Source organism: Phacochoerus africanus, chromosome 3 (genome assembly GCF_016906955.1).
Source record: "Phacochoerus africanus isolate WHEZ1 chromosome 3, ROS_Pafr_v1, whole genome shotgun sequence".
Taxonomy (NCBI): Eukaryota; Metazoa; Chordata; class Mammalia; order Artiodactyla; family Suidae; genus Phacochoerus; species Phacochoerus africanus.
The window spans coordinates 171,390,041-171,450,988 of record NC_062546.1 but is presented as its reverse complement, the minus strand read 5'-3'; the positions used below and the strand labels follow the sequence as shown (position 1 = coordinate 171,450,988).

Genomic DNA, 60,948 nt, shown 5'->3' with positions numbered 1-60,948 from the left:
CGTGGGTTAACAATCCAGCATTGCCATGAGCTGTGGTGTAGGTCACAGACGAGGCTCAGATCTGGTGTTGCTGTGGCTCTGGCGTAGGCCGCCAGCTGTAGCTCGGATTCGACCCCTAGCCTGGGAACCTCCATATGCCGCAGGTGTGACCCTTCAAAAAACAAACAAACCACCTTAACAACTATGTGTAAAATTGTGTTAGCAAGCAAGAGGTTGCAGTAGATACTAATAAAAAGACAATTTGTGAGACAGTTCCTGAAAGAGGAGCATTCTCTTAACACTACTGGTTGGAATAAATATCACTAGAGTATTTGAGGCAAAATGGCACTATTTTACCTTAATCCCTCCCTTTGACACAGTAATTTTACATCTAGAAACTTATGCTACAGAAAGACAAGTTCATGAAGATAAATGTACAAAGATATTCACTGCCTCTTTGTAATAGAATTAAACAAAACCCAAAAAAACCTAGAAGCACTCCAAAGAAAAACAACAGTAGACATATGAAAGAATGGTGAGACTGGTATGAATACCCATTTAGCATCTTAAGTTTATAGTCAAAGTAAGACTGAGGAAATACACATCTGAGACTAGTCCATAAACTTTCGCTATTTCTTTCAAATATGCTTTTGGCAATGTTGAGTGCTGTTTCAAATCTGGTGTTTTGTTTTCAGAAACTTAAAAGTTTTGGAATATACTATACATACAAGGAGCACAGACCAGATTAAATGCTCAGCCTTCCTCAGACTACTTGCCATGTAGCTGCTGCCTGATGTCCTCATTTTAAGGAGATAATAGCTGGACTTCTTGGGCATCAGTTACATTCTAGTTTGCAATAGCAAAACAGAAGGGAGTCCACCTAGTACAGCAGAAAAAGGTGTACAAATCGTCAGCTAGAAACTCCTCAAAATGCATACTCTTGGGCCTTATATCTACCAAGTGAGAAATTTACATTTTAAGAGTTCTCCAGGTGATTCTAATTCCCACAAAACTTGAGAACTGCTGTTCTAATTAGCGGACCCTTGAACAATGGTCTGTAACTTTACAGCTGGCCTTGGCCATTGCCAGTTCTGCATCTGTGTACTGTAGTTATTTACCACTGAAAAAAATTCCCCTCTAATAAGACCTATGAAGTTTAAATGCATCTTGTTCAAGAGACCACTGTACTCCTAATTACTCCTTAAAACCAAACCCAGTATCAAAACTGTAAAAAACTCCAGAAGAGTCACTATTTGATACTTGCTGCAAGGAATGTTTTCAGGTGAAAAAAATTAAAACAGAAAATAATCTATAGATTTAATGATCTTAAAACATTAAAAAAAAAAAAAAAAAGAGCATTCTTTTTTGAGGGGCTGTGCCCGCAGCATGTGGAATTCTGGACCAAGGATCAAACCTGGGCTGCTGTAGTGACAATGCCAGATCCCTAGCCCACTGCACAAGGGAACTCCCAGATGTACTCTTAATTTTACTTTCATTTAAGACAAAAGCCTAGTTAATTCCTCCACGGGTCATTCACTCATCACTGAGCAGACATTAAGAGGGGAGATGTTCAATGAATGCAGAAGGAAATTAATGTCCTTAAAAAACCCTTTACATTCTCTCAATCCTCAGAGAAATCTAGTTTCAGATATGTTTTAAAAGATGATCTCAGAAAGGCAACAAATGGATTTAAGGGAATTCTTCAAGGACAGAACTGTAGATAGTGTTCTGAGGCTGAAGCTCTGGGCAGAGGACAAAGCTTAGCCAAGGCTTGGATAAGTAAGCAGACTCAAGACCCAGCAGATGGAGTCAGAAGTTGAATCTACCTTTTAGTTGGTATTTTAAACAGGACTTTAGCACTTAAGCTGATAGCGCTATGATTTATCTGGGTTTTCCCCAGGACTACTCAAAACGACTAGAAGGCTTATTAATTAGCACTAGACTACTCAAAACAACCAGAAGCTTATTAATTAGTATTTTCAAGGTCTATGTTGCTTAAGATAAAGTTTTTGGATTATATAGTCCTATCAGGTCAACAGGCCACTTTCATCAAAATTTGTTGTAATAAAGTCTGTTACATCCCAAATCAAGGATGGGTCTGGAGTATTACTGGGTGATACAAAATGACAATACTCTCCTAGAGGCAAAAATAATGTTTCATTATAGAATTTTCTAGAGATGGCTACATGTACTTTATGTAGCATTTACTTCAATTAAAATATCTATATTTGAAATGTATTTTCATCTCTGAAAATTCATATTATCTTATTTTCTACAAGTCACTGTTAGGAGGAATAAAGCTTACCATTATCTCTGATTTGCAAATGAGGAACTAAAGTTGCTGACTTGCCCAAGATTACATGAAAAGCAGAGGTAAAACTCCAAAGCTTACCATCATTTTAGCTTCTCCACTGCTGAATGATTTATTGAGGTTTTTTTTTTTTTTTTTAAATCACTATGCCTGTGGCATACACAGAAATGCGAGACATAAAAGTCCATTAAACTTGAGACTATCATGACTAGATGGCTGACAGCCGAGGCTGCCATTCACCTATTAAAATACCACCTTCTAGAAAGAAAGATTTCTCTTTGGTGTTCTTGGTCCTAGTTTATAAGCCTCAACACTACTGACTTTTTTTGGGTTCATCTTGTTTCACCCTTATTCCTTACTATAAAATCATTTTATATTGTCTTTTTTAAAAAGTCACTTTAGGAGTTCCTGGTGTGGTGCGAGGGGTTAAGAATCTGACAGCTGTAGCTCAGATATGATCCCGGACCTGGGAACTTCCATATGCCATGGACGCAGCTACTTTAGATTACTTTAAAACAAATCAAGGGAGCTCCCTTGTGGGGCAGCAAGTTAAGTATTCGGCGCTGTCACCACTGTGGCTCTGGTTATAGCTATGGTATGGGTTAGATCCCAGGCCTGGGAACTTCCACATGCCTCAACATGTCTGAAACAAAACAAATCAGGATATAGATTAACAATCATTTCCTTGCACTTTTCACAACTACAGAGTTTCTAATTACTGCTTTACAAAAGGCTAAGTTTCAAATGAATGGTTCACAGCTTTCATTTTGCTGGTAAAATTATCAAAATAACAATCACAAAATGCTAAATAAAATACAGAAATGGCCAAATATTCTCTACCTAAAATACAGAAATCACAAAACTGCCTTAAAATAAAAAGAAAATATTTTTATTTATATAACAAATATTCTAAGAAATGACATAAAATGTCATTTCTTAGTTGAAGTGGTGTCAAGACACAAACAAGCATGAAATGCTACTGATGATTAATCACTGTTTCACCCAACCTGCCATCAAATATTTTAGAGAGCATCTCTGATGTTATTTCTGACTGAATCTTAAGCATGATGTGGACAGGTGGTTCAATTAGGAAATTTTTGAAAGAATGATTCATTCCATTAGTCCTCATTAATTTTCTTTTTTTTCTTTTTCTTCTTTTTCTCTGGACTCTGAAAATAATAAAAAAGAATGCTTTTGAAAGAACTGTAAATGAATGGGTGATTAAAAATAACGTTTCCTCTTAAAAGCAAAGCAGGTCTACTCTATTTCCCTTAAAACAATTTTGGGGGAAGACTAAAATATAAAAACATAAAAATCAGCTTTGTGATCTGTAGCAAATGATATTCTCTTCCTTCTTCAAACCAAAACCCATTTCAAATTAAGAGTCTAAGTTTGGGAAATGGCTTTTTATAAATTATATATAAAAATACAACGTTGTTTTATTTCTATTTCCTCTTCAATAAAATCATTAAAAAACCCCTCCCTGCTCATTTCTAGGCCACAAAGAATAGACTAAAATGTGGAAACCCTGTCCGTGGCACTACAGTATAGGTAATTAAAAACAAACATACAGCAATTGCTGTGCTGGTGCATGGTTCTTCCTCAGAAGGGAGTTCTTCCTTAATGTGTTTCTTTTTGTCCTTTTTCTTCTTCTTCTTTACAGATGTCTCCTGTTCTTCAACCACTTGTACTCCTTCTTCTTCTACTTCTTCTTCTACTACTTCTTCTTCAACTGAATAAGGTAAGTGTAAATGCACAACAACTAATATTGCATCAGACTTTTCTCTCTCCAAACACTTGGGGAGTCTTACATATATATAATTTTATAGCTGCCAAGGTCCTTCAAATATCTACCTAGTCTAATTCTACTAACTTTACAAATGATATAAAGCTCAAAAATAAATTTCTCATGACCACATACATATATAAAGAAATCAGGTATTAAAACAAATCAAATCATCTGATCTCCAAACCATTTTTGGACTAGTAAGTTATATTGGAAATGATTAAGAGTTTGGAGTTAAGAGACCTGGCTTTATTCCACCTGATGTGACCCTTAGTAAGTCATTTAACCTCTGTAAACTCAACATCATGATCTTTATAAAATTTAGTCTTCTCATTGCATTTAATGAGGTTAACACATGCAGGATGCTTAGCATAAATGCTTGGCACATTAGAATGAGGACTCAAGGGAGTTCCCGTCATGGCTCAGTGGTAACGAACCTAATAGCCATGAGGACTTGGGTTTGTTCCCTGGCCTCACTCAGTGGGTTAAGAACCCGCAACCTCATGGTTCCTAGTCAGATTTGTTTCCGCTGCACCACGATGGGAACTCCCTTGGGTGTTTCAAATGCTACTACTAATGGGGTTTAGGGACCTCCTTACTATTCAATGAGGGAACAGAAACACAAGAATTAAATAACTTGCTTATGTTTTCTTTATTCAGGGTAGGAGTCCACATTTGCTGATCATACATCTTTTTTCTTTTTTGGCCACACTACTGCACATGGAATTCCTGGGCCAGGGATCAGATCTGAGCCAGTTTCAACCTATGCCACAGGTGTGGTGATGCTGGAGCCTTTAACCCACTGTCCCAGGCCTGGGATTGAACCTGAGTCCTGGCAATGCAGAGATGCCACTGATCCCATCATACCACACTGGGAACTCCTGATAGTACAACTTTTGACCACTAAGCTATTTAGAAACCAAAAATTAAATAAGTTACTGATTTAATGCAGCTCTTGCTAGACCACAGGTGCAGGTGATATGGGAGAACTCACTGATCAACTCTATAAGAGAGCCTAATTCAGTTAAGAGCACCTATTAAATATTACTACGAAGATGGCAGGCTACCCAATCATCACTCTAGTCCTTTTCAAGTAACAGAAACAATGAAGAACTGCTCCATCAATTTTATAGTCAACTATAATAAAAAATATTTGAGCAACTAATTAGAAACCACATACTTTTTTCCCCCTTCTATTTTAAGCTGATTCTCAAAGGGGTTCACATGATAGAAAGTAAGGTTTTGGTACATTTAGTATAACATGATAAATTTAACAATATTCTAACTATTCCCAGAGAACGTGATGGCTTACTAAAATGCCATTAGTTTTTAATATGGGTGGTTGCACAATGAAGTTCAATAGTGTGTATTTCTGCAGGACTTAAAAGTCTGTGCTGCTGCCTTTTTTTTTTTTTTTTTTGTCTCTTTGCCTTTTCTAGGGCTGCTCCCATGGCATATGGAGGTTCCCAGGCTAGGGGTTTAACTGGAGCTGTAGCCGCCAGCCTACGCCAGAGCCACAGCAATGGGGGGGTCCAAGCCCCATCTGTGACCTATACCACAGCTCACAGCAACGCCAAATCCCCAACCCACTGAGCAAGGCCAGGGATCGAACCCGCAACCTCATGGTTCCCAGTTGGATTAGTCAACCACTGGGCCACGATGGGAACTCCTAAAGTCTGTGCTTCTCAGGGATCAAGAGTGTAAATAACATTAAAAAATTGAAACGAACCTTTAATTTTAACCTTGGCTTTTTTGGCCTTCTTTTCAATAACTTCATCCTCTTTGTCTACCTGTTCAATCCTGCGTTTTTTAGAAAAGGTTGGCAGTGTGGAGTCACCAGAAGGATCATAAGTCTTCACCTCACTGAAAGAGCCACAGAATTTTAGAAAATCTCTACAAACATCCGTAAATCAACTACCTTTATTTTTTTTGTCTTTAGAGCCACACCCATGGCATATGAAGATCCCAGGGTAGAGGTCAAATCGGAGCTGCAGCTGCTGGCCTACACCATAGCCACAACAACGAGGGACCCAAAAGCTGTGGCCTACACCACAGCTCACTGCAACACCAGGTCCTTAATCCACTGAGCAAGGCCAGGGGTCGAACCCACATCCTCATGAATAGCCAGGTTCATTACTGCTGAGCCGTAATGGGAAATCTTAAACTTTTAAAAAATGTGAAAAAAAAAAATTCTAAAGAGATTTAAAGAAACACCACTGGGTAATACTTACAAAAGCCTATGTTTCATTAAAGTGGCTTTAGGGTAGCTTATAAAGTGAAAAATCTCCAGAAGTTAAATCACACTTCAAATGATGACCCCCTCTCCCCCCTAAGGAAAGGAGTTTTCCTGTGGCTCAGTATCCGGTGTTGTCACTGCAGCAGCTTAGGTCGCTGCTATGGCGTGGGTTTGACCCCTGGCCTGGGAACTTCCTCATGCCTTGGGCATGGCCAAAATATATCCAGAAGACAATGTGAGCTGAATGAATTTTGACTGTGTAATCAACGTAGTGACTACAGTACAGAAAAATAAATATTCAATCAGCATGGGAGAAAATGGAGGACATATCTTTACACCAAATGTTTTATACTAGAAGGTGAAAAATGAACCTATCCGTGAAGTTTTAGAACACTGGGCAATTCAACTTCATTACAAGTTTCCAGGCGGCAGAGGAATAAGAAGGGTTACACAGGAATAAAGATTCCCTAAAACCCAAATGTTTGCTTTTGTTCTAATGGAGTAGAAAGAAAACAATTAAAGATCTGATTGCCAAAAATGTGAACTAAATCTCATAATTGGTGCTTTAAGCACGTGTTTAATGTCATAAGTATAATGGCCTGGGAACATTAGAAAATTGTTCAAAACAAGCTAAGGAATGTTCTATTAAAATTGTAGCTTCATGGCTACATTTAACTTTTATAGGTTAAAAACATTTATAATTTAAGAAACAAAGGAGTGACTTGGTTCTCTTGGGTCTCTCCCACATACATCTTATTAACTTTTGACTTCCTATTTAAAACAAACAGCCCCCCCAAAACAATATTCACGTTTTTCAACTAAACCAAAATTTTAAAAATTATAAAATATATGGTCACTGTAGAGAATTTAGCAAATACACAAAATACACAAGTAAATGTTAATTAATGTCCATATAACTGAATACATTTGATTGCTTATCAGAATAAAGAAAAACAATTTTTACAAATGTGTATACTAAAGCATATAAACAGTTATTCATAATGAGACGTTACTACATATTGCTCTCCCTGCCCACTTACAAGATTTTTTTTTTTGGTCTTTTTGCTTTTTAGGGCCGCACCAACGGCATATGGAGGTTCCCAGGCTAGGGGCTGAATAGGAGCTGTAGCCACTGGCCTAACGCCACAGTGACTCGGGTTCTGAGGCGCATCTGCGACCAAACCACTGCTCATGGCAATGCCGGATCCTTAACCCACTGAGCAATGCCAGGGATTGAACCTGTAATCTCACAGTTCCTAGTCAGATTCAGTTTCCGCTGCGCCAGGATGGGAACTCCCCCCACCCCTTACAAGATTTCACTAAAGAATTCTAAGACTCCTAAAATCCGATTACAAATGTTTTTAAGGCTCCTGACACATACTGTTAAACTGATTTCCGTATTCCATCATTACAGCCCCATCAGCATTGAACATTATCTCATTGTAATAACAGAAACACCTCTCGCCACAAATATTTTTTGTAATTTCACAGTGAGGTCTGAATACTTATGTCTCTTAGCCACTTTTAGACGATTCTTTTCTAACAATGTGAAAATGTGATTAAAAACTATAAGTGAATATGAAAAAAAGTAAAGAAAAAAATTAGAGGGATGTTGACTTGCTAAAAGTTAAAAAAAAAAGTGCTGTCAACAATTAACATTTACATAAAGCAAAAACTGTGTACCCAAAATGCACTCACCTTTTATGTTCGTATTTTTCAGCTTTTGCTAATGCCTTTCCTGTTCCACTTATTTTCCTTATCTAAGAAAAGAAAAATTATTAAGTTTTCTAAGGCATAATCTCTTTGTCATATATACACTCTAGCAGGCCAATTCTTAGTATATGTTAGGGAAACTGTACATTCTTTTGTGCCTGCTGTTTACAATTTCCCTAATCATAAAGTAAAACGGTTTAGCTGGTGAAATGAAAAATTACATAAATCACTCATGATTTATTAACTTTTTTGATTTTGCTTTTTAGGGCCTCATCCATGGCACACGGAGGTTCCTAGGCTAAGGGTCCAATGGGAGCTACAGCTGCCGGCCTACGCCACAGCCACAGCAATGCAGGATCAAGCCAAGTCTGCGATCTATGCCAGATCCTTAACTCACTGAGTGAGGACAGGGATAGAACCTGCGACTTCATGGTTCCTAGTTGGATTCGTTTCTGCTGCGCCATGACAGAAACTCCGTGATTTATTAAGTTTTGACTGGTAAAACTTCGGCAATATGTAGGATGTGATTCTTACCCCTCTATCTTCCAAGGTTCTCAACCTGGCCTCTAATTTTGCTCTGTTCTCAACTCCCATTGCAGAACTGGAATCTTCTCCAAATGCATCATACCGGATTGCCAAAACAGTTTTGGCTGCCAGCATTCGAGAAATCTGTCAGAGAATGCAAAGTCAGAGGTATTCAAACTATGTTCCAAGCTGACATGTAAAAATTCTATTGGTAACTTATTCATGAGAACATTATAGCAAATCATTAACTATATAATTCACTTTAGCAGGTTTTTTTGTTTGTTTTGGTCGTGCCCACGGCATGTGGAAGTTCTCAGGCCAGTGACCAACCCAAGCTGCTGCAATGACAATGCCAGATCTTTAACCTGCTCTACCACCAGAGAACTCCAAGCCACCTATCTCCTGTTTGAACCTTTGCCACAATATAATGGCTAACTGGCTCTGTACATAACCACCACCATTTTGGTGGATAGAAAGATCTTCAATAGCTCAGGTCTAAAACTAACTCAAATTATTCTTCTGTGTTCCATAGTTTTCGATACCTGGTATTAGTTCTACACCATGAGGTCATCTAGAGTAAGTATAGCCCCCTTCCAAGCTAATTAACATTTGATTTTACCAAACCTTTTACTTTACCCATCCCTCTGCTCTGAATTTCATGAAATTTGAGTGTCTTTTAAACTATATATCCTACAAAGAGCTTGAAAGTACTTAATTGTTTAAGCCTCAGTTTCTACCTCTGTGAAACAGAGAAATCTACAATTCATAGAGCTATTAAAAGAATTCACTAAAGTCCTCTTTAAGTTTTTTTTGTTTTTGTTTTTTGCTTTTTTAGGCCGAATCTGAAGCATATGGAGTGTCCCAGGCTAGGGGTTGAATCAGAGCTATAGCTACTGGCCTACACCACAGTTACAGCCATGCCAAATCCGAGCCACATCTACGACCAACACCATAGCTTAGGGCAATGATGGATCCTTAACCTACTGAGCTAGGCCAGGGATCAAACCTCATGGTTCCTAGTTGGATTTATTAACTGCTGTGCCACGACAGAACTCCAAAATTCCTCTAAATTTTTTAGAACAGTGTATGTATCTGTCAGAGCTCATAAATGTTGATGTTAAATTGTTTTCTTGCCACACAGAAAACTTTTGATGTGCCACCACCCTCAAAGGGTAGTCTAGAAAAACAGGAATACAGGAATACAGTAATACTTTCTTCTAACCTTTTCTTTCACTGTACAAGGTGTTCTTTTTTTTCCCCATTGCTTTTTAGGGCTGCACTTGCCCAGGCTAGGTGTCAAATTGGAGCTGCAGCTGTTGGCCTACACTACGGCCACAGCAACACAGGATCTGAGCCTCGTCTGCAAGCTACACCATAGCTTATAGCAACACTGGATCCTTAACCTCCTGAGCAGGGCCAGGGATCAAACCTGCATCTTCATGGTTACTAGTCAGGTTTGTTACCACTGAACCGAAAAGGAAACTCACCACAAGTTTTTATTTAAAGTGTATACCGTTCTCTATTTAATGAAAAAGAAAGACTAGAAAGATTTACTGACTACTATAGAGTAAGAGAAGGAAAATGGTTTTGGGGCCGGGGGTGGGGGGGGAGGCCTATCCCAGGAAAACTATTTTAACTCACCTTTCCTTTGTGTTTGGGACTTGTCTGGCCTACAAGTGAAGCATGATAAATGAGACCATACTTAGGGGTATCTCGTCTAGACTTGAGGGCTCTGAAGAGTGCCTTTTCTGCTCCAAGAATCTGGACTGTAGAAGCTGCATGTTTGGCTAAATTCAAAAGAGAACCTTCAAAAGAAAAACAGCAGTTACTAGGAATATACTTCCAAGTATCTGAAAGTTCCATCTATTAAACAAAAGATCTATAATCTAAGTATTATGGCCACTATAGCAAACACCTTGTCAACTTCGGCTATAACAAACTTTTTGACAATGGACCACAAGTGTCTCAGAAGAGGTAGTGACTAAAGATGCCTTCATTATCCAAAAGGAAATCAGGCATACAAATAAAAATCATCATTGAACACCTGGTCCTTAGTCCTCACACATGCCATTTACATCTACTTATTATTATCCGAAATGACTTTCAACTCGTCTCTCAGTACCCATGTTTACAAATTACATTAAAATCATCACCTGCATGAGCAATAAGCCGTGCTCCAACTAATTCCCCAACCATGACTGTAACATTGGGTGCAATGGCCATCATTCGATTTTGCAGATATTCGTAGAGCTGGGTTCTATATTCAGAGATTTCAATCACCTAGTGTAGGGAACAAAATGAGTAAGTCATAACTAATTTAAGAGCAGGAGAAAATCCAAATTATGATAGTTGTGCAACCCTGAGAAAATTAGCCATTTCTTACTTCAATTTCCTATAAATGGGCTATTTGTAAAGATTTTATTAGATAATGTATATAAACAACCTAAAACACTGCCTAAATATAATGTTGTTCAATGTTATTGTTATTTACTGTTTTCACCACACCCATGGTACAACGTTGTTCCACACCACAGCTGCACCCAGAACCACAGCAATGAGAGATTTTGTTTAAAACAACAAAACCCTCCAAGAAGCCAGACATTTGTTATCCTCTGTGATTCCTGTACAGATATTTTTACATGAGGTATCAACCAAAAAACCTCTACAAGGTATAAAGATAAAAGAAGTAAATAACTCAAAACTATACTTCTCTGCCTTCTTAATAGATTTATGATTCAGATAATGCTAACAATACAAATAAATCAGATAGTACGCTTTTAACTTTAGTATATTTCCCTAAGTATATAAATGAAGATGGCATCAGATGAGGTAGTGACTGAACACCCTCATATTTATTTCTCAGGTGAACAATAAATTTCAAAATCATCATTGCCATCAGAAATTACAGAGCTGGTACCATGTCAACTAGTTTTTCTATGTGTATAGGTTACCTGAGTGCAGAGATGCAGAATGTTGCAAATATCTTCTTCTGAAACCTCTGTTCCCATAGATATCTCTGCAGCTGCCTTCACTTCTGCTTCAACTTCCTCTGGTAGTAATTCAGAAAGTTTGGCTGAGGCATAATTCTTCCTATCGCCTATGGAATGTTTGTAGAGGATGAGGGAGAATCACTCTTCAATAAATTACATAAAATCCACCAAATAATCAAAAGAAAAAGTAGAGATGCCAATGAAAAGGAAGCCTAAGTGAAACAAAAAGTGAAGAAGTCTGACCTAGTAATTTTCCTCATATAAAGGTTTGATTTTAGGGAGTTGCCGTTGTGGCGCAGTGGAAACGAATCCGACTAGGAACCGTGAGGTTGCAGGTTTGATCCCTGGCCTCACTCAGTGGGTTAAGGGTCTGGCCTTGCTGTGAGCAGTGGTGTAGGTCACAGATGCAGTTCGGATTTGGCATTGCAGTGGCTGTGGTATAGCCTGGCAGCTGTAGCTTCTATTAGACTCCTAGCTAGGGAATCTCCATATGCTGCGGGTGTGGCCCCCCCCCCCCAAAAAAAGAAAAAAAAAGGGTTTGATTTTTAGAGATCAACACCTGTCCCCACTACCTCCCTCCAAAAACTAGAGATAATACACATGAAATAGGACTTCCAATTTGTTAACAACCCTCAGGTTCCTCTGCTAATAGTATTACTATACTAATAGTACACAACATAACATTAACAGTGTACATAGCAATACTATTTTTAATATTTGTCATTAGTAATGTATTTCAGGGTTACCCCTAGTCCACAGTTGTCCCTATTAATGGCAGTTTCACTGAGACACATTCACCAATTCAGGAAAAATCAAATTAGAGAATTGTGTTCTCTGTTGTACAGGCCATTGAAATGAAAGTCAAAGTTAATTTTGTTTCTGATATCTAACAAGTATTAATATGGCTACACTCCCAAAACATACAAGACATAAAAAACTCTGGGGAGTTCCCGACGTGGCGCAGTGGTTAACGAATCCAGACTAGGAACCATGAGGTTGCGGGTTCGGTCCCTGCCCTTGCTCAGTGGGTTAACGATCCGGCGCTGCCGTGAGCTGTGGTGTAGGTTGCAGACGCGGCTCGGATCTGGTGTTGCTGTGACTCTGGCGTAGGCTGGTGGCTACAGCTCCGATTGGACCCCTAGCCTGGGAATCTCCATGTGCCGCGGGAGCGGCCCAAGAAATAGCAAAAAGACCAAAACAAACAAACAAAACAAACAAACAAACAAAAAAACCTCTGGGATATTTAAGAAAACAAAAAAATGAAACAAAACAAAAACATTATAAGTCAAATACAGAACATTTATATGAATCACTGTTTTCAATGCCTTAAAGGATAAAGTTACTCACCAACTTTCTGTAAACACTTGCAGTATGTCAAATTATCTGAAATAATTTTTCCTAATTCAGGGAAATGCCAGCCATACCATTCTCTACACCGCATAATGTAGTTGTTCAGTTCTTTATCTAAGTCATCTAACAGGGCTGCAGAAGGATGAAAGAAAAAAAAAATTTTTAAAAACTAAGTGAGAAAATATACATAAATTTACCATTTTAACCACTGTAAAGTGTACATTTCAATGGCATAAAGTTCATTCAGGATGCTGTGAAACCACCACCACTAACCATTTATAGAACTCTTCCAAACTGAAACTACGTCCACTAATTAAAGAACTCTTCATCCCCCTACCCCCATCATCTCTGGCTCTATCTCTATGAGGTTAGAATAAAGTATCTCCTAAGTAGAATCATACTTGTGTGTGTGGCTTATTTCACCTAGCATGTTTTCAAAAATCATCTATGTTGTAGCATGTATCAGAAATTCTTATGGATGAATAATATTCCATTGTATGTATCCACCACATTTTGTTTATCCATTCAACTTTAATAGGTATTTGAGTTGTTTCCACCTTTTGGTTCCTGTGAATCCTAAGTACCTGAGTATCTGCTTTCAATCCTTTAGATATATATACACCCAGAATACTGCTGTTTAAAGGGATTTTAATATATATATATTTTAAATGTCTGTTCTTGTGGCATATGGAGGTTCCCAGGCTAGGGGTTAAATTGGAGCTGCAGCCACTGGCCTACGCCATAACCATAGCAACGCCCGATCCGAGCTGCGCCTACAACCTATCCCACAGCTCACGGCAACGCCAGACCCTTAACCCACTGAGCGAGGCCAGGGATTGAACCTGCAAGCTCATGTTCCTAGTTGGATTCGTTAACCACTGAGCTACAACAGGAACTCCCTAAAGGGATTTTTAGTTAGAAATTGTTATGGTTTTGATGTCCCCAAATCACCAAATGACATCAGAGAATGACCTATTATATATAAAGCCAAAAGAAAAAAGCACAATATAGCACAACATAGTTCCCATTTAATGGGTTTATCATTTATATAGAAAATAACGAGAGTTCCCTTTGTGGCTCAGTGGTAAACGAATCCAACTAGGAACCATGAGGTTGTGGGTTCGATCCCTGGCCTTGCTCAGTGGGTTAGGGATCCACGTTGCCGTGAGCTGTGGTGTAGGTTGCAGACGCAGCTCGGATCCCGAGTTATTGTAGCTGTGGTGTAGGCTGGCAGCTATAGCTCTGATTAGACCCCTAGCCTGGGAACCTCCATATGCTGAGAGAGCAGTCCAAGAAATGGCAAAAAAAAAAAAGAAAAGAAAAAGAAAAAAGAAAGTAAGTTTACATTAATAATGTATGTCACATTATCACAACTACTCAAATTACAGTTATTCCTTTTTCTATTCTGCATTTTCCAATTTATTTACTTTACCAACAGTTCTAGTTCATCATTTTTCTTCCTCAAACAGAATCATAAAAGATAGAATTTTAATAGTAGGCAAAAACTATGAAGAGGAGACAAACAGATTAGATTTCACATGTACAATACTTACAAATTGCCTGAACAATCATTGTGTCCACTTTATCAGCACTAAATTTCAATCTGTATCGGGACAAGCTGGGGAAAGGGGGGAAAATTACAAATTACTAAAATAGCATCAAGGGGAAGCATTTTGTTAACATCTTAAAAAAAAAAAAAAAAGTTACACAAACCCCTTTTTTTGAACCACATTAATTTCTTTTTTCTACATGGGAAAATCAGCTAAACAAGAATATGAAAGATCCATGGAGTTCCCGTTGTGGCGCAGTGGTTAACAAATCTGACTAGGAACCATAAAGTTGTGGGTTCGATCCCTGGCCTTGCTCAGTGGGTTAAGGATCCGGCATTGCCGTGAGCTGTAGTGTCGGTTGCAGACGCAGCTTGGATCCCGTGTTGCTGTGGCTGTGGCGTAGGCCAGCGGCTACAGCTCTGATTAGATGTCTAGCCTGGGAACCTCCATATGCTGTGGGAGCAGCTCAAGAAAAGGCAAAAAGACAAAGAATATTTAAGATCCAAAAATACACATTTAAAAAGAAAATAAGGAACTCCTTTGTGGCCTAGCACTTAAGGGATCTGATGTCGTCACTGCTGTGGAGTGGGTTTGATACCTGGCCCAGGAACTTTTGCATGCTTCAGGCACTGCTCCCCCCCCATTCCTGCTATAACCTCCATTTCTGTAACATGAATTAACTTACAGATGACAAATAATGCTGTGTAGTCCAAATCATATGGTTCATGTATGATTTCTGCAGCACATTTAATGCTTTATACCACCAGGTAAGAACAACTAGAGCACCACCTAACACTTGAAAGGAATAACACTGACCATAAGGATCTTTCCTTTTGGAGTTCCCATTGTGGCGCAGTGGTTAACGAATCCGACTAGGAACCAGGAGGTTGCGGGTTTGATCCCTGGTCTTGCTCAGTGGGTTAAGGATCCGGCGTTGCTGTGAGCTGTGGTGTAGGTTGCAGACGTGGCTCGGATCCCGAGTTGCTGTGGCTGTGGTGCAGGCCGGCAGCTATAGCTTCGATTGGACCCCTAGCCTGGGAACCTCCATATGCTGCGGGAGCGGCCGAAGAAAAGGCAAAAAGACAAAAAAAAAAAAAGAATCTTTCTTTTTCTTTATCTGGCTGTCTGTGGCATGTGGAAGTTCCCAGGCCAGGGATAGAACCTGTGCCATAGCAGTGACCTGAGTTGCTACAGTGACAACCTGGATCTTTACTTGTGATAGAACATGATAGAAGATAATATGAGAAAAAGAGTGTGTGTGCGCGTGTGTATGTACGACTGGTTCACTTTGCTGTACAGCAGAAATTGACAGAACATTGTAAATCAACTATACTTTAATAATAATAAAGATAAAAGAAGCCCAGGACGTGTGCCATCTAACGAGAGAGCTAGAAAATGCTTATGAGATTTAAAGTTCATACAATGGAGCCAAACTGCCTGGGTTCAGATCATGGCTTCATCACTTACCAACTATACTGACCCTGGGCATCAATTTCCTCATCTGTTAAAAGAGGATACTATCACTAACTTCCTCTTAAAAATCCCTGAGGATTAAGTTAATATTTGTAATATGTCTCAATCAGTGTTATTTATTGGAGTTCCCTGGTGGTTCAGTATGGTAAAGATCCAGTGTCGTCACTGCTGTGGCATGGGTTTGACCCCTGGCCTGCAAACTTCCACACGCCATGGGTGAGGCCTATATCAACAACAAACAAAAAAAACCTGCAAAAAATAGAAGAAAAACCCCAAACCCACTTACTAAATAAAAATTTAAAAATCTAAAAAAAAATTTTTTTTTTTTTAAATTAAGGAGCTACTGTCGTGGTGCAGCAGAAACAAATCTGACTAGGAACCATGAGGTTGTGGGTTCAATCCCTAGCCTTGCTCAGTGGGTTAAGGATCCAGCGTTGCTGTGGCTGTGGTGTAGGCCGGAAGCTACAGCTGCAATTCGACCCCTAGCTTGGGAACCTCCATATGCTGCAGGTGTGGTCCTAAAAAGACAAGAGACAAAAGACAAAAGACCCCCCCCAAAAAAAAAAAAAAATCTTACCTGTGTGCCAACCCAAGACACATAGCTGCCATTTCACGTGGCTCTACACCAGGGATTAATCCATCCATCTGTGACCGGATTCCTCTCATAAGCTCATTAACAACAGGACTATGGATACAACTGAGATTTAGTTTTTCCTACAAGAACAAGAACATTTGTATTAAAGAAATTAATTTCCTAAAATCATATAAATGTTAAAATAGCATTGATTTAAATGTTTTCTTAGTTACATAAAAGCAGTTTCTAGTTCGTTTGTGAGAAGAATACTTGAATATAATACTGTTGGTGGAAGTCGAAATTGGTATAAGCCTCCAGGAAGGCTGTCTTTGTACATGAATTAAAAGCCACAGACTATGGAGTTCCCATCATGAGGCAGTGAAAACAAATCCAACTAGCAACCATGAAGTTTCAGGTCTGATCCCTAGCCTCAGTCAGTGGGTTAAGGATGCAGCGTTGCAGTGAGCTGTGGTGTAGGTCAAAGACGAGGCTCAGATGTGGTGTTGCTGTGGTTCTGGAGTAGGCTGGCAGCTACAGCTCTGATTAGACCCCTAGCCTGGGAACCTCCATATGCTGCAGGTGCGGCCCTTAAAAAACAGAGAAAAAGAGAAAAAAAAAAAAAGCCACAGACTGGGAGTTCCCATCATGGCCCAGTGGTAATGAACCTGACTAGTATCCATGAAAATGCAGGTTGGATCCCTGGCCTTGTTCAATGTGTCAATAATGTGGCATTGCTGCGGCTATGGTGTAGGTCAGCACCTGCAGCTCAGATTTGATCTCCAGCCTTGAACTTCCATGTGCCACGGATGTGGCACTAAAAAGACAAAAAAAGCAAGCCATAGACTGGCGTTCCCTGGTGGCACAGCTGGTTAAGGATCTGGTATTGTCACTAGACCTTCTGGGGTCACTGCTGTGGTGCAAGCTCAATTCCTGGCCTCTGAACCTCTGCATGGTACAGATGTGGAGAAAGAAAGAAAGAAAGAAAGAAAGAAAAGGCTTAAATAGATAAATTACAATTTAACCTGGTGGTTTTTTTCTTTATGTTGGTGTGAGTAATCTTTTACTACTTTACATTATTTAGCTTCTTTTAAAAACAGTTCCTTTCCCTACTATTAGGGTCCTCTAAGTACTTCCAAATACACAGTAATGTTAACACGTATGTGTACACACATACATAAATCTTTAGAGTTGCAGTTTTTATACTCAATAGAAATAGGATGAATTCTGTTCTGCATGCCTCATTTTTTGACTTGGCAGTGTATTTGTAGGTCACACACAAATCTATACAGTTCTCTTTCATCAAATGCAAATGAGAAGCATGCAAAATAGTGTATGTTGCATATTATATACACACACACACACATATATATATATATATATGAGTGTGTGACACACACACAGGTTTTTTGTTTGCCACACCCACTGCATACAGAAGTCTTTTGTGCAATAGCAATGGGGCCAGATTCTTAACCTGCCAGGCCACCAAGGAACTCCTATGTTGCATATTTCAGGAAAAAAAAATTTATAGTATGTATACAAGAGATACACAATGTAAAACTTTCAAATGAAAAAACTAAAAAGCAAAAATTAAAGACATTGATAATCTCACCAATCAGCAATATATGCCCTCCCATGTACCTTTCCATGTAAGTTTATAATGCTAAAAATTAATGTTTTTAGCAGAAAAATATAAACTAAGATTTAATGGGTACTCCACAGGATAAAGACAGATTGATCATCACAGGACAGTATTAGAAATAATCTATTTAAATGAACTTATTTCACAACCCTACCTTGGAAAAAACCCCTCAAATCTCTTCTACACTTCCCTGCTTTCAAACACCTACATGCAATATAATCCTTACTTCAAAAATGAAAGGACTGTAAATCAACTATATGTTTTTAAAAAAGACGTATATTCATGTGTTTGCACTGTAATAACTACTGCAACTGCTGAAACTATCACATCTGGCTCCTAAAATGTTTTGCCTTTCATGTCTGGGAGCCTACCTAGTTTTTCTCTCCATTCTCACTTTAATTTCTAGCAACTTTACCTACTACTAGTATTTTCTAAAAAACCCATATACTAAAATAGAAATGTCATGTCTCCATTTATATTGAAAGAAAAAAATGTTTCTCAACAAAAATATGTATGTCAAGATATTCATACAGTGTTATCCTTCTGAAGCATCACTTATATATCCTTAGTACTGATAGTCATATTGGAAGCAATTATTATGTAGCCTAGGGGGAAAAAAGATCAAGTTATTCAAGTCTGATAACTTAGAACCAAAGGCTAGGTAGGCTTTGTAGTCACAATGCTGTATGGTGAGCTCTGCTTAGCAGGCGTAAGAGAAAATTATAGCTTTACCTTTATGACCCCTCCTAGTTTAGCATCAGCTACGGCCAGGGGTTCATGGGCTTCTTTAACTATTTTCTTCAGAACTTTCTTGAGCTGCTTATTGATTTTGCCCTCCATCAGAGCCGTGAATGCTTTTTTAGGAAGAAGAAAAACAGAGTTAACTCAGGAGTTCCCTTGTGGCACAGTGGCTTAAGGATCCAGTGTTGTCACTGCAGTGGCTTGGGTTGCTGCTATGATTTGGGGATTTTCTTCTCTTTAGGGCCACACCTGCAGCATATGGAAGTTCCCAGGCTAGAGGTCAATTTGGAACTGCGGCTGCTGGCCTATGCCACAGCTTGAAGAAACACTGGAATCTTAACCCACTGAGCAAGGCCTGGGATGAACCTGCATCCTCATGGATACTAGTTGGGTTTATAACCAGCTGAACCACAATTGGAACTTCTGTGATGCAGGTGTGATCCCTGGCCTATGAATTTCTATATGCTGTGGGTGTGGCCAAAAAAAAAAAGTTAACTCAAATTTAAGAAACAAGTTTTTATTTAAATTCATATAAATAAAGCAAAAAACAAAAATCCACCCCAATTTTCAAAAGAACTGAATTTAATATTACTTCTGAAATGAAATATAAAAATATTCCAGAAGTTACAAATTTCACAATCTGATCTGATCTTGCCACCCTAATTTCTACTGCAGAACCAGGAGTTATGGCAGATCTAGCACTCCTTTCTCTATGTCATATGATCCTTCTGAACTAGAATTATAAGTTGTTAGACTTTGTAAAAAGAAGTGTATTCATTTTGAAGTTTCCGCCATAGTGTAAACATGTCTGAGTGGAGGTCTTATCTTTGCTAATCCTTGACCCAGATGAGTTGTCACCAGGCCTCTACTTTTAACCTATGGTGATTGAGTACTTACTACTGAAAGCAGCCTATCTGATATGGGAACTGCTTCCATTTCTGGCAAGCTTTAAATGTACTAATAAACTCTCACCCTTCCTTAGACTTATATTTATTAGACCCTTTGGACCCACATGAATTTATTAATACTAATACTAATACCTCTGCTAGTATCTATGTCTTGACTGAACTTAAAATATGCCTGGCAGGAAGTTTGTCAGTTTCTAAGGCCAGGCAGTTTGTGCTTAACCAGCCAGGTATTTGCTCTTTCCTCCTGACCAAATTTCCCTTCATTTGAATTCCAAGTCCATGTATCATCTGGAAGATGAATGGTGAGGACAAAAACTATCTGGCTATCACACACGTCTCCACACTCTAAGCAGCTAAGATTCAAGCAACTTTTCTTAAGTTCTAACATTTCACACATTGTACAACACTGACTCCTTTCCAATTTACCTTTCTATAATAATTGTTAATTTTTTCTTACAAGTTTTTAATCTAATTAAAAAACTTTATTCAATGTCCTTCTAATGTTCAATCTTCTCCATCATTTACTTTCACACTCTAACCTAGGATTCTCCTTTATTTAAGTAAAACTTCTTCAAAAGGAAAAAATTGGAGTTCCTGCTGTGGTGCAACAGGATTGGTGGTATTTGAGCAGTGCCAGGATGTAGGTTCAATGCCCAGCAGGTTGAAGGATATGGCTTTGCTGCAACTGCGGCTCAGATGTGATCCCAGGCTGGGGACTCCATATGCCTTGGGATGGCCAAAAAAGAAAAAACAAAAAAAGTAAAAAATATCTACATTAGATCTACTCTAACATTCACAAATATTTACCTTCCCTTTATCAAAAAGCTTGTTAATTAGTCTTCATATTATATATTTTAAAAAGAAGGTATACAGAGATGGTAATAGGGAGAAGGGGAAACTGAGTCTTTTCTCTTCTCTACTAACCACTTTTCAGCATCCCTTAGCAGTCTCCCCATTTCATCCAAATTGAGGCTGAGCCCAAATTTTACTGTGGTTATTTATAAGACTTGAAACGTCAAAGTCTGACCAAGAGTAAAAATAAATCTTGCCATGCAAATGACACATTTTATCTACTGAGATCAATATAAAGTGACATCACACTCCAGGTTCTTTCTTAGGCTATGGGGTTTTAAATGCATACCCTGACATGTACAACCACTCAGTTTTGGTTCTATGTGTCAAAACTGCCTTATAACAGGGAGTGAGAAGTAAACTCCCAGGAAGGACTTTGTTCTCTTCATATTAAGGTGATGTTCAACTTCCTGCTAAAAATAGATGGAAAAAGCATTGTTAGTTGCTATGACTAGATTACTAACAGAGCTCACTACTTTCATTCATTTACCCAAAAATATTTATGTGCTGGAATTATGGATCTCTACTCTCATAAATTTAGATTAAGAGAGTCAGGGGTTAATTTTAAATGCCTCAGTTTTTATCATCTATAAAATAGTGATAATACTATCCATCTCAGAGAATTTTTTAATGGTTTAAATAACAATTTTGAAATGATGAGTACAAAATGTGACAATCATTACATGACCAATATATTGGCTGTTAATACAATCTATGGGAATAATGCTCCCCAGAGTTGGAGAAGAGCTAATGCAATTTTGCTCGGTATTTTACCAAAATTCCACCCATAGCTATTTTTAAAGCTGTGACAAACAGAACTTATTTCTCTCTTTTTTGTTTTTTTAGGTCTGTACAGGTGGCATATGCAAGTTCCCATGCTAGGCGTCTCAAATTTGAGCTACAGCTGCCAACCTACACCATAGCCACAGCAATGAAGGATCTGAGCCGAGTCTGCAACCTATACCACAGCTCACGGCAATACCAGACCATCGACCCACTGAGCAAAACCGCATCTTGATGTATACTAGTCAGATTCGTTTCCACTGTGCGACAACGGGACTCTGGAAGAGAACTATCTCTCAAAACATTTTCTAGGCAAAAATCACCATATTTGTACTTAATGATTCTATGAGGCTTTAATTACTTGATGGATGCAGACCTAGAACTATTTTTAAAAATTAAAAAAAATTGGCCCTATTGTTGGCTACTCCTTTAGCTCATCCCTCTGCCAAGGTTGAGGTAGCCCATTAATATTCTCACATATAATCAAAGTCTCAATTTTGGCTGTATAAGAGAAATACACACTTCTCCTGTGGGATGACAAAATTATTCGGGCTGTCTAATTTTACGGCTTAATTTTAAGCCATATTCTTCCTTATGGTCCTTCATTTTCAAATTATATCACCAAGTAATTGGCTGATTTAAGATACAGAAGTTAAGCAACTGAAAAATTCATGGTTAGTGTTTTGTATCTGATCTTCTCATTTTCCCTAATACTAAAAGAACCTTATAAGACCAAGTACTACTAAAGCGAAGCCTAGTTAGTAAAACCTTGTTCTCTAGGTCTGCTGTCTCATCACTAGAACTAGCTGAGGGATAACAGTCATCCACTTTTCTAAATCATAAAAAATCATGTTCCATTTATTTCTTTATTTGCTTTTTAGGGCTGCACCCTTGGCACATGGAGGTTCCCAGGCTAGGGGTTGAATTGGAGCTACAACTGCTGGCCTATACCACAGCCACAGCAATGCCAGATCCGAGCCTCATCTGAGACTTACACTACAGTTCATGGCAACACCGGATCCTTAACCCACTAAGTGAGGCCAGGGATTGAACCCCAAACCTCATGGTTCCTAGTCAGATTCGTTTCTGCTGTGCCACATCGGCAACTCCTCATGTTCCTTTTAGATAAACTTACGCCTCTCTAGTTTTTGTACTTCTCAAACCCATACTCCCACCCCCAACACATTCTATTAGTTTTCTTATATTCCTGGAGAGCTGCTTTATTATTATTTCAACTCCTGACTATTCTCAACTTTAGCCTTGGATTAAAATGATCAGAGAGCTATGTACTTGACCACATTACCTTGGTCCCTTGTAGAACAGCTTTTACTGAACTGTGTGCTTCAGCATTATGCTGTTGGTTTCCACAGGGTGATCAACTTAACCACGTCTCACCTCTCATGGGGGTGGGCAGGGAAACCAGCCCTATAGTGAAAAAAGCTAACTCAATGTTGTCTCAGTAGTAGTGACGAATTTGAATTAGATCACTTAAATTCAGTTTCAAAAAGAATGCATCATTGACAACATTGAATAAGGTTAACTTAGGCAACTGAAGAAAACCATCTTTTAATAAGGATAACAAATCATCAATATTTAAAAAACAAAAAAGCGTGTCTTTGACTTTACCTGCCAATGCTTCTGCTGTATCCTGAAATTTCTCAAAATGTTTCAGCTTTACACTAGAATTAAGAAAAAAAATGTTACAGGGATACAATGGTTTTTGCAAACGCCACATATTAAGGAAAAGACGTTTTGGACTATCCCCAAAGCATAGACCAAAAGAAACTTTCCTATCACTGGACATCAGTGCAAAATTAGATATTCTTCATAAAATGACCAATTTCTGTAAATGTTAGGCTAGTAATGTCTGAACTATTACAGAGGTTGTAGCTTTGAAGTAAAGTTGGAACAGCAAAGAGATTTGCTACCACATCTAAACCACAGGAAAGATGTTTAAGCTTTAACATAACCTTTGCTGCTTAAAGCTGGACAGATACCTTCTACTATATGGCATAGAAGAGGCTTAAGAAAACGTCTAACAGTCCTTCCTGAGTCAAGAATCTCACGACACTGATTTGTCCATTTAGCACAAGTACCATTAAAAAATAGTTAACTGTTAAGAGTTACCACTGTGGGGCAATGGGTTAAGATTTGACTGAAGTACCTTGTGCTGCTGCAGAGGCAAAGTGGGTTAAAAAAATCCATAGGTTGCAGCTGCTGTACAGATTTAATCCCTGGCCTGGGAACTTCCACATGCCATGGGTGCAAACATAAAAAGAAGAAGAAGCTAAATGTACAACTAGAGATTATCATACTAAGTGAGGTCAGAAATAGCAAGACAAACAACATTATCACTTATATGTGGAATCTAAAATACGGCACTAATGAACCTATTTACAAAACAGAAGACCCACAGATGTAGAGCCAGACTTGTGGTTTACAAGGAGGAAGGGGGAAGGAGTGAGATAGCTGAGGAATTTGGGGTTAGAAGATGCAAACTATTACATATGCAATGAATAAACAATAAAGTCCTACAATATAGTACAAGGAACTATACCAATCTCCTGGGACAGATCACGATGGGAAATAATATAAGAAAAAGAGTGTGTAGGGAGTTCCCGTTGTGGTACAGTGGAAACAATCCGACTAGGAACCATGAGGTTGTGGGTTCAATCCCTGGCCTTGCTCAGTGAGTTAAGGATCCGGCGTTGGTGTGAGCTGTGGTGTAGGTCGAAGACTTGGCTCGGATCTGGCGTTGCTGTGGCTGTGGTGTAGGCCGGCAGTTATAGCTCTGACCCGACCTCTAGTCTGGGGACCTCCATATGCCGTCAGTACAGCCCTAAAAAAGACAAAAAAAAGACAAAAAGAAAAAGAATGTGCGCGCGCGCACGCGCGCACACACACACACACACACACACACACGTTAATGGAATCACTTTGCTGTACAGCAGAAATTGGCACAAAATTGTAAATCAATTACACTTAATTAAAAAAAAAAAGTATTTGTTAGATCTAATTCTTGTTACCCTGATTTTACCTTCTTCTTCTGCATTCACTTATGTACAGGGCAACATTATTTTATATCAAAACAAATACACAAAGTTAATCCATTGTTGTCTCAGTGGTAGTGACGAATACTTGAATTAGATCACATAAATTCAGTTCCAACAAGAATACATCATCGACAACAATGAATCAGGTTAACTCAGACTATTGAAGCATACCTTTAGTAGTTTCCTTTTAAAAAGGAAAACCAGCCTTCCACTGCGTCTAAAACAGTGTTATTTTAAGGAAAGCTTTCTTACTGGTCAGAAAACATCCTGGTGTTACCTTAGAAGTACATTTTAATACAAAAAGTAATTATTTCATCTTATTCCATCTCACCTAACCCCCACCTCTACTCTTCTGAAGTGGCATTTGCTCACATATCTCTACACTTGCATAAATGCATATACAGGTATATAACACCTGCAAAAATGAAATCACACTGTTCAAATTACTCTGAAGCATGATTTTCTAATATATCATGTTTCTCTAATTGTTTATCATGAATTGAAGTGTTGGGCTCAACACTTTTTAGCAAGTTTAAGTATTTTCCTTTTATCCTAGTGAGTTTATACTAGCATTAGCAGATGAATTTTCAAATGCCCTTTGGCATCCGAGGACATAATCAAGGGATCAGTCCAGTCCTTCCTAGGACCACATTCACCAAATGGGCTATTTCACAAGGTAAATGATTCACAGATGGTGAAACAGCCTTCCCGATTCTACCTTGATGAAAAGCCAGCTCTCTCTCTCTCACCCTTCATTTCTTAAGTTGGACATCAAGGGCATACTCTATTTTCTTGTCCAGAGACCTTGGGGTACACAGACATGCCTCTCTAGGACTTACCACCTAGTTATTTACTACTTCAAAGGGAAATAGGAAAAATAAGTCATAAAGAATGAATAAACTGGAGTTCCCATCATGGTGCAGCAGAAACGAATCCGACTAGGAACAATGAGGTTGTGGGTTTGATCCCTGGCCTTGACCAGTGGGTTAAGGATCTGGCACTGCTGTGAGCTGTGGTGTGGGTCTCAGACGTGGCTTGGATTTAGCATTGCTGTGGTGTAGGCCGGCAGCTGTAGCTCCAATTGGACCCCTAGCCAGGAAACCACCATATGCCGCAGGTACAGCCCTGAAAAAAGAATGAATAAACTATGAATCAAGCTAAAAAATATCTGAATACCACCAACTTAGAGATTTTTAAGACAATTAGCAGCCTATGCTTTGAAAATGACTTTTAACAGAAATTTATACCTAACTCACAATTAGTTGATGCTTTCAAATATCTTACAAAATAGTAATCCTGGGGTGCTGTCCAATCTACTCTGCAATCAATACAAGTTACTGGAGATGGCCTACCCTCCAAATAAGGAATCTAACAATTAGGCTCATACCAGTATTATTCCTGAAATAGAGTTCAAAACAAAAAGTTATGAATATATTACATGAATTGGGGGGGCCCTACAAACACAAAACAAACAAAAAAACCCCAAAACCTCTAAATGTTAACTGCTTAAGTTCTTAGTTTTGACATGACTTACACTTTATTTGCTTTTTCTGGAGTTTCAAATTCTTTCCACAAACTATCAACCTCTTGAAGTTTCTTCTCATTCAAAACCTGCAATAGATATTTAAAATAATTTTCTTTAAATCACACAGCTTAGGCATAAATAGCTAGACTCTTAAAGTACAAGTGTACATGCAAAATGAGGACGAAGGAAGTTAATTTTTCTCTTTGAAATAACCAGTTTTCTTACCTGGCATAAATTTTTGGTCAAACTAATAGCTCAAGTATCCCACTGAATAACTGGATGGAATCCATACCTAATTGGGAATTTGTTAAAACCATATTTTTGGGGGAGTTCCTGTCCTAGTTCAGCTAAAATGAATCTGAGTAGCATCCATGAGGACGCAGGTTTGTTCGATCCCTGGCCTTGCTCAGTGGGTTAAGGATCCTGGCATTGCTGTGAGCTGTGGTGTAGGTAGCAGATGCAGCTTGGATCCTGTGTTGCTGTGGCTATGACATAGGTGGGCAGCTGTAACTCAGATTTGACCCGTAGCCCGGGACCCTCCACATGCCACAGGTGCAGCCATAAAAAGCAAAGAGTAATGAGGCAGTAAATAATTGGAAAGCACACTGCTTAGTATTAGAAATTAAAGGCTACTAAACAGTTCTGTTTTGGATGTCATGAGAATTTTAGAATCCAAAGACATTCCGTCACATCTCACGAATGCAATGAAACTTTAATTCAAAGGTTTTTTTTTTTTTTTGTCAAAGGAAATTCACAGAATAGTTGTGATTTTTGGAAATAGTTTACTAAGAATGTGGTTAAGCATACACAAAGTTCACTGATTGTTGAGAAGATATGTAGCAAACAGGGGATATGATTCATGAGTAAAGTTCATTTTTCTAGTTGAAAAGTAAGTATTTTTGAAAATAACATGGATAACAAAATTGGTGTATTTAAGAGATACTATCAGTATTCTTAAAGTAACAGAGGAAATGTAATGAAATCATGTTAATCCATGACCAAAGATCTCCAAAGACTTTGTTATGGCAAACAAAACCTTGGCTCATAATGTTCCCATTCATGCACAACACATTGAAAAGAACATTACTAATAAAGCCGGAATAGGAGTTCAGTTCCCTGGTGGCCTAATGGTTAGGGATCCAGCATTGTCACTGCTGCGGCTTTGGTTCCACATGCCACAGGTGTGGCCAAAAATAAAATTAGAAATAGGAGTTCCCAGAGAGGTTCAGTGGTTAAGGAATCTACTACCATCCATGGGGTTAACAAATCTAACTAGTTCCATTCCTGGGTTAAGGATCCAGCATTGCCATGAGCTGTGGTGTAGGTCACAGACGTGGCTTGGATCCTGCTTTGCTGCGGCTGTGGTGTGGGCCAGCAGCTACAGCTCTGATTCGATCCCCAGCCTGGAAACTTCCATTTGCTGCAGGTATGGCAGAAAAAACCTTAAACCCCAAGCCCCCCCCAACCCTCTACATTTTCTATTATACACCTGTCTCAAATTTTTATTTTTTAATTATTTTCGGGGGGGGTCCCACATCCACAGTATGGAGAAGTTCCCAGTCCTGGGATGGAACCCACCCCGTAGCTGTAAAGCAGCTACAACACCAGATCCTTAATCCACTGAGCGACAAGGAGCTCCTATTTCATTTTTTTTGGCTTTTTAATAATCATGTTATATATGAACTTTGGTATTCACATTAAAAATCTCTTCCTTGGAGTTCCTGTCATGGCTCAGTGGTTAACAAACCACATCCATGAGGATGTGGGTTCAATCCCTGGTCTCACTCAGTGGGTTGAGGATCTGGCGTTGCCATGAGCTGTGGTGTAGGTCGCAGAAGTGGCTTGGATCTGGCGTTGCTGTGGCTGTGGCCTAAGCCGGCAGCTACAGCACCGATTCGACCCCTAGCCTGGGAACCTCCATATGCTGAGGATGCAGCCCTAAAAAGCAAATAAATAAGTAAATAAAAATCCATCTCCTCAGCTTTACTAGCCACATTTCAAGTGTTAAATAGCTTTATGTGGCTACTGGCTACTACACTGGGCACCACAGCCACAAAAGGTCTAGGATGAGTTAAGACTGAAGAAAGTTTATTCTTATTCTGTAGCCAGGTGACATGAGAGACACAGTCCTAAAGAATTTCTGCAATACGCCAGAAATAATTATTTTAGGTATTGTCTCTGCATTTGTGTGTAACTTTGTTAATGAGCAACAATCTTGAGTTTTTAACCCTTCATGAACCACAGTGTATATATATGGATATACTGGGTCATGATATAAAATGTATTCCTTATTGCAAACTGAGTTTGGAAAAAATTTTTTTTTTTTTTTAAATCACCACGCCTGAGGCATATAGAAGTTTCTGGCCTGGAGACTGAACCCGAGCTGCAGTAAGATTTTTTTTTTTCCTTTTGCCCTTTTTAGGGCCGCACCCAAGGCATATGGAGGTTCCCAGGCTAGGGGTCGAATCGGAGCTGTAGCCACTGGCCTACACCACAGCCACAGCAACGCCAGATCCAAGCTGCATCTGCGACCTACACCACAGCTCACAGCAATGTTGGATCCTTAACCTACTGAGCGAGGCCAGGGATCAAACCCAAAACCCCATGGTTCCTAGTTGGATTCATTTCCACTGCGCCACAATGAGAACTCCTTCAGTAAGATTCTTAACCCACTGCCACAAAGGGAATTCCTGAAGAAAACTTTCTTAAACCATTGTATCTATTCAAGCATGAATTTTATGCAGTCCATATAAATTTATACCCCAGCTTTGAAAGATTAAGGGGACCGGAGCTAATAACCATGCACTGAACATCTACACACATATTTCAGAGAATATTCACACCTTTAAGGTGTACAATTTACTTTTAGTAATTCTTTCAAACTTGTTCAACTTATTTTAGAATATTCTGTATGTCAATTTTATTCAGAAAGAATCAATAACTGCTACTGTAGTTCCCACCATAGCCCAGTGGGTTAAGAATCTGACTGCAAAGACTTGGGTTGCTGTGGAGGTGCAGGGTTCCATCCCCAGCTCGGTGCAGTGGGTTAAAGGATCTCACTTTGCTGTGTCGTAGACTGCAGCAGTGTTTCGGGCTCAATCCCTGGCCCAAGAACTTCCATATGCTGCCAGTGCAGCCATGAAATAAAAAGGTAACTGCTACTAATTCCAAGTATTTATAAATGAAGCAATATTTCAGAATATTCACAAGCCTTTGGTTATTTCTCAATTAGGTTACATAAAAAATAAATTACAATTTGACAATTTTCAATAGTAATTTAAGTAAAATCAAAAACTGCAATAGAAGGAGTTCCCATTGTGAATCAGTAGTAACAAACCCAATTAGTATCCATGAGGACTAGTTTCAATCCCTGGCCCTGCTCAGTGGATTAAGGATCTGGCCTTGCCAAGAGCTGCGGTTCAGGTTGCAGACTCGTCTGGGATCCCACGTTGCTATAGCTGTGGCTCCAACTCACCCCCCCTAGCCTGGGACCTTCCATATACTTAGGGTGTGGCCCTAAAAAAAGCACAAAAAAAAGGAAAACAAAACAAAACAAAACACTGCAACAGAATACCCAGGACTTATTTTTACAGAGGATACTCTATATTAATAGAAATCAGTAGTAATTCCTCATATGACTTTATACTTTATGACCCAGGGTCTAGAAACCACACAGTTGCTAAGCCAGTTCCTTCCCACCGTTGGATTCAAGCAGTGGAGAGTGCATTTACACCTCCCCCACCCCTTAGCATCCAGTTAAGGATGTTTGACGTAACATTGATTTAGATGAAACTCATCCAGACACCCACACACTATAATGGCTATGAGAATTTGGGGGGCATGCGTAAAATGCTGAGACCTTGGAGAAGATAGCAAAACGATGGGGAAAAGCCTAAAGGACCTGTTCCTGGGCTCTATGGACCTTTAAAGTCCCTTAAAACTGCTAATAATGCATTCAGACAAATCTAATGAGAGGAAAGATAAGAAATATCAGCTTTTGGTTTTAAATTATCTTACTTTTTTTCCCCCACTTTTTTTGGCTGCAGCATGCAATGGATTAGTGTGGAATCTCAGTTCCTAGAACAGGCACTGAACCAGATCACAGCGGGAAGCTCCAAATCCTAACCACTAGGCCTCAAGGGAACTCCTTTATTGGTTTTCTTAAAACAAGCATTTAATGTAATATGCAAATGGTATTTTCAAATGCCAAAGAGAAACTTGGAAAATAAAATGAAAAACTGCACCAAATCGACGTTTTGGTACCATTCCACACTCTCTGCATCCATACCAGTTTTTTTTGTCTTTTGTCTTTTTTTTTGTTGTTGTTGCTGCTATTTCTTGGGCCGCACCCGCGGCATATGGAGGTAGGTTCCCAGGCTAGGGGTCGAATCGGAGCTGTAGCCACCGGCCCACGCCAGAGCCACAGCAACGCGGGATCCGAGCCGCGTCTGCAACCTACACCACAGCTCACGGCAACGCCGGATCGTTAACCCACTGAGCAAGGGCAGGGGCCGAACCCGCAACCTCATGGTTCCTAGTCGGACCCGTTAACCACTGCGCCACGACGGGAACTCCCCATACCAGTTTTTTTGATTGATGTCTAAAATCATACCATATTTTATCTAGCATTTTTTACCTTGTCAGTACATATGAAAAATATGCTTTTCATTACTATGTTTGTAGAGCACAAGGGTGCCCGACACGAGGATAGCACTCAATTTACCTCATTCTCTTAACATCTCAATGGCACCCTACTAAACGAAAGTCACATTGTTCAATTATTTATTCAATTATTTCCTTGCTGATGAAGTCAATTTTAATTATTTATGGTCTTTTAGGGCCGCAGTCGTGGCATATGGAGGTTCCCAGGCTAGGGGTCCAATCGGAACTGTGGCAGCTGACCTACACCACAGTTTACAGCAAGGAGGGATCCTTAACCCACTAAGTGAGGCCAGGGATCGAACCCACATCCTCATGGATCCTAGTCGGGCCAAGACGGGAACTCCTTCATTAAGTTAATTTTAAACTTTCCCAATTAAAACAAGCAGAACTCAAATTTTCAGCTCAGATTTCTCCCCTGGGCTTCAAACTTGAAATGACCATTGCATTTCCATGTCTAACAGACATCAAACGCTGAAAACGGCCCAAAATGGAACACTTTAGTAACCCCCCCAGATCCCTAAATCTTCTCCTCCCTACCACCACACCCACTTAAACCCAAAACTCACATTCTTTTATCCCTCAGTCAATCCCATCAGTTCTACCTTCTAATTTTCTCCCAATACTTCTTTCCATCCACACAAACCTTAATCCAAGTAACTTCATCTTGTCTAGATTAACGCAAAAATATCCTTGCTTCCTTTCTTGCACCCCGTCCCGCCAATCCACTTCACACACAGCAAAGCAACTTCATTAATAAAGTTAAATCAGTTTACTCCTCCGTTAAAGTCTCACAATTACTCCTCAAGTCACTCAACAAAATCCAAACTCTTTATCATAACCTGTAAAACTCTTTTTTTTTTGGTCTTTTTTGTTGTTGTTGCTATTCCTTGGGCCGCTCCCGCGGCATATGGAGGTTCCCAGGCTAGGGGTTGAATCGGAGCTGTAGCCACCGGCCTACGCCAGAGCCACAGCAACGCGGGATCCGAGCCGCGTCTGCGACCTTCACCACAGCTCACGGCAACGCCGGATCGTTAACCCACTGAGCAAGGGCAGGGACCGAACCCGCAACCTCATGGTTCCTAGTCAGATTCGTTAACCACTGCGCCACAACGGGAACTCCTATAACCTGTAAAATTCTAATACGGCACCTGCCCACCTCTCTAACTGGGCCAAATCCCCTTACAGAACCGGGAGGCCCAAACAACGCGGCCACGTGTTCACCGAAATAGGAGCCTTCCAGGCCCAAACCTTCCAGGCCCTTCCTTTCGGACCAGGGGGGGCAGAAAAGCACCCACGAGAACATGAGCGCTGTCGTCCTCCCCTTAGGTCTCTCCCTCTCCTCCCCTGCCCAACACCCGCCTTCCCCCTCCAATGGCTCCCACCTACCTTAAAGATGGCGTAGCCGACGGACGTTTCAAACAGCACCAACATGGTGAAGCCGGGTCAGGGCGCCGAGTGGCGTGACACGAGATCTTAAACCAGTGAAAAAAAGACCAAATTTGTAGGCCCTCAAGGCCCGCAAGGCCGCGGCTGGCCAAGCACCTGGGCGCACGCCGTCCGGCAAAGAGCCAGACCACGTTGCAAAAACGTCCCACACCTGACTACATGCAGAAAGCGTCCCGGCGCTTCTCCTTCCCCAAGGCTTCTGGGACGTGACTTCACTTCCGACAGATGACGCGCAGCAGAGTCGCCCTGGCTTCCGTTTTGTTCCCGCCACAAAGGACCGTAAAAATATCGCGAGATTTCGTAGAGCACAACCGCGGTTTTATTTGCTCAAGCTCAGAAAAATCTGAAAGGGAAAACTGTCCTGCTTTGGAGAATGGTGGTGGCTCAGAGGGTTACGGGTACGGTCTTGTTCACTGCTGTGGCTTGGGTCGCCGCTGTGACGCATGTTCGATCCCTGGCTTGGGAAATTCCACCTGCTGTAGGTCTGCCAAAAAAAGAAATTAAGAACAAAAATAAACAAAACCTTCAGGGAGTTCCTCTTGGGGCTCAGCAGGCTAAGAACATAACTAGCATCCATGAAGCGACAGTTAGATCCCTGGCCTTGCTCAGTGGGTTAAGGAGCCAGCATTGCGGCAAGCTGGGGGCTTTTAGGTTGCAGATGCAGCTGGGATCCCATGATGCAGTGGCTAGGCTGGCAGCTGCAGCTCCGTTTCAATGCCTAGCCTGGGAACTTGTGAGGCAGAATGATAATTCCAATAGTTAGTGTAGGAACACGGGCTTCCATATATTCCCTGATTAATGTCCACGGTTTAAAATTTGTAAAAACAAATCAAGATAAACAGCCCTTGCTTGTTGGAAGATTAACTACTGAAAGTATATCTGTGGACATTAACCTCTGATCTACACATTTGGCTGTTAGAAAAGGAATGTAAAGAATGGCAACTCTAAGTCTAAGGGAAAGAAGAACAAAAGGACCATAAAGCCTATGGAGCATATCCTGACTCTAAGCCCCTATTGGACAAGGCCCAGTATAGGTGCTGGGCAAGGCCAACAGGGAGCAGGACTGATAGCAGGACCCCATGTTGATACCCCTGTCTTTAAGAGATAACACCTCCTTAGAAAGTTAGCGTGTGGGAACTCTTCCTCTCCCTCGCAGTGTCTGTGCTGGGAGCTATCTGCCTTTCTCTAATAAAGACTTTTGCTTTCTTGCTGCCTGTGTGTTTGCAAAATTCATTCTTCAGCTCCGTGAACAAGAACTGGGATTCCGGTAACATCTTTCCGGGGCCTGTCCAAGATCTGATACACCAGCACTCATAAGGTAAGCAAGCTTGTGATTTTGCTTTCTACTTTGTTCAGTTCCTATTTGCCTCTTGAAAGGAGAATGAATGTGTGTGCCTGAGATGTGTCATGGACACAAAGCCAGTGTGGAGTCCTGATCCAAGTTTCCATTTAAGCGCCTGAGTGACCTCATATGGCTATAAGGCAGACCTTCTGAGCCTAGTCAGACCAGGAGTCCCAGTCGGGGGTTTACACGGACTTGCCATATGCTGAGAGGCACCAAACGGGATGTCCCACGAGGGAGATGGCCAAAGACGGCTGAAGCAAGTCACAAGGCAAACTTTACAACGTGGCCTTCCCCTTCTCCCACCCTGGGTACTCCTCCCTCTATATACTCTAGCCTTTGTAAAGCATTTTGGAAACCGCAAGTTACTTTATTCCTGAGGATTAGCAATTTTCAAAAGACCTGTCATAAACAAAAATACTGTTTTTGTGACTTTTTTTTTCTTTTTGTCTTTTTGCTATTTCTTTGGGCCGCTCTCGCGGCATATGGAGTTCCCAAGCTAGGGGTCTAATCGGAGCTGTAGCCACCAGCCTACGCCAGAGCCATAGCAACACGGGATCTCAGCCACGTCTGCGACCCTACACCACAGCTCACGGCAACGCCAGATCGATCGTTAACCCACTGAGCAAGGGCAGGGACCGAACCCGCAACCTCATGGTTCCTAGTCGGATTCGTTAACCACTGCGCCATGACGGGAACTCCTGTTTTTGTGACCTCTTAAAAGGTGAGAGAGGGTTTAAAGTAGCCGTCCCTACCCCCTTACGAGACTCACCTCCATCTTCCCTATTTTTTACAGCATATCAGGAAGCAGCATATCACAGTGAGCAATGTTAGCTGAGTGGCCAGAGTCCAGTTTTTAATGGAAATCCATCTTTTAGTGGCATCCCTAAGAGGACAAGACACAGGGAGGCCCCCTTACACTGTGGGAAGAAGATCTAAGGGCTATATGGATAAAGGTCCTCATAATGCAGTTTTATAAGCTTAGAGAATACCCCTTAAATTACAAGTCCATCCCATTGTAAAGCAGATTTGAGAAAATTTACTGACGATCCACATAGATACATAGAGGTCTTTCAGGGTCTCACGCAATCTTTCAAGTTGACCTGGAGGGACATCATGTTATTGCTGAACCAGACATTGACTACAAATGAAAAGAATAAAGTCTTAGAATATGCTTAAGGCCGGGGAGATGAGTGGTATGTTATAAATGCCAGGAGTAAATCAGAAGAGGAGCTAACATGATTCCTACAGGAGGTCAGGCAGTTCCTGTGAGCAATCCCAATTGGTCTACTTATGAGGGAGACAAAGAAATTAGCATAGGAACCATTTTATCACTTGTATAGTTGAAGGTCTAAAAGCAGCATGAGTGAAGCCTGTTAACTACTCTAAACTATTGGAGGTCTGTCAAGGGGAATAAGAGAGTCCATCGGCCTTCTTAGAAAGGCTCAGAGAGGGATTGAGGAAGCATACACCAATGCACCCAGAATCACTGGAGGGCCAAAAAATTCTTAAGAATAAATTCATAATTCAATTGGCACCAGATATACGGAGGAAGCTCCAGAAATTGACTTTTGCCCCTGATCAGTATCCGGAGCACTTCCTCAGAATAGCAAGTCAGCTGTATTATAATCAGGACCAGGAAGAGCCAAAGGAAAAGAGGAGAGACAAAGAAAAGGCTGAGGCTCTAGTTAAGGCTCTACAAGGAGTCAACCTGGGAGTTTTCAAGGCAAAAGGACTAGGGCAAAGACCCAAGTCCAGAGCCTGTTTCCTCTGTGGAAAAGAGGGACTCTTTAAAGGGGAAGGCCCCAAGGCTTGCACTCTCTCTGAGGTTGACTCCTCGGGCCCAGGATCAAGACTGATGGGACCCGGGGCTTTCCGTATTGGCTCCTGTCCTTATCACCACCCAGGAGCCCCAGGTGACTCTGAATGTAGGAGGACAGCCTATCAACTTCCTTGTGGGTATGGGAGCCACCTTTTTGGTTCTCCTCTCCAACCCTGGGTCCCCTCCAAGTACATCTGCTATTATTCATGGTGTTTCTGGCAAGCCGTTTACAAAATTCTTTATGCAACCTTTTAGTTGTGACTGGGAGTCTGTTTTCTTCTCTTATGCCTTTCTGATTGTTCCAGAGAGTCTAACTCCACTTTTAGGAAGAGATACCTTGTCAAAGGTTAAAGCCTCAATCCACATGACAGTGGAACCAGATCAAGGCTTATGCCTGCCTCTGATGGAAGTAAATATTGACCCAGAACTCCGGGCCGTTGGAGGAAGGATAGGAGGAGCAACGAACGCTCAACTGGTGTAAATAACTCTTAAAAATCAAAACCTATTTTGATGCCTTTTTTCTTTTTTTTTTTTTGCATTCCCTTGGCTAAGGCCTCGCCATTCTTATTTGCCTTTGAGGATCCCTCTGACTAGTCCACACAATTAACTTGGACTGTCTTGCCTCAGGGATTTAGAGACAGCCCTCATTTTTTGGCGAAGCATTAGCCAGAGACTTGACAAACTTTAAGGCTTTCAAGCCTGTCAAAATTATTCAATACTTTGATGACATTCTTCTTTGTGTTGATACCAAGGAACAATGTAAGGTGACTTCTCGTGATCTCCCTAACTTCTTAGCGTGATGTGGCTATAAGGTATCAAAATCCAAAGCTCAGATTTGTCAACCTGAAGTTAAATATCTGGGTTTAAAGCTATCACAAGGGATTAGAGCTTTAAGAGAGGAAAGGATCAGACCTATCCTGCACTACCCATTTCCCAGTACTGTTAGACAACTTCAGGGATTCCTGGGCATTACTGGATACTGCAGGATATGGATTCCTGACTATGGAGAGTTAGCATGCCCAATGTGTAAAATGCTAAAGGAAGCACAACAATCTGGTACCCAAATCCTACAATGGGAACCCGAAGACAAAAAAGCCGTTAAGGCACTTCAATGGGCTCTTCTCCAGGCTCTAGCTCTTAGCTTACTAACAGGACATCTTTTTAATCTCTTTGTAATGGAAAGATCTGGAGTAGCTCTAGGGATATTAACCCAACCAAAGGCAGAATCTCAACAACCTGTAGTGTATTTAAGTAAAGCGTTGGACTCAGTAACCCAAGGTTGGCCACACTGCCTACCAGTAGTAGCCTCAGTGGCCCTACTAACTTTCAAGGCCATTAAATTAACAGCAGTCCAGGGAGTTCCTGTCGTGGCGCAGTGGTTAACGAATCCGACTAGGAACCATGAGGTTGCGGGTTCGGTCCCTGCCCTTGCTCAGTGGGTTAACGATCCGGCGTTGCTGTGAGCTGTGGTGTAGGTTGCAGACGCGGCTCGGATCCCGCGTTGCTGTGGCTCTGGCGTAGGCCGGTGGCTACAGCTCCGATTCAACCCCTAGCCTGGGAACCTCCATATGCCACAGGAGCGGCCCAAGAAATAGCAGCAACAACAACAACAAAAAAGACAAAAGACAAAAAAAAAACAAAAAAAACCCCAGCAGTCCAACTATCTATACCTCTCATGATCTAGCAGGTATTCTAAGCTCCAATGGTGGACATTGTCTCTCAAACAATCGGCCCCTCAAATATCAAACCCTGCTATTAGAAGGACCTGTAACACAACTGAGGACCTGTTCAACTTTAAATCCTGCAACTTTTCTTCTTGACTCACTAGATCAGAAAGTCAGGCATGACTGTCACCAAATCTTTGCAGCCAATTATGCAGCAAGGGAGGATTTAAAAGATCAGCACTTACCTAATCCTGACCTCACTATGTTTATGGACGGCAGGTCCTTTATTGAAAAAGGAGGACACAAGGAGGGGTATATAGTTGTAACTCTGTATGAGACCCTGGAGAGTGGGCCTTTGAGGCCAGGAAGAAGTGCTCAATTAGCAGAACTAATAGCATTAACTGAGCATTGGAATTTGGGTCAGGAAAAGGATAAATGTTTACACTGACTCCAAATATGCATATCTGGTCCTCCATGCCTATGTAGCCATTTGGAAGGAATGGGAATTTCAGACCTCAGACGGAAGTCCTATTAAATATTTTCAAGAAATTATGCACCTCCTAGATGCTATCAGACTGCTTCAAGAGGTTGCCATAATTCATTGTCGAGAACACCAAAAAGATGCCTCTGAGACAGCTGAGGGAAATCAAAGAGCAGATCGACAAGCTAGAAAGGCCGCTAGTGGAGTTCCCCCGTCGTGGCTCAGCGGATACTAATCTGACTGGCAACCATGAGGACACAGGTTCAAATCCTGGCCTTGCTCAGTGGGTCAAGGATCCAGCGTTGCTGTGAGCTGTGGCATAGGTTGCAGATGTGGCTCGGATCCCGTGTTGCTGTGGCTGTGCTGTAGGCAGGTGGCTATAGCTCTGATTCAACAACTCCTCCTAGCCTGGGAACCTCCATACACCGTGGATCCGGCCCTAAAAAGACAGAAGAAAAAAAAAAAAAAAAGGCCACTTGTCAACCTTATAATGTACAAGCCCCTCTCTTCTGGGAAGGGATCCCAAGTGGGATTAAACCCACTTACTCCCCTGAGGAACTCCAATAGTCTCTCTCTCTGGAACACTTTACTCCCCTCAGGCTGGCTACAGACTACAGATTATAAACTGGTGTTGCCCTCTAGTGTCCAATGGAAGGTCCTTAAGACTTTACCCCAAACCTTCCATTTGGGAATTGAGAACACTTATCAGCTAGAAACCTGTTTAAAGGAAAAGGGCTATTAAAGACTGTGAGTCAAATAGTTAAGGGATGTGAGCTATGTCAAAAGAATACCACAAAGATACTAGTCAACCCCCCCAGGTTTACAGCAGACTGAAAAATATCCAGGGGAGGAGTGGCAAATAGACTTTACTCATATGCCTAAGTCAAAAGGATGTCAGTATCTGTTAGTGTGGGTAGATACCTTTACTGGGTGGGTAGAGGCCTTCCCCTGTCAGACTGAGCAAGCCAAGAAGGTCATTAAAACACTAATTCATGAGATTTCCCCCATTTCAGCTTGCCACAGGGAATTCAGAGTGACAACGGATCGGCCTTTAAGGCAGCCGGAACCCAGGGAGTGTCCCAAGCTTTAGGAATAAAATATCATTTGCACTGTGCTTGGAGACCACACGCATCAGGAAAAGTGGAAAAAACTGATGACTTGATGAAACGTCGCCTACAAAAACTATCACAGGAAACTCATCTTCCCTGGTAATCCCTCCTTCCCTTGGCCTTAATACGGATTAGGGAAACTCCTAGGAGTCAGGGGCTTAGTCCATTTGAAATATTATATGGACGGCCCTCTCTTAGAAATGATCTCCTGCTTGATCAGCAGACGGCTGAACTTACGAAGTATATGAGCAATCTAGCCGTTGTTCAACAACAACTTTCGAACTTGAAAAACAGTCTAGATCAGAGGAAAGAAAGTGAGAAACCTCTTTATCACTCAGGGGATATAGTATTAGTAAGTCCCTCCCCAACAATTCTCCTTCACTGGAGCCTATCTGGGAAGGACCCTGCACTGTCAACCTTTCCTCCTCTACCGCTGTTGAGGTTGCAGCACTTTATGCTTGGATTCACCACACAGGAACCAAAGCCTGGAACCTGGAGAAAGAAGATGCCCCACCCTCAACTACCGAGGAAAACTCCCCTGAATACCAACGCAACCCTCTGGAGGAAATCAAGGGACCATTCCAACAAACAAGGGAACAATCATAATGAAACTAGTGGTCAGTGTAATTGCTTTTCTCTCCTTTGCCATGGGGGATTCTTCCACTTCCTTACAGTGGGTACAGGGAAATGTTTTGTCTCCTGGGCTCACTCCTATGCCCACTTCCAGAATCAATCAGACTGCTGTGTCTGCAGAGCATTACCTATGTCGTTTGTAGAAGGATTCCACATAGGGAAATAACTGCTTGCAAGTATGTGAATTCCTACATCAGAATGTGACTGATTCCCTACAAGATCTCTGGCAGCAAATCCATAAGTTGTCCTGTCCAACTCCAGCTTTTGGCACTACCCTCCAGAACTGGTTAACATCCTCTTCCTGGTGGAAATGTTTGTTTACAACAATCGCAATCATCATGCGGTCTTTTTTTTTTTTTTTCTTTCTCTTTTTAGGGCTGCACCTGAGGCATATGGAAGTTCCCAGGCTAGGGGATGAATCAGAGCTATAGCTGCTGGCCTACACCACAGCCACAGCAATGGCAGATCTGAGATGCATCTTTGACCTACACCACAGCTCATGGTAACGCTGGATCCTTAACCCACTGAATGAGAGCAGGGATCAAACCTGAATCCTCATGGATCTAGTTGGGTTTGTTAACCACTGAGCCATGAAGGGAGCGCCTCATCATTGTGATCTTGATTCTCTTATTTGGACCCAGTATAATTAATTGTATTTCCTGCTTCATCGAATCCTGATTAGAAGCTATTAGATTTCAGATGGTAATAGAAGGGGAACCCAGTGTGATATATCAAAGCTCGCTTGACCGTCCCATGAGTGGAGACCTAACTACTTTCCCCTAACAAAGCCCCTTGTCAGCAGGAAGCAGTCAGAGCGGTCTTTACCCCTCACCCTGCAGTTAGAGTCTCCAACTTTAGAGGGGGGATTGAGGCAGAATAATTCTGGTAGTTAGTGTAGGAACACAGGCTTCCATATATTCCCTGATTAATGTCCACGGTTTAAAATTTGTAAAAACAAATCAAGATAAACAGCCCTTGCTTGTTGGAAGATTAACTACTGAAAGTATATCTGTGGACATTAACCTCTGATCTACACATTTGGCTGTTAGAAAAGGAATGTAAAGAATGGCAACTCTAAGTCTAAGGGAAAGAAGAACAAAAGGACCATAAAGCCTATGGAGCATATCCTGACTCTAAGCCCCTATTGGACAAGGCCCAGTATAGGTGCTGGGCAAGGCCAACAGGGAGCAGGACTGATAGCAGGACCCCATGTTGATACCCCTGTCTTTAAGAGATAACACCTCCTTAGAAAGTTAGCGTGTGGGAACTCTTCCTCTTCCTCGCAGTGTCTGTGCTGGGAGCTATCTGCCTTTCTCTAATAAAGACTTTTGCTTTCTTGCTGCCTGTGTGTTTGCAAAATTCATCCTTTGGCTCCATGAACAATAACCCAGATTCTTGTAACATCTTTCCGGTAACACCAGTGCTGCTGGTGCAGCCCTAAAAAGACAAAACGAAAGAGTAAAAAGCCTTCAGGAGCTCCCACTCTGGCCAATGGGATTGGTTCAGTGTTGGGAGTGCTGGGACAATGGTTCCACCCTGGCTGGGCACAGTGGACTAAGGATCCGGTGTTGCCGCAACTTTGGCTTAGGTCAAGACTGCGACTTGGCCTGGGAGTCCCATATGCTTCAGGGCAGCCAAAAATGAAGGGAAAAAAATTTTTTTTGGAGTTTCTGTTATGGCTCAGTGATAACGAACCTGACTAGTATCCATGAGGTTTTGGGTTTGAAACTCGGCCGGGCTCAGTGGGTTAAGTTTCTGGCATTTGTTGCCCTTCGCTGTGGTGTGGCGGTTGCTGTGGCTGTGGCATACGCTGGCAGCTGCAGCTCTGATTCAGCCCCTAGCTTGGGAACTTCCATATGTCTTGGGTGCAGCCCTATAAAAAACAAAAAACAAAAAACAAAAAACTTTGCTTTTTATTATTGTTTTTAAACTTTCACATATGATAATATATTACCTTGAGAAAACGTAGAGCTACTTAGTCTGTATGCCTCAAGTGTCTGTAGTTTGGGAAATTCTAGGCGCTAGATTACTCCCCAGAGAGCCCTGCCTTAAAGCAAAGTCCTCAAAATGCCACTGTGACAGTCATTGTATATGTGAATGCTGGTAGCCATTCTCCTTTCTTTGGTCAAACTGATTTTTACCATAGATGTCATTCAAATATATGTAGGCCTTTCCTGTTTTTGCTGCAAGGACTCTAGTCTGCATTTAGACTTTATGTGCTTGTTTTAGTTTTCCTTTTCTGGGACCTTTCAGTCTCAGTGACTGATTTAAATATCTCAATTATTCCCAAGTCTGGCTTCCAATAGGAGTAAAATTTCCTTCCCCACTTCCCAGGCCCTGTATGCAGATTGCTTGTAAACACTCAGATGCAATCTGCTTAAAGTTATGGAATACTAAGTAGTTTGTTTTTTCAAGCAGCTCTGCAACCTGGAGTCAAAAGGAAGGAAAATCTCGGACTAACAGAAAAGATGAAAGTGGGAGAAGTGTCAAGGGGTGAGGGAATCTAGAGTACAGACAAGAGTAGGGCCCTAGGATCCAGGGAGGTCAGGGAGGCAAGAGAAACCAAAATGGCTTGACTGGGAGAGGGTGGGTAGATGAAGCAGAAACACTTTGTCTGATTATAGTGTTACATAACAGTATTTTTTTGTCTAGTCTCCTTAATGGAAGTACCATCTGCTAGAGAATGCAATCTTCACCTTACAATTAATTGTATCCGTATAGGGCATCATATTGTCTTAGTCATGAAGAAGGATCTCATTAAGTAGTTTTCTGCTTGTTTGGGGTTTTTTTTTTTGGGGGGGGGGAGGAGTTGGCTGCACTGGCAGCATATGGAGATTCCCTGGCCAGGGATGGAATCTGAGCCTCAGCTGTGACCTATACCACAGCTGCAACAACAGGGGATCCTTAACCCCCCGTGCCACTGTGCCCACTCTATTAAGTAGTTCTTAAACTTTAAATGAATGAAAGTTTACTTATATATAGTTAATTCTTTTCCTTATGTCCAAATCTTGCATCCTTTCATCAAAGAGAAATGAAACTCCTATTCAATGAGAAATATCTTTACTGTAGCATCTTCTAGAAGCTGTTTTTACACATTGCCATTTATATAATCTGCTCAGTGATGCATTGTCGGGTTCAGAGTTGCCTCTGATTTTGGATTTGGATGTTGGCCAAATACAGTAATTGTCTGAAAATTCTGTTACAGGAGAAAGCAAGAGATTCAATAATTCACTAAACAACGTGCTAGGTCAAGGGCAGACAGTACAAAGCATGAGGAGAAGAATGTGGGAGAGCAGAGATATCCCAGAAAAAGGGCTTATAATTTTACTAGTGGCTTAATATGGTGAGATGACAAAATGAGAAACATGGTTCTTCTATTCTCTTCCCATTCCCAACCCCATCTTTGTCCTAGCTAGAATAAGCACCATGAAAATTCACTGCTGGATCCCTAGTACTAAGCTAGTGTCTGGCATATAGTAGAGACTCCATAAATATGAATATTGAGTGGGTAAATGAATGACTGAAATTAATCAGGATCTGACTGTATCAAGGTGCTAATAGAGGCTCCAGGTACTTTTTGAGACCTATAGATAGATAGATAGATAGATCGATAGATCGATAGATAGATAGATAGATAGATCGATCTTTTTTTCTTTTTTCTTTTTGGCTTTTTAGGGCCACACTTACGGCATATGGAGGTTCTCAGGCTAGGGATCTAATTAGAGCTACAGCTCAGGCCTACACCACAGCCACAGCAACGCCGAATCCTTAACCCACTGAGCCAGGCTAGGGATCAAACCTGAAACCTCATGGTTCCTAGTCAGATTCGTTTCTGCTGCACCTCAATGGGAACTCCAAGACCTACTGATATTAGCAAAAGATATCTTTTGCCCTGAGACCTCCTTTGTCCCTTATAACAGGAAGGAGCTATTCTAGATCTTTTATGTAATTCATGAAGTGAACATCTTTCATGTAGTCAAATATTTGAGTGATTACTCTCTGCCAGGCATTCTTATAGCCACTAAGGATACAGCAATAAACGCAACACATAAAAACCTCCATACTTCATGGAACTTATATTCTAGTAGGAGGAAACAGAAAACACTTAACTATCTAGTATATTAGATAATATAGATGCTAAGAGAAAAATAAAGCAGGAGAGGGTGTTAAGATGTTTTAGGACAGTCAGGAAAGGCCTCATTGAGAAGGTGACATTTGAGTAAATGAAGATATTGAGAGGAAAAGAGGCAAAGAGAACAGTTTATTCAAGGACACCAAGGCAGGAGGGTGCCTGGTACGTTCTCAGAACAGTAGGACCAGTATTGGAGTGACTGTGAATGACCCCCTTTTTAAATTAATGAATTACAATTTTTACCAATGTGACAAGGAGTATGTTTGTTTGTTTTAGTGTCCATTATGTGATGAAATCCTCTCAAGAAACCTAGGCCATAAGTACTCTTATTGTAACCCTCATTTTCCTATTCAGAGAAGTTAGGTAATCCAAGTATTTCCCTTACGTGACCCCATGGGCCCTATGTAAATCCAAAGCATCCTTTTCAGTTGAGCTCCTGAATGTTTCTGTTAGGGTTTCCTGAACACTGAGATGTAAAACTCTGAAGGTTAGTCTATTCCAGAAAACACAGAGGTTGATCTGTGTTTTGGTGACAAATCAGCTCAAGAAAGTCTCATCTGTGGCCAGCCACATTCCGTTCATCACATTCTTGTGAGCTTGGATCAAAAGATCATTCCCTCTAAACTAATCAATTTTGGATACATTGTCAAAATCGAGTTTCTTACTTGTAAAGCCGGAAGTCCAGGTCCTGAACTACGTCATTGTAAGGGCCCGAGGGGACCATTAGCTGGCATCTACCTTTGGCATTATCATCTCTGCTTTCACTTCAACATTCCTTGCCTGCAGGGAGCTTAAGATCTTTTTCAACAATAAGATCCATGCATGTTAAACATTCTAAAGGATAGCGAATTTGTTTATATGCCTACTATGTACAAGGCCATATATTTTGTCTTGGTCATTCAGAGACATGCAATACACAATCTCTGCTGTCAAGAGCCAATGATTGGTGGAGAAAGCAAATTAGTACAACACAATACAACGGAAGTGAGCAGGAGTTCAAACCTCAGTCTTTCCTCTTACTACTTATGGATCTTTGGGTCCTTGGGTAAATGATTTAATTTCTTTGGCACTTTCCTGTTTTGTAAAATAAGAGCAACAATTACCTTACAGAGTTATCATGATGATTAAATAAGATTTTATATATATATATACACACATCTATAGATGTATATATATATGATGATTAAATAAGATTTTATATATATATATATATAACCTATAGATGTGTGTGTGTGTATATATATATATATATGGGCCACGACAACAGCATGTGGACATTCCTGGACCAGGGATCAAACTTGTGCTGCAGCTGTAACCAAAGTGACAGCAGTGACAACGCTGAATCTTTATTTTTTTGTCTTTTTGTCTTTTCTAGGGCCACACCTGCTGTATATGGAGGTTCCCATGCCAGGGATCTAATTGGAGCTGTAGCTGCTAGCCTATGTCAGAGCCACAGCAAAGCCAGATCCCAGCTGCGTCTGCGACCTACACCACAGCTCATGGCAACCCTGGATCCTTAACGCACTGAGTGAGGCCAGGGATTGAACCTGCAACCTCATGGTTCCTAGTTGGATTTGTTAACCACTGAGCCACGACGGGAACTGCAGGAAAATATTTTCATTTGACATAGCTTGAATGCTCAATAAATGGCCTTTGTTACCATGCAATTAAGTTACAGTAAAACAATAATCCACTTTCTGACTTAATTCACTTAGTATGAGAGTCTCTAGTTCCATCCATGTTGCTGCAAATGGTATTATTTTTTTTTATGGCTGAGTAGTATTTCATTGTGTATATATACCACACCTTAACCCATTCATTTGTTAATGGACATTTAGGTAGTTTCCATGTCTTGGCTATTGTGAATAGTGCTGCAATGAACATATGGGTGCATGTATCTTTTTCAAGGAAATGTCTGTTCAGATCTTTTGCCCATTTTTCAATTGAGTTGTTGGTTTTTTTGCTGTTGAATTGTATAATTTTTTTTTTTTTTTGCTATTTCTTGGGCCGCTCCTGTGGCATATGGAGGTTCCCAGGCTAGGGGTCGAATCGGAGCTGTAGCTGCCGGCCTACGCCAGAGCCACAGCAACGCAGGATCCGAGCCGCGTCTGCAACCTACACCACAGCTCACGGCAATGCCGGATCGTTAACCCACTGAGCAAGGGCAGGGGCCGAACCCGCAACCTCATGGTTCCTAGTCGGATTCGTTAACCACTGTGCCACGACGGGAACTCCATAAGTTGTTTTTTATATTTTAGAAATTAAGCCTTCGTCAGTCGCATCTTTTGAAACTATTTTGTCCCATTCTGTAGGTTGTCTTTTTGGGTTTTGTTATGGTTTCTTTTGCTGTGCAAAAGCTTGTCAGTTTGATTAGGTCCCATATCAAATACCATATGATATCACTTATATCTGGAATCTAATATACAGCACAAATGAACCTTTCCACAGAAAAGAAACCCATGGACTTGGAGTACAGACTTGTGGTTGCCAAGGGGGAGGGGGAGGGAGAGGGATAGACTGGGTGTTTGGAGTTAATAGATGCAAACTATTGCATTTGGAGTGGATAAGCAATAGGATCCTGCGGTATAGCACAGGTAACTAGTCACTTGTGATGGAACATGATGGAGGATGATGTGAGAAAAAGTATATATATGATTGGGTCACTTTGCTGCACAGTAGAAATTGACAGAACACTGTAAATCAGCTAAAATGGAAAAAATAAAAATCTTAAAAATAATAACTACCAAAAAAACCCAATAATTCAAATAGACTAGAGGACAGAGATGTCAAGAAGAAAACTAAAGAGTCATTCCCATCATGGCACAGAGGAAACGAATCCGACTGGGGAACCGTGGGGTTTCGGACTCTATCCCTGGCCTCGCTCAGTGGGTCAAGGATCTGGCATTGCCGTGAGCTGTGGTGTAGGTCGAAGGCGAGGCCCGGATCTGGTGTTGCTGTGGCTGTGGTGTAGGCCAGCGGCTACAGCTCTGATTAGACCCCTAGCCTGGGAACCTCCATATGCCATAGGTGTGGCCCTAAAAAGCAAAAAGAAAAAAAAAAAGAAAACTAAAGAAATGTGGAACAAAACTGACACTGCCTGCTTCCCCTGAGGGTAAGCATGCATGTCACATCCTACAGATGGGAAACAAACATGCACACACACCACTTTGCGCACTGAAAAAAAATAAAACCAAAACATGACAAGACCAGAGTTTAGTTCTAGATACCAAATTAAATGAAACCTTGAGCCTTCCTGTAAATTACTGACTCTCAAGCAAAAACAATTCTATTTCTGACTTTTGTAATGCTTATATCTGAGGATATGTGGGGGGAAGTTTTACAGATAAGATAATTGTGTGAGAAATTGCTATTTTTCCCCTGTTAACAGACTGTTAACTTGGTAACTTTGTAGGTATTTTCCTTTTTTTTTTTTAATCTATTTTTTATTTTTTTGTCTTTCGTCTTTTTGTTGTTGTTGTTGTTGTTGCTATTTCTTGGGCCGCTCCCGAGGCATATGGAGGTTCCCAGGCTAGGGGTTGAATCGGAGCTGTAGCCACCGGCCTACGCCAGAGCCACAGCAACGCGGGATCCGAGCCACGTCTGCAACCTACACCACAGCTCACGGCAACGCCGGATCGTTAACCCACTGAGCAAGGGCAGGGACCGAACCCGCAACCTCATGGTTCCTAGTCGGATTCGTTAACCACTGCGCCACGACGGGAACTCCGGTATTTTCCTTTTAATACATTTTTGTTCATTTATTCTGTTTTTTTTTTTTTGTAGTGATCAAGCCTTTTAAATATTGACCTCCTTAATAACTTTCTTGGCAATTAATTTTTTTTTTTCTAAATTACTTTCTCGCTTGGTCTTCTTTTGGCAGTTTTTTATTTTGGGATTTTGTTTTGTTTTGTTTTTGTCTTTTGGGACCACACCCACCGCATGTGGAGGTTCCCAGGCTGGGGTCCAACTGGAGCTGTAGCTGCCAGCCTACACCACAGACGAAGCAGCGGGGGATCTGATCTGAGTCTGTGACCTACACCACAGCTCACAGCAATGCTGATCCTTAACCCACTGAGTGAGGCCAAGGATTGAACCTACGTCCTCATGGATGCGAGTCAGATTCGTTTCTGCTGAGCTACGATGGGAACTTCTTTTTTTGGCAGTTTTAGATTCCACTGAAAATTCCAGGTGGATTTTACTTATCAGATCTGAGTATACTGCATTGCCAGAGAGAGGGCTATTTTCACCTAGACATAATCTTTCTGCTTTCTGAGCTCACTCTTATCTGGCAACAGAGCTTTACTCTGACTAAATCTCCTTCTGTGTTTCTGGTACAATGTTTCCAGTTTAATGGCCAAATTGGGATGTGGTTCTGGTTTTGATTTGTGCACAACTGCTGGTGGCAGAAACATGGAATGTGACATTTATTTGTTTGTTTGTTTATGATATAACCATTTGGTCTATGCCAGATGGCAGACAGACACAGGGAATCTGGTCATGATTGGGTAGCAGAAGTCAAAGTATCTGTCTTTTTATGTTTGGTTTTTAAAAATTGTTTGTTGGTTTATCTTTCTGTTTGTTTGTCCTGGCACTCTGTGTTGTTTGTCTTGTCTGTAGGTCATTGAGAATTAAAGAACTGAAAATATTTTATGTCTTTCAATAGAAAACAGCTTTTTGAGGTTTGGAATTGCTATAACCAACTGGTGAGTGTTGTGCTCTGTTTCCCCTCAACCCTTGGCTGACGTTAGAGAATTACAGCTACTGGTTTTCTGTCTGTGTGTGAATGAAAAAGACTTTTTCTTTCCTTGCAAAAGAAAGGTGGCTACGAGTCTGAATTGCCTGTTCTGTGGTCAGCGCAATGCCCAAGGCCAAGGGGAAGACCCGGAGGCATAAGTTTGGTTGCAATATTAACCTGAAGCGCCTGAACAGGAATGCTCCACGGAGGAATCCAGTGCTCCCACATCCATTATGCCTGGGACCAGACCAAATCGGTGCGGCAGAACCTGGCCGAGATGGGTTTGGCTATGGACCCCAACAGAGCAGTGCCCCTTATTAAGAGAAAGGTAAAAGCCATGGAGGTGGACGGAGAGGAGAGGCTGAAGGAGCTTGTGTGGAAGCCCTATGTGCTCAATGACCTAGAGGGAGAAGCCAGCCTTCCAGAAAAGAAAGGAAATATGCTGTCTCAGGACCTCATTGACTGCGTTTGCTATATGGTGGAGAACCACGGAGAGGACTACAAGGCTATGGCGCTGGAGGAGAAGAATTACTAAGACACCCCAAAACAGATTCAAAATAAGATCAACGTCTCTAAGTGTTTTTACCCAGCGAAATGGCAAGCCTTTGTTGATTCTTTACAGAAGAATAAGATGGAAGTTGATTGACTGGTTTACCTCTGCCCCAGGTTGAGGCTTCCTCCTGGACCAGAGAAGTTGGAGCCAGAGTTTAAAGCAAGGAGGGGTATGCAGCTCCAGATGAGGCTGACCAGACCTCATGGGATCAAAACGTTACATGCACACGTATACACACACAGTCTCTCTCACACTTCCCTTTGGGGAAGGTACTGTCTCCCAGAGGCTCCCATTTCTATTCTTCTGGGGGCTCTGAGAAAAGCCAGAACTTGCTGTTCTCAGAGTGAGTAGTTTGGTTGCATATAGTCTATAGACAATAAAATATTGTATTTTACGTCTCAAAAAAAAAAGGAAGATAGCTTGTCTTTTAAAAAGTTAATTTATATTTCTGTATCTGTGGGCACCTAATCTCTCTCTGAAAACTATTAGAAATCAATTGGCCGTAAAAATCTGTCATTTGCTTGTGATCAGAAAGATCACCATCAAAAGGGAGAAAATGTATACAATGAAAAAAGTGGATTTTTTGGGGGGGGATTTTTAAGGCCGCACTTGTGGCATACGGAAGTTCCCAGGCTAGGGGTCTAATCAGAGCCTCAGCAACTTGGGATCCAAACCTCGTGTGAGATCTACATGACAGCTTATGGCAACGCTGGATCCTTAACCCACTGGGCAAGGCCAGGGATCGAACCTGCGTCCTCATGAATGCTAGTCAGAGTTGTTTCCACTGAGCCATGATGGGAACTCCAGGACTGTGTTGCGTTAAAGTTGGGATTGTTCCCTGGTGGTGCAGCATGTTAAGGATCTGACATTGTCAGTGCTGTGGCTCAGGTTTGATCCCTGGCCCAGGAACTCCACATGCCATGAGCACAGAAAAAAAAAAAAAAAAAAGTGGGACTTTGCCATGTCAGAAAGAACAACAATGTGACCAACCTGGAGATTGAGTACAACCACATGGATTGATGGAGTTCAGTCAATCATGCCTCTGGACCTGAAACCTAAAGTGAGCTTCCCAGGTTGGTGATACTCCCTGAATATTGTCAAATATCAAGGCTGGAGGGTAACAACATCCTAATTCCATGGGAGAGGACACTGGAAGCTTTGTGTTTGGAATTTTCTCAGACCTTTCCCTATGTGTTTCTTCCATTGGCTGATTTTGGTCCATATCCTTTCCCTGTAATAAATTGTAACCATAAGTATAACAATTTTCAATAAATTCTGTGAGCCCTTTTAGTAAACCATCAGATCTTAGAATGGTTTGGAGAACCCTCTAAATTTACAGTTAGTGTCAGAAGTGAGGGCAGTCTTATGGAGGACTATGTGCTCTCTAAACATGACAGTTGGCTCTAAACTCTTTGGTTTGGCTAACTCCAGGTGTATGGATTTAGAACAAAGAAAAGAGAATGTTAAAATAGATATACTTTAACAATATGTGGTTGTTACTATATGCAACTATACTCCAAAAAAATGGAAAATCTTGAAGTTCCCATTGTGGCTCAGTGGTTAGCAAGTCCGACTAGGAACCATGAGGTTGTAGGTTCGATCCCTGGCCTTGCTCAGTGGGTTAAGGATCCAGCGTTGCCGTGAGCTGTGGTGTAGGTTGCATATTTGGCTCGAATCCTGTGTTGCTGTGGCTCGATCCCTGGCCTTGCTCAGTGGGTTAAGGATCCAGCATTGCTGTCAGCTGTGGTGTAGGTCACATATTTGGCTTGGATCCTGCGTTGCTGTGGCCCTGGTGTAGGCCGGCAGCTACAGCTCCGATTCGATCCCTAGCCTGGGAACCTCCATATGCCGTGGGAGCGGCCCCAGAAAAGGAAAAAACAAAAACAAAAACAAAAAAATGGAAAACCTAGAAGAAATGGACAAATTCTTAGAAAAGTACAATCTTCTAAGACTAAACCAAGATGAAATAGAAAAGATGAACGGACCAATCACAAGAACTGAAATTGAAACTGTGATTAAAAAACTTCCAAAAGACAAAAGCCCAGGACCAGATGGCATCACAGGCGAAGTCTATCAAACGTTTAGAGAAGAGCTAACACCTATCCTTCTGAAACTAGTCCAGAAAACCACAGAGGAAGGGACACTCCCAAACTCATTCTATGAAGCCACCATCACCCTGATACCAAAACCAGACAAAGACACCACAAAAAAAGAAAACTACAGGCCAATTTCACTGATGAACATTGAAGCAAAAATCCTCAACAAAATACTAGCAAACCACATCCAACAATACATTCAAAGGATTGTACATCATGATCAAGTGGGATTTATCCCAGGGATGCAAGGGTTCTTCCATATCTACAAATCCATCAGTGTGATACACCACATTAACAAACTGAAGAATAAAAACCATATGATCCTCTCAATAGACATGGAAAAAGCCTCTGACAAAATTCAACACCCATTTCTGATAAAAACATTTCAGAAAGTGGGCATAGAGGGAAACTACCTCAACATAATAAAGACCATATTTGACAAACCCAGTGCTATCATCATTCTCAATGGTGAAGAGCTGAAAGAATTCCTGCTGAGACCAGGGACAAGACAAGGATGTCTGCTCTCACCACTACTATTCAACATAGTTTTGGAAGTCCTGGCCACAGCAATCAGAGAATTAAAAGAAATAAAAGGAATCCAAATTGGAAAGGAAGAAGTAAAACTATCCCTATTTGCAGATGACATGATGTTACATATAGAGAATCCTGAAGACTCTACCAGAAAACTGTTAGAGCTCATCCATGAATTTGGCAAAGTCGCAGGATACAAAATCAATACACAGAAATTGACAGTGTTTCTATATACTAACAATGAAAAAGCAGAAAGAGAAATTAGGGAAGCAATCCCATTTACTATCACACCCGAAAGAATAAAATACCTAGGAGTAAACCTACCTAAAGAAACAAAAGACCTGTACTCTGAAAACTCTAAGACACTGATGAAAGAAATCAAAGACAACACAAATAGATGGAAAGACATACCATGTTCTTGGATTGGAAGAGTCAATATTATCAAAATGACTATACTACCCAAGGCAATCCACTAGATTCAATGCAATTCCTATCAAATTACCAAGGACATTTTTCACAGAACTCAAACAAAATATTTTAAAGTTTGTTTGGAAGTGCAAAAGACCCAGAATAGCCAAAGACATCCTGAAAAAGAAAAATGGAGCTGGAGGAATCAGGCTCCCGGACTTCAGACTATACTACAAAGCAACAGTCATCAAAACCATATGGTACTGGCACAAAGACAGAAATAGAGATCAGTGGAACAGGATAGAAAGCCCAGAATTAAACCCACGTACCTACAGCCAACTAATCTATGACAAAAGAGGCAAGGCTATACAATGAAGAAAAGACAGCTTGTTCAATAAGTGGTGCTGGGAAAACTGGACAACCACATGGAAAAGAATGAAATTAGGACACTCCCTAACACCATACACAAAAATAAACTCCAAATGGATTAAAGACCTAGATATAAGATCAGACACTATCAAATTCCTAGAGGAAAACAAAGGCCAAATACTCTCTGACATAAACGACAGCAGCATCTTCTCAGATCCACCTCTTAGAGTGATGTTGGTAAAAACAAAAATAAACAAATGGGACTTAAACTTAAAAGTTTCTGCACATCAAAGAAAACCCTAAGCAAAACCAAAAGACAAATGGGGGAAAATCTTTGCAAATGAAGCGACTGACAAGGGATTAATCTCCAAAATTTATAAACACCTCATACAGCTTAATAGCAAAAAAACAAACAACCCTATCAAAAAATGGGCAGAAGATCTAAACAAACAATTTTCCAAAGAAGACATACAGATGTCCAAGAAACACATGAAAAGATGTTCAATATCATTCATTATTAGAGAAATGCAAATCATTTCACTATGAGGTATCACCTTACACCGGCCAGAATGGCATCATCCAAAAGTCTACAAACAATAAGTGCTGGAGAGGGTGTGGAGAAAAAGGAAGCCTATGACACTGTTGGTGGGATTGTAAATTGGTACAACCACTGTGGAAAACAGTGTGGAGATTCCTCAGAAAACTAAAAATAGAATTACCATTTGATCCAGCAATCCCACTCCTGGGCATCTATCCAGAGAAAACCACGACTGGCAAAGACACAGGTACTCCAATGTTCATTGCAGCACTATATGCAATAGCCAAGACATGGAAACAACCTAAATGTCCATTGACAGAGGAGTGGACCAAGAAGAAGTGGTACATATACACAATGGAATATTACTCAGCCATTAAAAGGAAAGAAATACCGGCATTTTTAGCAACATGGATGGACCTAGAAATTATCATGCTACATGAAGTTAGCTATACAATGAGACACCAACATCAATTGCTATCACTGACATGTGGAATCTAAAAAAAGGACACAATGAACTTCTTTGCAGAACAGATACTGACTCACAAACTTTGAAAAACTTATGGTTTCCAAAGGAGACAGTTTGGGGGGTGGGGGGATGTGCTGGGGTTGTGGGATGGAAATCCCATAAAATTGGATTGTGGTGATCATTGTACAAGTATAAATGTAATAAATTCGTTGAGTAATAAAAAAAGTTATAAAAGAAACCCAACATGTGGATGAGCCTGACTGTGTGGTATAATGGAAATCTAAATAGAGCAGGACTTATTGTTTATGACTTGTCTGGAGCTTCATGATCTCCTGAGAAATCTAAAAGTTTCTGGAAGCATGACTTTTTCTCTCCCCTTTCTCTAAGGGAGAAAGAAAAGTCCCATAGAATATAAAAATGAACTGAGTCAAGGTGTGAGGGAAAAACTCCATGTGTAGACAAAGTACTAATACATCCTAAAGAAGTGCCCCTAGATTAATCCATAATCTGATTGAACAAATATTACCAAACAGTGCATAATGACTCAAGGAGAGATCTAATTACAAAATTCTTCAGAAATCCCTAACTTGCCCAGAATTTAAATTTTAAATAAGATTCTACCTTTGTTTGAGTGTGAAATATTGTCTGAGTAAATATATTAATATACTTTTGCCTATCTCCAGGAAAAAAGTAATAAAAATTATCTCAAGTTTAACAGAGCTCCTATATTGTCTCTTCTGGTAAGTTTTTTTTTTTTTAATATTTTAATGCAGTACTTTATTTTTTTAAATTACTCAATGAATTTGTTACATTTATAGTTGTACAATGATCATCACAATCCTATTTTATAGGCTTTCCATATCACAACCCCAGCACATCTCCCCACCCCCCAAACTGTCTCCTTTGGAAACCATAAGTTTTTCAAAGTCTGTGAGTCAGTATCTGTTCTGTAAAGAAGCTCATTGTGTCCTTTTTTCAGATTCTACATGTCAGTGATAGCATTTGGTGTGACTCATTGTCTGACTGACTTCACTTAGCAAAAATATGGAATGCTTCACGAATTTGCATGTCATCCTTGCACAGGGGCCATGCTAATCTCTGTATCGTTTCAATTTTAGTGTATGTGTTTCAGAAGCGAGGCCTGGTAAGTTTTAAAATTATGATCTTTTTCAAATTCAAACAAATACAAAATAATACAACTGTTCAAATGTCTTTTACATTTAACCCTTATTTGGAGTTTCCTAGACAGCAGTATACAATCACAAAGAAGTTTTCTTGGGAATTCCTGTTGAGGTGCAGCAGGTTAAGGATCTCTATGGCAGCTCGGGTCACAGCTGGGGCTTGGATTTGATCCCTGCCAGGGAACGTCCATATGCCTCAGGTGTGGCCAAAAACCAAAAAAAGTTCTCTTTCACCTGATAAAAGGAGATGATGCCAATTATAATTAAATATGTTTGGCATTCTCCAGATATTTAATTATTTCTTTCTTTTTTTTTTTTTTTTGTCTTTTGCCATTTCTTGGGCTGCTCCCACGGCATATGGAGGTTCCCAGGCTAGGGGTCTAATCGGAGCTGTAGCCACTGGCCTACGCCAGAGCCACAGCAACGCGGGATCCGAGCCGCGTCTGCAACCTACACCACAGCTCACGGCAACGCTGGATCCTTAACCCACTGAGCAAGGGCAGGGACCGAACCCGCAACCTCATGGTTCCTAGTCGGATTCGTTAACCACTGCGCCACGACGGGAACTCCCAGATATTTAATTATTTCAACATTACTATCAAAGTTCTCTTACTTCTCAAGCTCAAAATTGGAGAACTGCTAAATAAAAAAGAAAAGCTCATCTTTTATAAGTATGTATAATCAAAATAATATCAATTATTGGTATGATTATGTTTCAGTAATTCCGTACTTTTAAGGTTATCTAGAAACACACTTATACAAAGACAGTGTATTAGTTTCCTATTGTTGCTGTAACAAATTACCACAAATTTAGTGGCTTAAAACAATACAAATTTCTCATAGTTTCAGAAGTCCAAAATGGGCTAAAATCAGAGTGTCAGCAGGGTGTCTAGAGTTCGAAGACTCCAGGGAATAATCTATTTCCTTGCCTTTTCCAGCTTCTAGAGGTTTCCTACATTCATGGTCCTACTTCAATTGTCACATCTCTCGGATCCTGACTCTCTTGCCTCCCTCTTATTTACAGGGATTGTTGTGATAGTATTGGGCCCATCTGGAAAATTCAGCATAACTTCCCCATCTCAGGATGCATAGGAGTTCCCTGGTGGCTCAACAGATTAAGGACCTGGCATTGTCACTGCTGTGGCTCTGGTTACATTTGTGTTGCAGGTTTGATCCCTGGCCTGGGGACTTCTATGTGCTGAGGGCATGGCCGGGAGGTGTGCGTGTGTGGGGAAGATGCTTAACTTAATCACATCTGTGAAGTCCTTTTTGTCCTGTACATTCACAGGTTCTGGAGGTTAGAAATAGACATTTGGGAGAGGGGCATTATTTTTCCCCCACCACAGACAAGCATTTTATCTGTCAACAGATTGTTTACTCTTTTTAAAAGAAGAGTGATTTTATTTCCAGGTATCTAGAAATAATATAGTAACTTAAGAAAATATCCATTTTTTTAAAAAAAGCACTGCATTCTGAAGTATATAGGAGTGAGACGACATGTCTGGGTTGCCTTAAGAGAATTCAGCAGAGAGAGAAAGAAGGTGAGAGAGGGGGATAGGAAGGAACTGTTCAAATTCTTGATGATGTTTGAGACTGGATGATATACATTTGGGGAAGAGAAAAGGTGACCGAAGGAGCTATCATTTGAGTCCTGCTAAATATAGAGGAATGATACAAGGGAAGTGAACTAGGAAGGGGATAGGACTGTCTCCTATAGTCAGAGAGTGCAGGTTTTTTTTTTTTTTTTCCTTTTTTTAGGGCTATACCTGAGACATATGGAGGTTCCCAGGCTAGGGGTTGAATCAGAGCTACAGCTGCCAGCCTTCGCCACAGCCACAGCAACTCCAGATCCGAGGAGCGTCTGTGACCTACACCACAACCCTGGATCCTTAACCCACTGAGCGAGGCCAGGGATTGAACCTGCAACCTTGTTTTCTACAGACTGTTTCCACTGCGCTATGATGGGAACTCCAGGGAGTGCAGTTTTATATTAACCATTTTTTTTCTTTTCTTTTCTTTTTTTTTTTTTTTTGGCTGTGGCATGCAGTGGTTTGATGTGGCATCTCAGTTCCCAGGTATGGAATGCAGGCCAGAGCACTGAAAGTGCTAAATCCTACCCATTAGACCACCAGGGAACTCCCAATATGAATCACTTTTTAAAAATGTTCTATATTTCATTTACTTATTTTTATGGCTGCATCTGTGGCATATGGAAGTTCCCAGGCCAGGGATCGAATCCACGCCACAGAAGTGACCTATGCTGCAACTGTGGCAATGCTGGATCCTTAATCCACTCTGCTATAGTGGGAATACCAAAATGTTCTATATTTTATGATGCTTTGACACCTTAAGGGCCCAGGGAGGGATTATCTCTAATTCCTAGAGATAGTGAAGAATTTGCCTGGGAACAGGCCTTTACATGTCTGTTGGCATATGCAAGTCAACCAATCCTGAGTTCACGCTTCCACTCACCTCCTTCTTTCAGGCTTTTGCAGTTTAGGATGCTATCTTCCTGCCCTATACCACCCCAGGATGAAGCACCTAGGGACCACCAAAATCAAACTATTCAATCCTTTTTTTTTTTTTTTTTTGCTTTTCAGGGCCACCCTCGTGACATATGGAAGTTCCCAGGCTAGGGGTTGAATTGGAGCTACAGATGCTGGTCTTCGCCACAGCCACAGCAATGAGGGATCCAAGCTCGATCTGTGACCTACACCACAGCTCATGGCAATGCTGGATCCTTAACCCACTGAGCAAGGTCAGGTATTGAACCCGCATCCTCACGTATACCAGTTGGATTTGTTTTCGGAACTCCTCGAATTATCCAATCCTAAACCTGCTCACCTTACATACCCTGCCTCATTCCTTCCTTCCTATGAAAAACACAATAAAGTCTTCACAGTTTCCCCTTACTCCCTGGCCTCATGGTGCTTCTCCAAGTGGCTCTGTGTGGTGTACCATACTTCTTGCTTCTAGGGATCTTCGAGGATAAAACCTTCTTCCTTTGGGACAGTCATTTCCATGTCTGCATGTCTTAGTGACTAAAACATATCCTGAGCATATTTTAAAACAAGAATGTCCCTCTCAAGATAAAACCATATGAAGAGTTAGAAGAATACTATAGAGTGTAAGCTTGGGGAGAAGAGATGCTTTATCTTTTTTGTTCACTACTTGAAGTGGAATACTACTGTAAAGAAATATCAGAGTTTCCGTTGTGGTGCAGCGGAAATGAATCCAACTAGGAACCATTAGGCTGTGGGTTCGATCCCTGGCCTTGTTCAGTGGGTCAAGGATCCAGCAGATGCTCCTTGGATCTGGCGTTGCTGTGGCTGTGGCATAGGCTGGCGGCTACAGCTCCGATTAGACCCCTAGCCTGGGAACCTCCGTATCCATGGGTGTGGCCCTAAAAAACAAAAAGACACACACACAAAAATCTATGTATCTATGTGGCATTTATAGAGCAGATGGCTAGTGGGCTGCAATGAACCTAGTGTCACTGGCTGAAAAGATGATTAACCATAAGATGCAGAGGCAAAACATTTGACAAAATTGTTGCCTGAGATTATCTGAGCAGCAGACCATGTGTCTACTGAGTCCTGGGGGATGGGAATAGGAAATAGAAACTTAATAAAGGTTATTTTTAGCAGTAGCAAGATATTATAAGAAAGAGATGAAATCAGGAAAGAATTCCCTCATGGGATTGTAAGAAATAGAAGAGAATAGAGTCTAAAATTTGGGGTCTTTCAGGTAAAAACTCTGGCTGCTTCTTGACCTCAATAATAAGAGACAAGAAAGGCTTTAAGGAGTTCCCAGGTGGCACAGCTGGTTAAGGATCTGGTGTTGTCACTGCTGTGGCTGTGGTGCAGGTTCAAGCCCTGGCCTGGGAACTTCTGCATGTCTTGGCGTAGACAAAAACAAAAAAAAAAGAAAGAAAAGAAAGGCTTTGAGGTTTTCTTTTCTTCTTCCTCTATCCCCTTCATTCTTATCTTCCTTTTTCCTCTCTTTTCCTTCCTGAACTATTCCATTCAAGTCATTGAGTGGAGTTGAGAAACTGTTAATCTGGTGTCACCTAATCAGGAATGTTAGAGCTTGGGGTGAGAATGGTGTCCTTAGCAAGGGGTGTCAGAACTTGGGCAGGGAAAGGAGACATTCATGTGGATGGCTGCCCAGCACAGGATATTAGAGCTTGAGTGGAGTGAGGGCATCCCTGTGGGATAGCAGCCTGGGGTGAGGCATCAGATCCACCAGAGGGGTAGACCTACCCCATAAAAGGATACCTTCACAGTATTTACCTAGTGGGATTTCAGAATTGCTATGGCCCAACAGTTTTTCCTTGTTCTGAATGGGAATGTTTTTCCATCTTACTGTGGCTGTGTCTGGGCGGATTACTTGATTACTTTTTTTTTGGACGTGCCTGGAACATGTGGAAGTTTCCAGGTCAGGGACTAAACCCAAGTCACAGCAGTGACCCAAGCCACTATGGTGACAAAGCCAGATACTAACATGCTGCACCATAAGAGAACTTCAGATTACTTGTATTTTAGTTCATAGGTCACCAGGCCATAGAGAGTCATATCTGAGCCTGATGAAAACTGGAGAGTTCAGACTTCGAGCTGGATGTATTTACTGGGTGGGACTTTGGGATTCTCTTTGCAGATGGAGAAAGCATTTTCTGTTTTGTCTTTTTTAGGGCCGCACACGTGGCATATGGAGGTTCCCAGGCTAGGGGTCCAATTGGAGCTGTAGCCACTGGCCTACAACAGAGCCAGAGCAAAGCAGGATCTGAGCCATGTCTGTGACCTACACCACAGCTCACAGCAACGCCGGATCCTTAACCCACTGAGTGAGGCCAGGGATCGAACTTGCAACCTCATGGTTCGTAGTCAAAGTTGTTAACCACTGAGCCACGACAGGAACTCTGAGAAAGCATTTTCTATACAAAGGAAAAATAGTGAATAGAATACATGGTGAGAAAAAGAGCTAATTGTGCCACAGGCTTGCCAGAGGGTCAGCAATCTCTTTTTCTTCCATTGAGTCATAAGAAAACTACATATTCTAGACTCATTTGGTTGAGGACATGTGACTGGGTTCTAGCCAACAGGATAAGAGTTGAAGTTATGCTCTATTTCTAGGCCTGCCTCATTCTTTCTTTTGGAACATGCAAATGCAGAGGATCCAGTTCAGGACTCTGAGAAGACCCTGGAACTAAGATTGGTAAACTATGGCCCATGGGTTAAATCTAGCCCACCATATGTTTTTGTAAATAAAGGTTGATTGGAACACACCCACGCCCATTCACTTATACATTATCTATGGCTGTTTTCATGCCACAATGGTAGCATTGAGTAGTTGTGACAATACATCCCACAAAGCCTAAAATATTTGCTATCTGTCCCCTTATAGAAAATATTCACAGGAGCTCCTGTTGTGGCTCAGTGGTAATGAACCCAACTAGTATCCATGAGGTTGCACGTTTGATCCCTGGCCTTACTTAGTGGGTTAAGGATCCAGTGTTGCTATGAGCTGTGGTGTAGGTCACAGACAAGGTTCGGATCCCATGTTGCTGTGGCTGTGGTGTAGGCTGGCAGCTGAAGCTCCAATTTGACCTCTAGCCTGGAAACCTCCATGTGAGGGTGTGGCCCTAAATTAAAAAAAGAAAAAAGAAAATATTTGGGGATCCCTGCCTGAGAAGATGGTGCCACCACTAGCTGATTGGAGACAGAATCCTTAAATCAAAATATACTTGCTGAATACTCAATTTAGTCTGTGATGTGAATGAAAAATAAAGCTTCATTTTATTAAGACATTGAGATCTTTGAGTTATTTGTTAGTAGCTAGTTACCTTATTACTAAAATACTGCTCTCACTGGTATCCAGAACAGTGCCTGGCTCATGGCAGGAACTAAGTAATTATTATTATTATTATTATTTTTTGTTTGTTTGTTTGTTTGTTTGTCTTTTTGCCATTTCTTGGGCTGCTCCCGCGGCATATGGAGGTTCTCTGGCTAGGGGTCTAATTGGAGCTGTAGCCACCAGCCTGTGCCAGAGCCACAGCAACGCAGGATCCGAGCCTCGTCTGTGACCTACACCACAGCTCACGGCAATGCCAGATCGTTAACCCACTGAGCAGGGCCAGGGATTGAACCCGCAACCTCATGGTTCCTAGTCGGATTCGTTAACCACTGCGCCATGACGGGAACTCCAAGTAATTATTTTTTTACAAAAGCAGTATATTCATGGAGTTCCCATCGTGGCGCAGTGGAAATGAACCTGACTAGGAACCACGATGTTTCGGGTTTGATCCCTGGCCTTGCTCAGTGGGTTAAGGATCTGGCATTGCCGTGAGCTGCGGTGTAGGTCGCAGATGCCCCTTGGATCCTGTGTTGCTGTGGCTGTGGAATAGGCTGGCGCCACAGCTCTGATTCAAACCCTAGCCTAGGAATCTCCATATGCTGCAAGTGTAGTCCTAAAAAGCGGGGTGGGGGGGTGGGGGGAATGAATATGTTCATGTTTTAACAAAGAATCAAAATGTTACCCCCCAAAGTAACAGAATTTGGAAGTGCCTGTAATCCTTCATTGATAAAGAACCATTATTTGGGAATTTCCACCATAGCTCAACAGGTTAAGAACCTGACCTAGTGTCCATGAGGATGTGGGTTTGATCCATGGCCTCACTCAGTAGGTTAAGGATCCAGCATTGTCGCAAGTTGTGGCGTTAAGCCTGCAGCTGCAGCTCTGATTTGACCCCTAGCCTGGGCACTTTCACATGCCAAAGGCAAGGCCTTAAAAAAA

At 41.2% G+C, this 60,948-nt stretch overlaps 1 protein-coding gene, 1 long non-coding RNA gene, 4 other non-coding genes and 2 pseudogenes across 8 annotated transcripts; 2 read left to right on the top strand and 6 right to left on the bottom strand.

Annotated features, from left to right (window-relative positions):
- Nucleotides 1–3,157: 3,157 nt before the first annotated feature.
- NOP58 (NOP58 ribonucleoprotein) lies at nucleotides 3,158–32,308 on the bottom strand. Of its 2 annotated transcripts, XM_047773259.1 has the most exons (15): nucleotides 32,037–32,308; nucleotides 25,998–26,074; nucleotides 23,037–23,089; nucleotides 18,859–18,980; nucleotides 16,491–16,627; nucleotides 14,444–14,508; nucleotides 12,888–13,022; nucleotides 11,502–11,647; nucleotides 10,704–10,830; nucleotides 10,192–10,355; nucleotides 8,560–8,694; nucleotides 8,011–8,072; nucleotides 5,806–5,939; nucleotides 3,862–4,022; nucleotides 3,158–3,459 (listed from the first exon to the last, which is right to left on the bottom strand). In XM_047773259.1, the coding sequence occupies exons 1-15, from the start codon at nucleotides 32,079–32,081 to the stop codon at nucleotides 3,409–3,411; spliced, it is 1,614 nt and encodes a 537-aa protein (XP_047629215.1). In that variant the 5' UTR covers nucleotides 32,082–32,308; the 3' UTR covers nucleotides 3,158–3,408. The 2 variants fall into 2 exon arrangements, with proteins under 2 accessions (XP_047629215.1, XP_047629217.1); XM_047773261.1 differs by lacking the exons at nucleotides 25,998–26,074; nucleotides 32,037–32,308 and adding an exon at nucleotides 22,714–22,835 and having other exon boundaries at nucleotides 23,037–23,086.
- On the bottom strand, nucleotides 10,511–10,594 carry LOC125123826 (small nucleolar RNA SNORD11). The gene has a single exon (XR_007134200.1). It is a non-coding gene; the product is annotated as a small nucleolar RNA SNORD11 (small nucleolar RNA).
- LOC125123827 (small nucleolar RNA SNORD11B) lies at nucleotides 11,363–11,448 on the bottom strand. Its single transcript, XR_007134201.1, has one exon. It is a non-coding gene; the product is annotated as a small nucleolar RNA SNORD11B (small nucleolar RNA).
- LOC125123810 (small nucleolar RNA SNORD70) lies at nucleotides 22,855–22,941 on the bottom strand. The gene has a single exon (XR_007134186.1). It is a non-coding gene; the product is annotated as a small nucleolar RNA SNORD70 (small nucleolar RNA).
- On the bottom strand, nucleotides 24,517–24,605 carry LOC125123809 (small nucleolar RNA SNORD70). The gene has a single exon (XR_007134185.1). It is a non-coding gene; the product is annotated as a small nucleolar RNA SNORD70 (small nucleolar RNA).
- Nucleotides 32,309–32,348: 40 nt separating the features above from the next.
- On the top strand, nucleotides 32,349–39,530 carry LOC125123454 (uncharacterized). Of its 2 annotated transcripts, XR_007134065.1 has the most exons (4): nucleotides 32,349–32,494; nucleotides 33,338–33,414; nucleotides 38,419–38,613; nucleotides 38,990–39,530. It is a non-coding gene; the product is annotated as an uncharacterized LOC125123454 (long non-coding RNA). The 2 variants fall into 2 exon arrangements; XR_007134064.1 differs by having other exon boundaries at nucleotides 38,419–39,530.
- Nucleotides 39,531–47,954: 8,424 nt separating this feature from the next.
- On the top strand, nucleotides 47,955–48,867 carry LOC125122253 (nucleolar protein 16-like; annotated as a pseudogene).
- A 5,146-nt stretch (nucleotides 48,868–54,013) lies between these two features.
- On the bottom strand, nucleotides 54,014–54,113 carry LOC125123740 (uncharacterized; annotated as a pseudogene).
- Nucleotides 54,114–60,948: the final 6,835 nt, after the last annotated feature.

Excerpts from the sequence above, each read along its gene's own strand:
- NOP58 (XM_047773259.1), bottom strand. The coding sequence starts at position 32,081 with ATGTTGGTGCTGTTTGAAACGTCCGTCGGCTACGCCATCTTTAAG. Across the intron at positions 23,090-25,997 it reads CCAGAAAAAGCAAATAAAGT|TGTAAAGCTGAAACATTTTG; the intron begins GTAAGTCATGTC and ends TCTTAATTCTAG. Across the intron at positions 8,073-8,559 it reads GAACCTTGGAAGATAGAGGG|ATAAGGAAAATAAGTGGAAC; the intron begins GTAAGAATCACA and ends TTCTTTTCTTAG.